The sequence below is a fragment of the Bufo gargarizans genome, chromosome 6 (genome assembly GCF_014858855.1).
Source record: "Bufo gargarizans isolate SCDJY-AF-19 chromosome 6, ASM1485885v1, whole genome shotgun sequence".
In the NCBI taxonomy this organism is placed as follows: Eukaryota; Metazoa; Chordata; class Amphibia; order Anura; family Bufonidae; genus Bufo; species Bufo gargarizans.
This window is the reverse complement of record NC_058085.1, coordinates 24,092,732-24,164,820: the sequence shown is the minus strand read 5'-3', so window position 1 is coordinate 24,164,820 and position 72,089 is coordinate 24,092,732. Positions and strand designations below refer to the sequence as shown.

At 43.7% G+C, this 72,089-nt stretch overlaps 1 protein-coding gene and 1 long non-coding RNA gene across 2 annotated transcripts; both read right to left on the bottom strand.

Moving 5' to 3' along the window:
* Nucleotides 1–27,677: 27,677 nt before the first annotated feature.
* Nucleotides 27,678–43,316, bottom strand: LOC122941898 (zinc finger protein OZF-like). Its single transcript, XM_044299395.1, has 4 exons — nucleotides 43,221–43,316; nucleotides 42,689–42,996; nucleotides 34,916–34,968; nucleotides 27,678–29,259 (listed from the first exon to the last, which is right to left on the bottom strand). The coding sequence occupies exons 1-4, from the start codon at nucleotides 43,314–43,316 to the stop codon at nucleotides 28,151–28,153; spliced, it is 1,566 nt and encodes a 521-aa protein (XP_044155330.1). The 3' UTR covers nucleotides 27,678–28,150.
* On the bottom strand, nucleotides 34,965–48,462 carry LOC122940534. Its single transcript, XR_006390359.1, has 3 exons — nucleotides 48,417–48,462; nucleotides 48,239–48,333; nucleotides 34,965–35,018 (listed from the first exon to the last, which is right to left on the bottom strand). It is a non-coding gene; the product is annotated as an uncharacterized LOC122940534 (long non-coding RNA).
* Nucleotides 48,463–72,089: the final 23,627 nt, after the last annotated feature.

Here is a 72,089-nt window from a genome sequence, read left to right as displayed (position 1 = left end):
TGTCTCTAGGCTTCAGGGCAGCTTGTTTGGCTGCTTTGTCAGCCCTGTCATTTCCTTTTGCCTCATCAGTTCTTTGTCTGGTATGGGCTTTCACTTTTACAATAGCCACTTCTACAGGTAACAACAGAGAGTTCATAAGTCCAAGTACAGAGTCTTTATTCTTAGTAGGCTGGCCTACTGATGTCAAAAAGTCTCTGGCCTGCCAAATTGGTCCATAATCATTTGCAATACCAAAGGCATACCTGGAATCCATGTAGATGTTCGCCTTCTTGTCCTTAGCCATTTTACACGCTTCAGTGAGTGCCTTCAGCTCAGCCTCCTGTGCCAACATGTGAGGAGGGAGTGGTTCGGCAAGTACTACCTCGTGCTGTGTGACCACTGCATATCCAGTGTGGAACCGGCCATCCTCTGCCATTATCCTACTTCCATCTACAAAATACTCAAAATCAGGGTTATCAAGAGGCTTATCATGAACATGCGAAAAACCAGAGGTCTTTTGTTGCATCAAATATTCACAATCATGATCTTCTGTTTCCATTAACTCTGCAAGTAATGGACCTGTACCTCCCTACCCCATTTCTGAATCTGTGATTGGTAGTAATGTAGCAGGATTTAGAGTTGTACACCTTCTAAAAGTAATGGTATCTGGCATGGGGAGGGAGCATTGTAGCCTTAGTTGCCTGGTCATGGAAATGTGTTTTGGCTGAACCTGACTGAGAATACCCTGGATGTCATGTGGTGTTTGTACCACTATGGGGTAGTCGAGGACTATCTCAGATAAAGCATCTGAGAAGCATCTGAGAGCTGTGGCGAACAGCCGCCACAGCTCTTACACATAAAGGAGCTCCTCGGGACACAGGATCTAGTCTGGTAGAGAAATATGCTACTGGTATCTGCCTATCTCCATGTTTCTTGAACAAAAATTGTCTCCCCTGTGAAAGTTGCTGCAGGTGCATAATCTCCACTCATCTGCCATGATTGAACATTATTAGGATTTATCACATGTTTTGGCTGCCCCTGTGTCCACCAAGAAAGGAACGTGTTTGTTCCCCACGTGCACTGGTATTTGAAATTGACACCCATGTTTAGCTATATTCATGGCAGATAAGGACACAGGGTTGCTGGCCTCCTGTGGTGAACCAGCAGAGACAGGGGTAATGTTTGGGGTCCCCTGGGTCTGTTCATTCTCCTGCTGCTTGGGAGGAGAACTGTAATTTCTCCTAATGTGTCCTGGTTTTCCACAGAGAAGTTCACAGTTTATTACATAAAATGGCAGTATTAAGTACAAGATGGAGTCTCAAGACACAATATGAAGTCTCAACCCTTACAGTTCCAGTCTGTCTTGTGTTTCTGGACAGCTGGTGCTTGCACCAGCATTAGTCTCTGCAGGTAACTGGCCATCCTGGAGGTGCGACCAGTAAGCCCTCGGCTAAGTTCATCTCCACTATCTGTAAAGAACCGGGCTCACTGAGTCTCCGCCCTCTGGGTTTGGCCCAAAGTCAAACTAGTGCACTTGGCCCAGTGGTATTACCTGCCACTTTACCCTTACCTGCTGGTCCAGCTTCCTGTCTTGTCTGGATCTCTGTTAATAAAGTATTTGTTTTTGTTCTTGTCTTGTCTGATTCCTTACCTTGTATGCCTAAGAGATGTTCTTGGGGGTTCGTATGGCCCTCTCTAAAACATGACACCATCATTGAAATAAGCCATAGCCCTTCAAACACAATTATAGGTACCAAAAGTCTATTTCAGCACGAGTTGGCATCACCAGATCCTTTGGGAAAATGCAACTGGCCAGCATTCCCAAGCAGAACAAGTCATTCATCCTTCTCCTGGTACTCTTTGTGGCAGCCAACCTGCATCCCCAAGCAATATGGAATCTTTGCCATCTTAATCACCATTACCTTCTCGTTATCCTGCTAACACTCCTCCTCCTTGGATTCATCATGAGATATCTATTAGGGAACGTTTTGCCATGAAAAGAACTATTCTCCACCAGCAATTAGCTTGTCTACAAGGTAAACGACAACATGGCCTTGTTGCAGTCACTGCAGTACTCACATGGCAGGGAATGCAGGCCACTCCTTGAGATTGTTTTTGTGCCCCAAGCTGCACTCCAAAGTGGACACCTGGAGCAGCTGTTATTGGCAGAGACAGTACATTTCTTTCACAGCCCACTGGGTCTATGCATTTTGTGGCAATGGAGAGGCAGCCCAGCAACATGGCCACTATATCATGGCGATAGGCTCCCACAGCAGGCAGTTTTCTGCTACCTCCTCCTTCATGGATATGGTCCTGTCTCCAACAGCAGCAGGGCACTGCAATAAGCACAATACTTATCCTTCCAATTGGGACAACCACCCGCCAATCCCGTCGTACTATGCCACAGTTGCCATACAGGTCTCGTCCACTAGAGACTTCTGGAGCCGAATCCACTGTGAGCACAGTAGACGTTTAAGATTGGTTGGTGTGCCCATACATGATACCATCACTATTGTATGTACAATCGGTAAAAAACAATTATCGATTTCGTGCTGGAAATCAAATAAATTTGCTGATACCACTCTTCGTATTGAATCGGGGTGAAGAGGCTCCAGCTAGCTATTGCTAAAGGGAAGAAATGGTTATTTGCAACTTAGCTAATAAATCAACAATTTATGAAAATAAGACAATGCAGTAGTATGTTTCTTCTGAGGAGAGAGTTGTTAGCATAGACCAGATAATCAGGTAACAAGGACAAAACTGGAGCGATTAAATCATTAGTTTTATTCTAAAAACTATACACAGAATTATACATTAAAACTGAGAGATAAATATACCTGCCAGTCGAACAGATTGGTTGGATAGAAATAAGTAAGAGATGGAAAGGAGTAGAATATCTGTAAGTTCAGAATTACCGTGGTAGAGTCCAGTAATTGTTTGCAAGGAATAATCCAAGACGGCGGGGTGCCCGTGTCCAGCGGGCGGTCATGATGTTATTCGACTACAGATGGTAGATGAAGGATGAAGGACCTGAGTGGGTCACTGTGTTTTACCCACTCTGTAGCTGGGAGTAGCTAAGATACGCGAAAGTCCAGCCTTGTGTAATTGAAACAGGGGGCAGTTCTTGCCCTGGAAAGAGAAAATATGGCCGAATCTTTGCTTGGCCAGTTTCTCAGTACACTTAGGTCAAATTAAGAAATAGAGTTCATATTTATAATCAGTAGAACTTTACGAATCATCTGATACCAAATATGACTGGAAGACAATACAGTGTGCCTGAGAACCTTTATATCTCAGAGCGGGAATTTCCAATTTGCTTGAGGATTTCCTGGAAGGTGTGTTAGAATAACTCGAACATTCTCTGAAGAGATTGTTCATTTCGTATTTTACTAACCCATGAAATATGAAAATATGGGGAAAATATGAGCTCTATGGATTAGAGTAGACTTTAAGGTGCGTGATAAGGATCTGTCATTCTCTCTTGAAGTTCCCGACCAGACGTAGGGTGTTAAACCCCTGCTGTGCTGGGGCCGCTCAGACTAGAGAGATGGCACTTTATATGTGGTTTTGTCAAGATAATATCAGATTGATGGATCTTAACCTGGCATGGGGTCAGGAAGAATCTTTGGCAAGGATTTGCTAATTTACCTTTGCTCTGTGAGCTGTAACTGAAAGTTTAAACTTTTCGTGTGAATGAGAGGGCTCTTGTGATTTTTGTAATTTTAAAACAGGATGCATTCGCTATTTTGTCGTATTCCCGAGATTGCGAAGTGTCACACCTCCCCTATTTGTAAGATTGGGGAAGGAGTGGTCAGCAAAACTGTGACTTAAGCAATCCCCACTCGCTATTTGGGTTCGTTACAGCGGGAAAGTCCGTCAGCATTCTGATGGCGACTTTCTGGTTTATGCTGGATCGTGAAATCGTACTATTGGAGTGCTAAGCTCCAACGGAGGAGTTTTCTGTTGGTACCAGCAGTACGTTTCAGCCAGCTGACGGGGTTGTGGTCTGTGACAACCATGAAGGATCATCCGTATAGGTACGATTGTAACTTCTGTAGGGCCCTGACAATCACTAGACATTCTTTCTCTGTCATGGAGTACGCGGCTTCCCGTAGAAATAGATTCCTACTCAGGTAGGGGACAGGTTGCTCATTCCTGGTTGTGTCCACCTGACTAAGTACTGCTCCCAGACCGTGGTCTGAGACGTCAGATTGTACGATGAACTGACGGGAGAAGTCGGGAGTTTGAAGGACAGGAGCGCTAGCCAGCACTTCCTTCAAGGACGAAACGCCTCTTCAAGTTCTAGGTTCCCTGTGACCTTGTTGGGTTGTTTTTTACCCGTTGCATCGGTCAGTGGTTTAGCCAGAGTACTATAAGATGGAACAAACTTCGTATAGTATCCTGCCGTTCCCAGAAAAACCTGTATTTGTTTTTTGGTGGTAGGCTGTGGCCATGCCACAATGACCTTCCCTATCTGAGGTTGCAGGGTCTGGCTGCCTACTCTGTGTCCTAGGTACTGAACCTCTGTCATGGCAATCTGACATTTGTTGGGCTTAATAGTCAGATTGGCAGCGGACAATCTTCCCAATACCTGTGACAAATGGTCAAGATGATCTTCCCAGGTTGGACTGAATACAGCGATGTCAACCAGGTAGGCTACGGCGTAACCTTGCGTCCCTTCCAGCAGTTCATTCATGGCCGGCTGAAAGGTGGCGGGCTCATTCTTAATACCAAAGGGCAAACGAGTCAACTCATAGAAGCCAAAAGGGGTGATGAATGTGGACTTCGCTCTCGCCTCTGGCAAGAGTGGAATCTGCCAGTACCCACGACTGAAGTCTATGATTGTCAGATAGCTGGCAGACGCCAGCTGATCCAGCAATTCATCAATTCGAGGCATGGGATACGCATCAGCTGTGATGATATCATTCAGTCTCCGATAGTCGACGCAGAACCGGGTCATCTTGTCCTTTTTGGGGACTAAAACAACTGGAGCGGCCCATGGGCTAGCGGATGAGATCTAACTGCAGCATTTCCTCAATTTCTCGTTTGATCTCAGCCTGAAGTTCAGGTGAGGTGCGATAGGGGCCCTTCCATAAGGGCTTGTGGGTCCCTGTGTCAACTCGGTGACCTGCTAGGTTGGTTTGGCAGAGACTCCTGAGAATGTGGTGCTGTGCACACTCAGGACTGCAGTGAGCAGAAGTTGCTGTGGGATACGAGAAGTGGGGGTTGATGTTCCAATCCTCCACCACTTCTCGTAGCTCTGCTAGCAGGTCTATCAGTGGATCTGGCTCTTTTGGTGCTAGCTGGCTGCACACTACTAACACCCACTGCTAACACATACTGCTCTATCTACTCATGTGCTTTTAACATATTCACGTGGAACATTTTCTGTCGCTTACCTCCCCCATACTCACTAGGTAAGTGACTGGGTTCACCTGTTTCAGAATGGTGTATAGCCCCTCCCAGGTAGCCTGCAATTTTTTCTGCCTGACCAGGAGTAGGGCGTATACATTCTGATCTGCTTTGTATGACCGATCTCTGGAGTGTTGGTCATACCAGGCCTTCTGCTTGGCCTGTCCCTTTGAGAGGCTTTTATCATCATGGCCATAAGGGACTACATCTTGTCCCCAAATTTTAGGACATATTCAACCACAGAGACTTCTGAGGGGTCACCTTTTCCCTCCCAGGTCTCCCGAATCAGTTTTAAGGGCCCTCAGACATATCGTCCATATAGGAGTTCAAAGGGCAAGAACCCAGTGGACTCCTGGACTCCTGTGCCGCTCCCAGTCCTTCCCCTGCGATTCTATTAACATTGCCAGCATTTGCTTTAATGTTCTGTTGAATCGCTCGCACAAACCGTTAGTTTGGGGTTGATATGGGCTGGAAGTGGTGTGCTTGATTTGCATACTTTCACAGAGGGCTTCCATTAGCTCCGACATGAAGCACGAGCCCTGATTAGAGATCATCTCAGCGGAGAACCCCACACGAGAGAAAATCCCGATTAAGGCGTCTGCTACCATGGCAGACCTAAGGGAAGACAGTGCTAGCGCCTCTGGATAACGGGTGGCATAGTCCATGACCATTAAGATATAATGCTTGCCAGAACTGCTAGGAATGGGGAGGGGGACAAAAATATCCACAGCCACCCTCTGGAAGGAGCTTTGAGGGTACTCCCAGCCATCTTAACCCTCTGGCAAGTGGGACACGATCAGCAGTAATTGGTTATGTCCTTTCCCATCGTGGGCCAGTAAAAATGGTTCTGAACATGTTTGTGGGTCTTTCTGATACCCAAATGTCCTGCTAGTGGAATGTCGTAGGCTGATTTGAGTACCTGTGCCCGAAATTCCCTAGGGACTACCAGCTGTCTCATGTTCTCACCTTTTGTAGGCTGTACAGCTTTGAAGTACAGTTGGTCGTTCTACCAATAGACTTTATATGGAGTGCCCTCGCCTGGAGGCTGGCCGGCTTGAGCCCTAAGCATCTCCAGACTAGGATCACTCCTCAAGGCTTGCATGAATTCAGTGCCACAGGTCTCCTCCAGCTGACTAGTGACATAGGATGTCAGCTGCGGAGAGTTCCCTTCAACGCTGGGGTCAGATGCGGCTAGAGGGATGGTGGATTCTGTCCCCGCAGCCCCATCTGAGCCGAAGTTACTGGCGACACAAGCGTCTGCCAGCGCAGTTACACAATCATTGGCATCACATGACAAGGTATTGTCATCGCCAGATCTCTGAGAAGTTCTGATAGACGTTCTTCAGTACCTCCTGCATGATGTTCTTTTGTTTTGGTTTCGCTTTGACATCTCTTCTCCCTCTCCCAGCTGTCATCTATTAGCAGTGATTGCCTCCCTTTATATCCCCTCCCATATTGCCTCACTTTGCGGTTTATATTACTTCCTGGATTGTGCTCACTGCTAGATGTTTGCTACTGCTGGTTTCTCAGATAAGTCTATCCCTTTATTTGTGTTTTCCTGTTGGCTTGATTCTAGGTGACCCTGACTCCCTCCGTATTATATGCAGGGGGGCAGTGGTCATGTCCCCTCACTATTATAGGGGTTTCAGGTGTCACTCAGTCTAGGTACGTGGACATGCAACTTTCTATCACAGAGATCTTTGCATGGGCAGAGCAGTCAGGGAGAGCTATAGGGCTTTAATAGGGCTCACCCTTTTGTTCCTTAGTTTGGGATCAAGTCAGTCGGATCTTTATTTGTTACTTCTTGTTTTCTGCAACACCATCCGTGACATTATAAACCGCCAAAACCATCTTAAGCATGGATCCGCTTTCAGCCTTGACGGACCGCATGCGGGCTCTTTCACTGGATGTCGCAGAGCTCCGTAAAACTGTGTCTCAGTTTCAGGTGACCGGTTCTGCTTGCGTTCATGGAGTTTGTTCTGAGCCTAAGATGTTGCTTTTGGATACCTTCTCTGGGGGTAGTGAGAATTTTGTTCATTTTAGAGAGGCTTGTAAACTCCATTTTCGCCTACTTCCCCATTCCTCTGGTGATGAGGAGCAGAAGGTGGGGATCATCATATCACTGCTCAGGGATAACGCTCAGTCTTGGGCCTTTTCGCTGCCGGTGGGGGCACGGCCCCCTCCGATCAGTGGATGAATTTTTTGTAGCTCTATATATGATGATCTGGATTGTATTGCTCTGGCTGAATCTAGACTGTGTCTTTTATGCCAGGGTAAACAGTCCGCAGAGATATACTGTTCAGAATTTCGGAAATGGGCAGCTGATACTGGTTGGAATGATGCTGCACTCCGAAGTCAATTTTGCCATGGTCTTTCAGAGGGATTGAAAGATGCATTTGCCTTTCATGAGAGACCTACCTCCTTGGAGTCTGCCATGTCTCGGGCCGTTCGTATTGACAGGCGTCTTAGAGAGAGAGGAGAGATCACTCCTTCTTGTCATACTAAGTCCAAGGACAGTGGGACAGTCTCATTCAGTGCGCAAGGGTCTCAGTCTCTCTCAATCCCCCCTGAGCAGGAACCCATGCAGCTTGCCTCTAGCAACAGAGGAGAGTTTGTTTCTGTTATGGAGGTATAAATCATTTGGCAAATGTTTGTCCCTCTAGGACAGGGATCAGCAACCTCCGGCACTCCAGCTGTTGTGAAACTACAATTCCCAGCATGCTCTATTCATTTCTATGAGAGTTCTTAGAAGAGCAGAACAAGTATGCATGCTGGGAGTTGTAGTTTTACAACAGCTGGAGTGACGGAGGTTGCCTACCCCTGCTCTAGGAGATTCAGGGAGTTTTTTGAGAGTAATAAAGAAACAAAAAGAAAAAAGTCCTCTAAAAACGTTCCATCTGTTACAATTGGCAAGTTGATGCGGAAATTGAAGGTTTTCCGTTTGCTTGTAGTTCCCTTTTGTCCTACCTGCCAGGGTGGCGCTAGAGAGCAAGAACATTGTTTGTGAGATTTTTGTAGATAGTGGAGCAGCTGTCAATCTCATTGATAATCAATTTGCTATAACACATGGTTTCCAGGTATGCACTTTGGGAAAGGAACATACCTGTTTTTGCTATTGATTCTGCTCCACTTTCTCAAAAATCGTTAAAGGGCATAGTTCACAATATCCGTTTGACTGTGGGTGATGCTCATGTTGAGGATGTGTCATGTTTCGTCCTAAGCGGGTTACCTACTCCCCTAGTGTTGGGGCTACCCAGGCTCACTAAACATAACCCCACCATTGATTAGCAAGCAAAGCAAATAAATGGTTGGAGTGACTTTTGCAGAGAGAATTGCCTCTCGACGTCTCTTTCAGAGGTTTCTACTAAGACTGTACCATCTTTTCTCTCTGAATTTTCAGATGTGTTTTCTGAGAGTGGTGTTCAGGAGCTGCCCCCTCACTGGGAGTACGATTGCCCTATTAATCTCATCCCAGGCGCCAAGTTGCCTAAATCTCATTTATACAATCTCTCCCAACCTGAAAGGGTCGCTATGCGTACTTATATCTCTGAGAGCCTGAGAAAGGGACACATACGACCCTCGAAGTCACCTGTTGCCGCAGTTTTCTTTTTTGTTAAGAAAAAAGATGGTTCTTTAAGACCATGTTTGGATTTCAGGGAGCTGAACAGTATCACCATTCGTGACCCTTATCCGCTTCCTCTGATCCCGGACCTGTTTAACCAGATAGTTGGGGCTAAAGTTTTTTCTAAGTTGGATTTAAGAGGGGCATACAACCTGGTCAGGGTCAGAGAAGGGGACGAATGGAAGACGGCCTTCAATACCCCTGAGGGCCATTTTGAGAATTTGGTTATGCCTTTTGGTTTGATGAATGCTCCAGCCGTCTTCCAACATTTTGTGAACAGCATTTTTTATCATTTAATGGGGAAATTTGTACTAGTGTATCTAGAAGACATTTTGATTTTTTTCTCCTGATTTCAAAACTCATAGGGACCACCTACGTCAGGTCTTGCTCATTCTGCGGGAGAATAAATTGTACGCTAAAGTGCCAAGGTCCCACATTCACGGCCATCGGGTCTTCTCCTCCCGTTACCCATTCCTTCCCATCCTTGGACGCATCTGTCCATGGACTTCATTACGGACCTGCCTCGTTCCTTGGGGAAGACTGTGATTTTGGTAGTAGTAGACCGTTTTAGCAAAATAGCACATTTCATTCCTTTTCCTGGGTTACCCAATGCTAAAACGCTGGCGCAGGCATTTGTTGATCACATTGTCAAACTGCATGGCATTCCTTTAGACATAGTCTCGGATAGGGGCACGCAGTTTTTTCTAGATTCTGGAAGGCCTTCTGTTCTCGCTTGGGGGTTCGGTTGTCGTTCTCTTCTGCTTTTCACCCGCAGTCGAATGGTCAGACAGAGCGCGTCAATCAGAATCTGGAGACATATCTGCGCTGTTTTGTGACTGAGAATCAGGAGGATTAGTGTTCTTTTTTGCCCCTTGCTGAGTTTGCTTTAAATAACCGTCGCCAGGAGTCTTCGGATAAGTCACAATTTTTTGGTGCATATGGGTTTCATCCGCAGTTTGGGACATTCTCTGGAGAAGGGTCTTCTGGTTTACCTGATGAGGAGAGATTTTCCTCCTCTTTTTTTAAACCAAAAAAATGATGTTTTAGTGTCTCCATGTTCTAAAAGCTATAGTTTTACTTATTTTTTTGAGAGATTCTCTTATGTAGGGGCTCATTTTTTGTGGGATGAGGTGACGGTTTTATTGGTACCATTTTGTGGGACTTTTTGATCACTTGGTGTTGCACTTTTTGTGATGTAAGGTGACAAAAATTATGGTGTTTATTGGACTGGGTCGATTATGTGATATATTTATAGAGCCGACCGTCACGGACGCGGCAATACCAAATATGTCTATTTTATTAAATTTTTTTCTATTTTTAACATTTTTTTTTTTATTCCTTACTTGGGGATTTTTTTTTTTTTACATGTGAAACTTTATTTTATTTTATTTATTTACCACTTTATGTTTTATTTTATACTTTTCGTCCCCCATAAGGTCATTCAAGACCTCTGGGGGATATTTACTTCACTTTTTATTTTATTTTTTCACTGTTGATTTCTCCTGTAACTGGGGCTGACATAGTAGGTGCGCTGCACAGCCTCAGTGCAGGGCTGATCGAGGTCTCTGAAAGACCTCACACAGCTCCTGCACTCTCCGGGCCCGGCGGTCACATGACAAAAGCAAGATAGTAGGTGTGGACTAATGGACTACAAGCTGCGGTGCCCTTAGTAGGATAGGTTCAAACTCCTTAGTACAAAATAGAACAAGATACGGGTACCGCGCTAATTCTAAAGCAATGTATGGAAACGTTAGTTATTTGAAACCAAAAGACAAAGAGCCTAGTTCATAATCTGCTACAAAGCGAAAAACACAAGTCCATATTGCATTTGTGCATAGACGGATCTCGCAAGTCTATATTCAACACATGGATTTTCAGCAACCCTTTGCTTTGCTATGCATAGACAAAGACAGCTGCCTCGCGTCTAATGTTTCACATGCGATGGACCTGTTGTCCGCCTCCAATATGTAATGGGATCTCGCTTTGAGGCACCAACCGCACCCACCGCTTGCTCCAAACCGGTCTGGATTACCTTTATAAAGGACAAAGAAAAATGGTGCAATACCCTCAAGATTTAGAGGTAAGAAAGTTTTATTCTACTTACAAAAAAGCAGTTTTCACATGCGTATAAAATGCCAGACCTGGGTTTCGCACTTAGCTTCGTCAGGGGCTGCGGTGCAGACGCCGCTAAAGGTCAACAGATATATAACAATCCTTAACCCCGGAACAAGTACGGACTTCTGTTTGTCCGGCAATGTATTTAAACATTAAAATAAATATAAATATAAAAAATACTAAAATTAGCTGTAATAGCTTACATAACAACATATTATACAATGACAATGAAATACAATCAATATAAAATAGTATTAAATATTCTTAAAACTTGCTTACTGATAAAACATGTAGAATATTATATTCTCAGAAATCAGACCATGCAGACGGATTTAATGTCCCATTCAATGTTATGTCCATGTGGCTGCAATGTATTCATTTCATAAATCCATTAAGCCTCCCTTTTATTAATCTGTGTGGCGGGATTACCTCACATGACCGCCGGGCCGGAACAGGAAGCACATAGCGCTTCCTGCTTTGCATACACAGCGCTCAGTGAGCGCTGTGTATGCAGCGATCCAGAAGGCAGGGACACCTGGGCACTGTCCCTGCCTTCTCTTAGGGTTGCCCTGCTGTCACTGACAGCAGGCAACCTGATCAGCAGCTGCACGATGAGCAGTTTCTGAACGGACGTTCTGTAACGTCCGTTCAGAAATAGAGAACCACCTCCCGGACGTTTATAGTCTATGGGCAGACGGGAGGTGGTTAAATACCATGTTATGTAATTTGGTCAAAAGCTGACATATTGAGACCCAGAATGGTGTGAGTTTTTAGCATGACCACCTAGTGTGTAGAAATGTGCCCATATCCTTGTAGCAACTCCAGCATATTGGCGATGTAGTTGGATACATTTTGGGTAATCTCTCTGGGAAGTAATACCATCTAGTGAGCATCTTGTAATAATTCTCTTGAAGACGGACACAACTAGATATTTTAGGTGTGTATGCTAAAAGAGATGTCCCTTCTTTTTCTGTAAAATTTACTTTTAGGCACTTTACCAGTGAGAAAGGAAGAAAGGTTTATTGGTTAGACATTTTGTAAGAAGTAGCATATAAAGCTTAGATATTTTCTTTGCTGGTTTTCTAGTACTTAATGCCATCTGCTCAAAACCAGTGTAGTCCACCCATTCTGGTATAACCATTTTTTTTTTTTAGGGCTAGTAGATGAGAATTATGGAAGGAAGTAAGATCATGTACTAGTGAGCCCATAGGGTCGATTCCTGTGGTTTCAGTTTTCTCATTTAGGATATCCCATACTGCTGTTTTATTCTTTTTACAGGAGTCAGTTAATGAAGCCCTAAATTCCTGGGGGGAATCCCACATTACATCTCTTATCTGTAGCAGTGGAGTTAACGGGATTGTGAGTGTCTGCCAGGACAGAATGCCATAGTTTGACTGTGTTACGGGTCATTGGGTTATCCACCTCTCTCATCAGATCTTTTTTATATGTTTTTGTCAAGACTCGAGATCTTAACGGTATCTGTGTCATCGATTGTTCTGTAGATTTGTCCATTCTGTCCTGCGCATTACGTATCCATTCCAATACTCGTAAACCTTGCACAGCTTTGTAGTATAGATGAAAATCTGGGACCCCCAGGCCATTATCTTTAGTTGATTTGACAGTTTGGGCATATGGTAGTCTAGGTCTATGACCATTCCATAACAAAAGGGTAAGTATTTTTTTCATTTTTGTAAAAAAGAGTCCAGGTGAGAAATCAGCAAAACCTGTGATTTATTTTCTTTTTAATTCAAACTGAAGCTCCTTATTCTATAAATATGCAGATTGACACCAACATAAATGGTTAAAATTGGTTCCCTGTTTTGGTCAGATTGATTGATTGATTTTTTTTTTTGTTTCATGTGAAAAGAGAAACTATGCAGACATTTTTTTAAATTTTATTCTCACTTGTATTTTATTATATATTTTGATACTTTAAAAAAATATTTTGGCTTATGGGACCGTAACGAGTCTCGACTCGCTCTGCTCCACTCTCCCCAATTTCAGACTATAATGTCTAATTGCTCAATCGTCAGTAATCAGGGAACCGAACGACAGCTACGTGGCATCTTAATTCTTGCAGAACAAACACCAGTCAGGCTGTATGGGAGTTTAAACTGAAAAGCACTTTATTGAATGAGCACAACATACAGTTATATTCAACGCCTCCCCCAAACAACCACTCCCTATTGGTCCCTTGTAAAACCCCCTTCTAATTGGCCATGCAAATGAGGGCTTGAAACACGGTAAGCAGGAATTGGTCCCAAAGCTTGGCTGGAGGGCGGATAGGTGTGGCCATGCAAATGAGGGTTTGCAACAATCACATAGAGATTCAAACCATGACGAAGACATTTACACATCACTGTAACTGGGGCATCCAAATATGAGGAGTGAAGCTTCTGCACCATAATGGCCCTGCCTGGCAAGGTAGAAACAACTATGTGCACAAAACAAGAAATCACTGAATATATTAAGAGGCAGCGTCCAAAACCATCCATGAGAACAGTAAATGATCACTACCTCCTCCTCCCCACCCGAGGTATCGTCATTACTTGTAGAAGTATTGTCAGGTGGAAGACATCCGATTATAAACCCAGACAAAACTGTAACTATGCCCATGGAGCAGCCTAAATATTAGAGCTCCTCCAAATAAAACAGTTCATCTCCGTATCACCATACAATAATAGGAATGGGAATAGTCATAGGAAACAAAATGATCAAAAATTCTATATTTTCCCCTCCCCCACGACAGCACCATAGAGAGATGGCTCCGCCTCCATGGACAGGAAACATGCAGTACTAAAAAGGTGGAGCCACTCTCCCACCTCAGTGAGGTTACCTGTCCCTGGAATGGGAGACCTGCAGTGTTTTTCTTTCAGGTTGCCCATGGCATGGAAGTCCTAGGAAAGCCTAGAGGGTCATGTGGCGCTTACCTGCCTTGATCTATCGCCCATAGTATGGGCTGTTAGGATCAGGGAAATAGGTGGTGGTCCGGGGCTACTGTCTGTTTCCCTGGGCAGGATGGCGCGCAAGTCCCTCAAAAGGGAGTGTGACCGCGCTGGAAGCACGACAGATGGAACCAGCCAGGGGTGTTCGGAGTTCCAGGTGCGCAGGATTGGGACACTGAAGATGCAGATCAGCGGGGTAGCCGGAAGCGCGTGTAGGAGAGCCATCGCGAGATTAGGACGTCATTTCCGCCGGGACATGCATTCCACTGGGTAGCGCTTCCGGTCAGGTGACCGGAAATACGAGCAACAGATAAAAGGAAGGCACTCAGTGTGGAGATAGCTGGCGTCCTGGAATAACAGTGGATTTACTCAATTGGGATATTATCTTTTTCAGCCTGGAGAACTTTTTTCCTTGGTGGGTCCTGAGAATTTTGGATGCTCTCCTGGGTCAGCGGAACTCTCAGGTGAGAGGTGCTGTCCCTCCTCAGCATATGATTTTTAAAATATATTTTGCCAGGAACGACTGTAATTATGAAGGGAGAAAAGAGGTAGAGACGGAGACACAGGCACCGGTATAAAAACTTCTGCTGGGGTAAGTGTGCAAACTGTTTATACAATTCTAAGATATGGTTAATTTTTCTCTAGATGGCGCCTAAAAAGGTTATGGCGAAGAGAAAAAATAAGGAATGTGCAATTTTCAGATGCCCCCTATCATCTTCCTATATGAAAAAATTGTGTCAACAGTGCATACATTTTTCACAGTATCGTCCACAATATGGGAATGTGAACATGTACCAACAGGGCCCACCAAGATATGGACAATACAGAGGAGGTAGGGAATACCAGCAGAGGGGATTCAGGGAATATGGAGCAGATCATGGTAGGAGAGACAAGGAAGTGCAGCAACACACTCAAAGAGGTAGCCCCCGAAAAACTGCATTTTCCCCACCAAGGAATGAAAGGGATTCAGAGACACGAAAAGATAGATAGAAAGAAAGGGAGAAGATATATGAATAAGGGGAACGCCATAGAAACAGGGATATATAGAGGAAAAAGGGGAGAAGTTAAACATGGGCCCGAATGCCAGAAAAATTAAAGAGGTGAGACAGGTAAACTTTGAAGTTTGCCCCTACGAAGGGATTGAATAAATTTGAGGCCATCTTGGATGTCCATAGATATATTAGAAAACTTAATTTGGCAAAATATTTTGTGAATAACCAAACCCCGGCACAAAAAATTGCAGGACTAAGTAATTACATAATTCTCACTCAGTTACATGAAAAATCGAAGTTTTGTGTGAAAAACAAAAATAACGAGTTCATTGAAGCATTTAAGAGGGGGGTATTAAGAAAAATAGAGAGTATAGATGCGAAACCAAGGACGTATAATTTAACAATGGAAGAAAAATCGGCACTTGATAATCTTGAAAAAAATCTAAACCTGGTAATAAAACCGGCAGATAAGGGAGGAGGGGTGGTGTTAATGGACAAAACTAAATATGAGTCTGAATTAAAGAGACTATTGGGGGACAGGGACACCTATCTTCTATTAAAGAGTAATCCAATCCAGAAGTATAAAGCAGACTTGGATGTGCTGCTACAAAAGGGCCTTAAAGAGGGAGTATTAAATAAAAATAAAGAGTATCAATATCTTGATATTAAATCACCACTGACTACTGTCATCTATCATTTACCCAAAATCCACAAAAGCTTGATAGACCCTCCGGTATCAACTCCCTCACTAGCAGACTAACTGAATATATTGATTTTTTTTGGGGGCAACGGTACAGTATGTGGTGAAGTATGTGGACAGCATATTGTCCAACTTTTGATGTCTGATTTTAAGGAAGTGGAATAAAGATGCCTTTTATTTGTGAAAAGCTGGAATCCTTGTCCTTTTTCATATTTTGCTCCAGACTGAGTCCAGGTCTGAACATCCGTGCTCCGCTAGGAGGTGAGAGGTGAGGGCTGCAGTGATTTCCATGTTTGTCTACCTTCAAGTATGTGGTGAAGGCACCGTCTTATTTAAAAGATACAGGGAGCACTATTGAGTTAATAAAGGAGTTGGGACCATGTGGTGACAATGTTTGGTTGGAGACAGCAGACATCACCTCTTTATATTCCCAAAGATTTGGGTTTGAGTGCAGTCAAGGAAGAATTAGAGGGGGATCCACATATGTCTACACTACAAGGGAAATTTATTATGGAATGTATCGAGTATTGTCTGACTCACAATTATTTTTGGTTTAATGGAGAATTTTATTTGCAGAGGATCGGGACAGCGATGAGGGCGAAATTTGCGCCCAGTTTCGCAAATATCTTCATGACAGCATGGGAAAAAAAAGGTACATTGACCCGATCCTCTCCAAATGTACACAGTGGGGGATTTTAAAAGTATGGCGAAGATATATCGATGACTGTCTGCTAGTGTGGGAGAGGAGTAAAGAGGGTCTGGAAATGCTTATTTGTAACCTCAATAGAAATGATTGGAATTTAAAATTTACTAGCAGCATAAGTGATAAGGCAATATATTTTCTGGATTTTACGATATTCATAGAGGATGGAAGATTGAAGACTAAAAGGTTTTTCAAAGAAACAAATGTAAATGGGTACATAGATATAAAAAGTTGCCATCACAAGCCCTGGTTGAGAAATATCCCAAAAGGCCAGATAAAAAGAATTCATAGAAATTGCACAGATGTAATTACCTTCAGAGAACAGAGTAAGGTGTTACAACATAGGTTTGTTGAAAAAGAGGGAATGTGTAGCCAAGAAATAGACATAGGAGGCTATAAAGAAAAATAAAAAAAGAGGGGATTAAAAAGAAGAATTTTAGATACTCTTTTATTACCCAATATACTGTACAGGCTGGATTGGTGAAGAACGCAATAAAAAAAAAAAAAAAAGTACTTAAAAATGATCCCATGTTAGGCAAGGAAATACCGGATCGTCCAGATGTTATCTTCAGAAAGGCCCCAATTTTGGCAATCACTTGGTCCATAGCGCTATCCCATTGGAAGGTAAGGAGAAAGGTCAGGAGAAGTTCACATGGTGTGGTTTTTGTCCCCCATGTAAAAAAAGAGAGGTATGTGCAAAAAGTACATTCGAATGCAAGGAACAAGGATTTTAAGGTGAAGGGAGAGATTACCTGTGAAACTTCAGGGGTGGTCTACATGCTGGAGTGCCCGTGTGGCCTCCAGTATGTGGGCCGAATAACCAGGAAGATCAAAGTTTGGGTGCACATCAGTAATATAAAGAGGTGTCTAGAATCGCATGGGGTGTCCCTGCATTTTTCAAAAACAATCAGAATAACCCAAAAGGGTTAAAGTTTACAGGGGTGGAAGTAGTGAAAAGTAATTGGAGAGGAGGGAATTTGGTTGCAAAGATAGATCGATGCAAAGTTAAATGGTTTTATGAATTACATACACTTCAACCAAAGGGGCCTGTCTTGTAGATTGAGTGGAGACATCATGGAAGCACAGTTCCTCTACACCAGGGAGGACTTTGCAAACACATACCTTGCAGTTAGGTATGAACTACATCACTTAAGGCTAGGAAGAGAGTTTGACCTCTGAAGAATGGATGTTGGAGAAAGCAGGAGAGGGTGTGTGTCGGCTGGTATAGGTGTAAAAACCTTGTATATGGAGATGAATGAAATAGAACATGTGACCTGGATGGGTGCAGATAAAATAATATTTGTGGATGAATGAAAGGAACATCTAAAGAAATTGAGTTTATAGACAAGATATTAATGTGGATAGGTGGTTTTAAGAAGAGGAAGAATTATGAAAAGTATTACTGGATTTTAGTGTTTCAGATTGAAATGGGGGAAGGCAAGGGGGTATTTAATAACAGGATGTGGGATTTTAAGTTACGCCCCTGATGAAGCTTTGGAGCGAAACCCGGGTCGTGCAGGAGCAATCGGCTGCTATTTGTTATAATCGCTTTATTTATTCGTCTACCTTTATTTGTGAGTATTATTAAAAAAGGTTTTATCTACTGAATAGCAGTTCTTCACTATTGGAGCTTTTATGTTATATAGAACTACTAAGGAATAAGAACATCGGAAGATTTGTGGTGTTTACTGTGTCTGAGGTGCCTGATTTCCATCTGCCCCAGTGAGTATAATAGGGAAAAGGTGCAGGTAAGAAGCCTATACTGTCCTACACTATTGGTGCGCTTTTCCTAGAGGAGCTGTAGTGGAAAGAGGAATATTTGGAGTATACGGCATCCCACTAGTGCTTGCATAACTGGAGGATCTTTGAGAGGGGAGGAAGTAGTGAATAATCACGCGGACTCGAAAAAAACGCATAATGACAGGCTACCTAAGGCAATTCGTTCTAGCCTTGAATTGGAAGAGGTTAAGGAGGATAAGTTGGTGGCAGACTCAGTGTTTGAGGGTCTACGGGAGAAGAAACATAGGCGTTTTCCTTTGCATAAAAGTATAGCAGCGATCATTGAGAAGGAATGGAAGAAGCCAGATAAAAAAGCCTTTATTACAAAATTTTTTAAAAGAAAGTATCTGTTTGAAAAAAGAGGCCTCAACTTCTTGGAGCAAGGCCCCAAAATGAGGATGTTGCTATATCTAAAATCTCTAGAAGATCATCCTTGCCCTTTGAAGATATGGGGTTCTTTAAAGATCCCCTAGATAAGAAGATAAATGCATGCCTAAAAAATACTTGGGAGGCAGCAGCTTCATCTTTCAGACATAATGTAGCAACTACGGTAACTGCTAGATCCATATCAATTTGGTTAGACAGGCTAGAGGGTCAAATTAGAGAAAAATGTCCAAGAGAACAGATTTTATCATCTTTGCCAACCTTTCAAAAAGTTATTGATTTTATAGCGGACGATTCGGTAGGGGCGGTAAGATTGGCGGCCAGGGCATTTTCCATCTCCAATTCTGCTCACCGTGCTTTATGACTAAAGAACTGGAGAGGGGGAGATGTATCCTCAAAACAGAGGCTTTGTAGTATTCCCTGTCAAGGTCAATTTCTCTTTGGGCCTGAATTAGACACTCTTCTGGAAAAAGCTGCGGATAGGAAGAAGAGATTGCAGCAAAAGTCCACCTTTTCTCAGTTTAAAAGTTACAGACGACCCTTTCGGTCATCTATCAGGTTTCAAGGAAAAAGGCAGTCAGGTGAGAAGGATCAGAACATCAGATCTAGACCCACAGGTACCAAGGGCTTCATGTTCAGGAGTGCTTCCTCTCAGTCAGGTAAGCAGTCCAAGGAATGATGCCAGGCATAAAGTGGGAGGAAGCCCAAGTGTTGTCAATGGTGTTGAATTCTTCCTCTGACATTATGCTAGTTTTTGTTGGGTGTTTTCTATAAGTGGTCTATTTTCTATTCCCAATTTGTCTCTTCTGAATTTCCTGTTTTTTTTATTTATTATAAAGTCTTCTTTATTTTTAATTCTATTTTTAATTGATCTAGATATTTTGATCAAATCATCCTCTTCCTTATAGGGTCTAATTTTGTCGAACAATTCCAATATTTCCTGATTATTCCTATTCAAACTCACTTTTCTTTTCTCTATTATAAAGATTACTGCCCTTTTTGGGAAGTCATGGAGTAAGTTATCCCATTCTTTTAGAGTTGTTACGCCACAGCCGTACGAGGACGAAATCAACTAGGGACACAGGGAGACAGTCCCAAACCACTTAGACCACACAGTATCACTAGAAGTTATAATAATAAAAACAAAAAAATAATAAAGAAAACCATCAAAAAGGATTTTTTTCATGCAAGAAGCTCAACAAAAAGAAAAAAACCAAAAGGGGAAGAAGAGGCCGAGGACTAACCAGGCTCAAGGAGAAGCAAAAGGCCATAGGAGAGGGCATATTTAATTTAAGTAGCTATGCCCCCAGTAGAGACGAAATTTCCCTCCTTCATAAAGGCCTCAAATTTGCGCCTACTTCCAAGTTCAACACCTTTGACACCTTCATTGGGGTAAAGAAATTCTTGCGAAACCTAGCCCTAAAAAAAAACTTCATTAAGAAAGAAAAATTGGGCAGCATGAACAAACAAGTAACTAATCCCCAAAATAATATTCAAACAATGAAAAGAAAGAAGGTATTTACCACTAGAAACGTTAAATCCCACTTAAATGACAGAACACAATCAGCTGAAGAGAACACTGGAGCAGTAAAGACTGACACAGATAACACTTTGGTTCCAAAAGACCAATTTATTCACACTGACCTTAAACCCATATACAAATTTAATCCCATCACAGAATACTCAGACTCACTGATCACCTTTCAATCACTGGTCATAAGAGACCGCCTCCCGCATGAATTCAAAGGGAAAGAAAAAAGGACCTCAAAATCTAACTAAGGGCGAGACTAGAGCCATCAGATCTTTACAAACTAACAACCAGATCATCATCAGACCTGCTGATAAAGGAGGAGGATTAGTTATACTGAATTTAGATGACTACCATAAGGAGTCTTTAAGATTACTTTCAGATGCAAAAACATACAAAAAAAACTGTCATTCAATCCAACAATGCAATATACAGGCAAACTGAACCAACTTATTCAAAAAGGTAAAAATATGGGTGCACTTTCCAAAGAAGAAGTACTATTTATCAATAACCAGACTCCTAGAATACCAATATTCTACTACTTACCCAAAATTCGCAAACACAAAACTAACCCCCCCGGTAGACCCATAATTTCTGGGATAGAGGGTCTGACCGCTAACCTATCTAAATATGTTGACATCCTACTACAGGACAAAGTAATAAAATTACCTGCCTACCTGAGGGATACTAAACATATCTTACAAATATTAGAAGGGATCGAGTGGCAGGCAGATTTTATTTTGGGCACTCTGGATGTCACTGCTCTATACACAGTGATCGAAAAAAACAAGGGACGTGAAGCTGTAGAATATTTTTTTTAAAAAGACAGCACAATGTCAGGTGATCAAATAGATTTTATAGGTGAGTGTATCACTTTTATCTTAGATCATAATTATTTTAAATATGGACCCGATTTTTATCTCCAGACGTGGGGGACCGCGATGGGGGACCAGATTCGCACCGAGTTTCGCTAATTTGTACATGGGTAGATGGGAGGAGCTCACCATCTTCCCCCATGGGGAGCTCGGTGCGGGTCTGGTCCTCTGGAAGCGGTTTATCGACGACATTGTTTTTATTTGGCAAGGGGACACCGTATCCCTTGACAGCTTTTTAACCGATTTAAATAAAAATGAGTTTTACTTGCAATTTACGCCATCTTATGATAAAGAACACATTACCTTCCTCGATTTAAATATATTCATTGAAAATGGTAGACTATACACTAAAACATACCATAAACCAACAGACACTAATGGATTCATCCCCCTGGACAGTTGCCATTTGCCTATTTGGCTGAATAACATTCCTTACGGTCAATACATACGCGCACGGAGAAATTGTACTACCAACACCCATTATCAAGAGGAGGCTGAGACACTAAATACAAAATTTATAGAAAAAGGCTACAAATTGGAATCACTTATCCCAATCACCAGAGCAGTAAAAGACTTGGATCGGAATACTCTATTAAAGGACAAAATACCAAATATAAATGACTCCGAGGATCAAAATATCATCAAAGTCCCCATTATCACCACCTACAGCACAGGGGTGAACAACTTTAAAAGAATTATATAAAAACATTGGGACATTTTAAAATATGATAAGACCATTGGCAATAAAATTCCCAATAACCCGACATTCATTTTTAGAAAAGCTCCAAACTTGGCGAATTTGGTAGCCCCCTCCATCAAGAAAGACAAAGCGGACTTCAAAATATGTACCAAAAAGGGTTTTTACCCTTGCAGATTATGTAGCAACTGTAGAACCCTGAGGTACCATGTCAAACCTACACTTGAAATAGAAACCAAACAAGGCAAATATACAATAAAGGATTACATTACCTGCCACACCAAAGGAGTCATTTATTATATTAAGTGCCCGTGTGACAAAATATACGTGGGATGAACTAAAAGAGAACTGAGGGTGAGAATAAGGGAACACATTAACAACATTAATAAACTAAATCATGAAAATCACCCATTATCACGCCACTATACAGAATTCCATCAGGGAAAATTTTTGGGATCTAACTTTGGGGGTATAGAAAGAGTCAAGGAAGGACAAGAGGGGAGGTGACTACATCAAAGCCATGTCAAGAACAGAAAGCAAATGGATATTTAGATGCAACAGTCTGGTCCCAATAGGATTAAACCAAGAAATAGAACTGTTTGCATTCCAATAACAAATAACAAACAATAAACAAACAATGTATTTGCCATATGCAATGGATATTCAGCAAATTCAAGATATCACAGCCCCGCCCCCTTCTCTGTATCCTGGTTCATTCATCATTGTTTCATGTTATTTATAAATAGCGAATCAAACAACTGAACAGCAAAATAACAAACAAATCAGTTTAAATAAATCGCATCGATAATGTTTTCCACATGTAAACATACTGACATCCCCATTTTAGTAAAACCCATGTTTGCTTGTTGCCATGGGAACTGGAGGAGCTACTTAAACCTCCTAGGTACAATCAATAGACTAACCCTGATGAAGGAGCCCGACAGGCCCCGAAACGCGTAGGTAGCTTCTTGTCCTACGGAGGCCACTGTACTTTGAACGGTGACGTCACCACAAGCGGTTTCCCGGGCAACAGACCAACAAGCTCCCTCGCGCTGCGCGTGCTTCCGGCCGGGGCCGCGCTGCTGCTGGTAGGTGAGCCAGGAGAACACTGCGATTTGGAATAACATTATAACGAAAAGGAACATTATGACAATCCACCCACAGTGAACGCCACATCGGACCACCAGACTTTGGACGAACAATAAGGTAGTTACAGCAACATTACTATTGACATTAGTCTTGTTTGTTATATGCTTAAATGCCAATAACTGTATAAACCGACCCTCACAGCACTCACTTTCAGAGTGAACCGTCCAGTTACTCAGGCTGGCATGGGCTGATATTGCCAATCTAAAGGATTAGTTGTTTTGACCGTGTAATCCAGCGCTTTCTGTCCCATATCACCGTCGGGTGATATTTCTTATTATTTTTTTTACACTCATCCAAGGAGAACAATAGCTCCTTGGTAGACAGCAAGCAGCGGGATCTTCCTACTGGGATAGATCTACATAGTTAAACAATAGGAGCGCAGGGGGGGCCTTTTATTTTTTCTTAGAATTAAAAAGAAAACCTCCAGAAAAGTTCATAATTACAAGAGCATCTCCAGGATTAGAAACAGAAGTTATAAAGTTGTTAGACAAGAACGTTTTAATCCCTGTCCCAGAAGAAGAACGAACAAAAGGATTTTACTCAACACCGTTTTTGGTGAAGAAACCAGATGGGTCCTTTTGCACAATCATTAATTTGAAACAACTAAACAGGTTTCTGTTGGTAAGAAAATTCAAGATGGAGACGATCAGATCAGCGATCCACCTGGTGTTTCAGGGATGTTTTATGGCGGTTATAGACCTGAAGGATGCGTATCATCACATTCCCATCCATCCATTATATCAGAAATTCCTCAGGGTAGCAGTAATGATGGGGAAAAATCTCAATCACTTCCAGTTTCAGGCCATGCCATTTGGCCTCTCGATGGCACCAATAATATTTACAAAAGTAATAGTGGAGGTAGCATCCTTTATCTGAAATAAAAACATATTTTTTCTGCCTTACCTCGACGATTTCTTGATAATAGCAGACTCGCAGGAGAGGTGGCGGGAGGGGGTAGAGCAAGTAGTATGTATTCTGGAAAGATTGGGATGAATTATAAAAGTACAAAAATCCAGAATCAAGCCCAGGACGAGTCAGATATTTTTGGGCCTGCGCTTGGACTCAACTCAGCAGAGGACCTTTCTCACCCCAGACAAGATGATGCAGATTCAGACAGAGATTCAAAAAACTCTGAAAAATCCTGAGGTTTCAGTTCGCAGGGCTATGTCAATTCTAGGGATATTAACATCCTGTATCCCAGCAGTAAAGTGGGCCCAGTTTCACTCTCGTCAACTTCAGACGGAGATTCTGATGACAATGAAGTCAGAAGGGATCTCCTTGGATTCACTTACTGGGGCGACAGACTGTTACATCATAATATACACAAAAAGATGCCACATGCTAATGAGCTGATTTGTGTCCAGCGTGATGTCATTGAGTCCAGCGTTTATTTAATTCAGAGATCTAGCCACTCCCCTGCCCACCTGCTGCTGATTCATACGGAAAATAACTGTCATTCAGCAGCAGGTGGGCGGGGAGAGTCAGGAGCTCATGAATATTTATGACTCATCATTATCAGTGAATAATAGAATGGAGAACCGCACTCAATTCAGTAGTCTCTGGTGCCAATCAAGGGCTGGGAACAGCCAATGTACATATAGCGAAAATTGAGGCACTCAGATTTAAATTGTTGCAATTAAACTTTTTTTTATTTGTTTTAAGTTTTGCTGTAGTTTCATCCAAAAGCCCAATATTAATCCGTGGTACAAACAGTGTATTTAGACCTTGGTGTAAATACACTGTTTGTACCAAGGATTAATATTGGGCTTTTGGATGAAACTACTGCAAAACTTTAAACAAATAAAAAAAGTTTGATTGCAACAATTTAAATCTGAGTGCCTCAAATTTCGCTATATAGACTCATTATTATCAGCTGGAGCTTTTTAATACAAGATGTTGGCAGATTGACTGGGTCAAAAAAAGAAAGTGACCCAGCATTTTGCTAAGAGAATCAGTCACTTATTTATGTTGCCCTTAGTTAGGACACCATAAAACTGGTGACAGGTTCCCTTTAAGTCGGCACAAGTTGAGACAGGGGGAGTGGTCTTTAAATCCATTAATTTTCACAACGATTGTGAAACTTTGGGGTTGCCCTATTTGCAACCAGAGAGAACAAGAATGTAAAGGATTTCTGCTCCCTCAATCCAAAAGAGTGCCCGAATGGAGTGGATGCGTTTCTCCAGAGATGGGATCATCAGCTAGGGTATGCATTCCCTCCATTACAATTGTTACCACAGGTCCTCAGAAATATAAGGGAAGAAGAATCAAAGATGATAGTGATAGCCCCCTTTTGGCCAAGGAGGGCATGGTTAATTCTGAGATCCAGGTCTATTGCGGATCCCTGGATTCTTCCAGAGATTCCGGATCTGTTGTCACAGGGCCCAGTGTTCCATCGGAATTTAAGGACCCTGCATCTTACGGCCTGGATCTTGAAAGGTCATTCCTAATCAGTCAAGGGTTATCTGAAGCATTAGTTTCTACATTACTTAAGAGCAGGAAATTAGTGACTAATGTTATTTATGCTAGCATATGGAAAATGTTCCTGTCCTTTGCTAGATTAGAAAAGTATTCTTGGCCTTGTAAGTTTTCGGTATATAAGGTGCTGGAATTCCTACAGAAAGGTCTATCCATGGGAATAGCTAAGAGTACACTTAAAGTACAGGTGTCTGCCCTTTCAGCATTAGGAGGAAAGAATGTTGCCTTAGATTCTTGGATTCTCAGGTTCTTTAGGATCATTCCAGTTAAGAGGCCTAGAGTCCCTCCTTGGGATTTAAATTTAGTGTTAAATTGTTTGACTAAACATCCGTTTGAGCCTTTGGAATCATGTTCTATTAAGTTACTCACCCAGAAATTAGTCCTTTTGATAGCATTTACATCGGCTAGGAGAATTAGTGAAATTCAGGCCATTTCTATTAATACTCCTTTTATGATAATTCGTGATGATAGTGTGGTTTTGAGGCCAGACCCAAAATTCATACCTAAGGTTTAGTCTAGGAACAATAGGCTACAAGAGATAGTTCTTCCAGTCTTTTTTTACAGAACCAAAGGACGATCGAGAAGGGAAATTGCACTCCTTGGATGTAAGGAGATGTCTTATCCAGTACCTGGAAGTCACCAAGGACTGGAGGAAGTCATTGCTATTTGTTCTATTTGCAGGGGCTAATAACGGTAATACTGCCTCTAAAAGTTCTATTGCGAGATGGATCAGAGAGATTATCTCTATGGCATACTCCCTGTCTGGGAATTCTCCTCCTCTGTCTCTCAAAGCTCATTCCACCCGTGCGGTTTCTACTTCTTGGGCGGAGAGGGCCAGTGTGTCGATGGAGCAGATTTGTAGGGTGGCAAATTGGTCATCTCCCTCAACCTTTTATAGACACTATAGATTACAGCTGGAATCTGTCTCTGATCTTTTTGGGAGAAGGGTCTTAGAAGCTGTTTCCCACCCATAAGTAGATAATTCTATGTAATCTTTCTCTCTCTATAGTGCTGTCATGGGGAGGGGAAAAATGAGGATTACACTTACCGGTAATCGGATTTTCCAGACCCAACCACAGCACCCGCACTTATTCCCTCCCTATGGTGATGGTTCTGTGTGTATCACGAGGTGTAGCAGAAAAAAATATATAATAATATGTGGAGGTATGTGGATATTGACAAAATTAAAGGGGAGTCCCTCTCATGCTCTGTAAACTCACTGAGGTGAGAGAATGGCTCCACCTCTTTTGTACTGCAAGTTTCCTGTCCATGGAGGCGGAGCCATCTCTCTATGGTGCTGTCGTGGGGTCTGGAAAATCCGATTACCGGTAGGGCTGAATGCACATGGCTGTGTTCCACGGTATGCCGGGCTGGATTCCTGCTGACAGCAGGAGCGCACGGCGCCATTAGTTGCTATGACGCTGTGCGCTTCATGCTGCCGCTGCACTACAGTAATACAATCGTATAGATCATACGAGTGTATTACTGTAGTGCAGCGGTGGCATGAAGCGCACAGCGTCATAGCAACAAATGACGCCGTGCGCTCCTGCTGTCAGCAGGAATCCAGTCCGCCATACCACGGACCGCTCATGGGCGCGGAACACGGCCGTGTGCATTCAGCCTAAGTGTAATCATCATTATCCAATAAATATATTTTATATCAAGTCTTCAATTATAAAACTTAATCCAGAGCTGGTGGGACATACAAAGAAGAAAATAACCAAGGATTCCCCCACTGGTAAATTCATGTGAGATGAGTGAACCACATGACTTCTACAAATACAGGGGTGGCGGGGACCCCACTTGTTGGGTTTATCTACAGGTACATTTTGGTCAGGGTGCACAGACTAAGGCTACTTTCACACTAGCGTTCGGGGTTCCGCTTGCGAGTTCCGTTTGAAGGCTCTCACAAGCGGCCCCGAACAGATCCGTACTGCCCTAATGCATTCTGAGTGGATGCGGATCCGCTCAGAATGCATCAGTCTGGCACCGTTTGTCCGCCTGGCCGTGCGGAGGCAAACGGATCCGTCCAGACTTACAATGTAAGTCAATGGGGACGGATCCGTTTGAAGTTGACACACTATGGCTCAATTTTCAAACGGATCCGTCCCCCATTGACTTTCAATGTAAGTCTGGACGGATCCGTCTGAGCAACTTTCACACTTAGAATTTTTTCTAAACTATAATGCAGACGGATCCGTTCTTAACAAATCCCATCGCCTGCATTATAGGAGAGGATCCCTCTGTGCAGACACCAGACGGATCCGCTCTGAACGCAAGTGTGAAAGTAGCCTCAGATGGTATACCTTTAGGAGGACGAGTAATGGCTTCTATGTAATGAGCCAATCCTCACCGTTGGGAGAACTTGCACATTACTAATGAAACCCAGTAAGAACTGACAGTTTCTTGACAAGCTCATATTTGACGTTTTTAATTTTACAAATACTTAAAAAAGGTAGAACAGAAAGGGGCTGGAATAGGTAGATATTTATCTTTTTATATCAGGCCCTATAGGTTTTTTTTATTTCCTCTCACCAAACATTTTTGTTCAGAGGGGATATATATATATACACAGTATAAACTTTCACTTTTAACTGGATCTGTCTTTTGTTGACCGATATTCATTCAATACAGGAGACAACACGTGTTTGAGAAGCTCTCACAATGGTCCCAATCATCACTCCAAGCCCTCGGCCACCTCTGGTAACTCAAAGCAAGGTTCTGTTTTATCTCCCTCTGACGGAATAAAGCCAGTTAGCAACACTGACTACCATAAAAACACATAAGGGAGGTCACTAACGGGCTAAGCATGGAGATGGCTTCTCTCTGTGAGTTTTTTGATGTGTAACAAGATTTGATTTATGCTTAAAACATTTTCCACATTCTGAACATGGATATGGCTTCTCCCCTGTGTGATTTCTCTGATGTATAATAAGAGCTTGTTTATACTTAAAACATTTCCCACATTCCGAGCATGAAAATGGCTTCTCTCCTGTGTGAACTCTATAATGTACAATAAGAGATGAATTATTGTTAAAACATTTCCCACATTCTGAACATGAAAATGGCTTCTCTCCTCTGTGATTTCTCTGATGTACAACAAGAGCCCATTTCTGTTTAAAACTTTCACCACATTCTAAACATGGATATGGCTTCTCCCCTGTGTGAATTCTCTGATGTATAACAAGAGCTGATTTCTGCTTAAAACATTCACCGCATTCTGAACATGAATATGGCTTCACTCCTGTGTGAATTCTCTGATGTGTAACAAAAACTGATTTTTGCTTAAAACATTTACCACATTCTGAGCATGAAAATGGCTTCTCCCCTGTGTGATTTCTCTGATGTACAACAAGATCTGATTTACTGTTAAAACATTTACTACATTCTGAACAAGAAAATGGCTTCTCCCCTGTGTGAATTCTCTCATGTCTAACACGATCTGATTTCATCTTAAAACATTTCCCACATTCTGAACATGAAAATGGCTTCTCCCCGGTGTGAACTCTCTGATGTGTAATAAGAGCGGATTTATGCTTAAAACATTCACCGCATTCTGAACATGAAACTGGCTTCTCCCGTGTGTGAATTCTCTCATGTCTAACAAGTTCTGATTTAAATTTTAACCTTTTCCCACATTCTGAACATGAAAATGGCTTCTCTTTTATGTGAGCGGTTTGATGTTTAACACCTCTTCTGTGACTTGTATTCTGTGTTACAGTCTGTGATGAATCAGAGGATCGGACCTGTTTAAAAGAATCAAATGATGCATTGTTGCTGTGATTGGATGAAGATATATCTTGGATATTGGCATGCTCTTCAAATGTATCTCGTTTGATACCACGATCATCTACTTCAAAATCTGAAGATACCAGATGTTTCTCTAAGTTCCTGGTACAGTCATCTGCCAAGAACAAAATACATTTTATTATTGATGAATAATACACCAAAATATTCTATAGAAAATGTATTATATTGCAGTCTAAAAAATAAATCCACAGAAAGGCACAAAATACAAGAATTAACTGCTAAAACAGTGGTGGCCAAAAAGATTGCGATCTAATAATAGACCGAGGGGCATAACTAGGCCAGGTTGGCCCCCACCTTGAGCAACTTCCCTGCAACCTCCACCCAATCGGTCATTTTAAATACATATAAATAAAACATTTCCTAGCGCTGGACAAGAGCTCCCCACACCATAGTTATCTCCCCTAAGAGTCCCCTTCACAGTAGAATTCCCATTTAGTGCTCTCAGGAGAATGCCCCCTTGATATCTCCAAACAGTAGTTATGCCCACTTAGTGCCCCCACACAATAGTTATGCCCCTTACAATAATGCTTCCCCTTAGTGGCCCCACACAGTAGTTATGCCCCCTTAGTGGCCCCACACAGTAGTTATGCCCTTTACAATACTGCCTCCCTTTAATGGCCCCACACAATAGTTATGCCCCCTTTGTGTCCCCTTCTACAGTAGTATTGTCCCTTAGTGCCCCTTACAGTAGTGAAGTTCCTTATACTGCTTATACTTTGAATAAAATTAATAAAGTAACACCGAGCACATCATGCTCTTCCCAGCAGCAGACATGACAAGACGTGACAGAGGAGAGCGCACAGGCCGGGGGATTATCTCAGGTCTGTGCGCTCTCCCTCTCAGCCCAGCAGGTATAATGACATCACTGTATCGCACCTGCTGCTGGGCAGAGTGCAGGCCGGGGAATGAGACCTGGGCTATAATGGATGAAAGATACAGCAGCTGGACTCGGAGGGAGGAGAGTAGAATGGACAGTAGGAAGCACAGTCCTGTCACTCTCAAGTAAACAAACTGGATGGCACGCTCTATAAAATCTTTATTTTTTTCCGTGGATTAATATTAAGTGCCTGCGATTCATATACACTGCCTGTCCCCCCCAAAAAGTCACCACTCAAAAAAAAGGTCACTCACTCTAATATTTCGTTGGACCGCCTTCAGCTTTGATTACGGCACGCATTCGCTGTGGCATTGTTTCGATAAGATTCTACAATGTCACAAGATTTATTTCCACCCAGTGTTGCATTCATTTTTCACCAAGATCTTGCATTGATGATGGTAGAGTCTGATTGCTGCACAAAGCCTTTTGCAGCACATCCCAAAGCTTCTCAATGGGGTTAAGGTCTGGACTCTGTGGTGGCCAATCCATGTGTGAAAAATATGTCTCATGCTCCCTGAACCACTCTCACAATTTGAGCCTGATGAATCCTGGCATTGTCAACTTGGAATATGCCCGTGCCATCAGGGAAGAAAAATCCATTGAAAGAATAACCTGGTCATTCAGTTCAGGTAGTCGGCTGACCTTATTCTTGGAGCACATACTGTTGCTGAACCTAGACCTGACCAACTGCAGCAACCCCAGATCATAGCACTGCCCCACAGGCTTGTACAGTAGGCACTAGGCATGATGGGGGCATCACCTCATCTGCCTCTCTTCTTACCCTGATGCGCCCATCACTCTGGGACAGGGTAAATCTGGACTCATCAGACCACATGACCTTCTTCCATTGCTCCAGAGTCCAATCTTTATGCTCCCTAGCAAATTGAAGCCTTTTTTTCTGGTTTGCCTCACTGATTAGTGGTTTTCTTACGGCTACACAGCTGTTCAGTCCCTTGAGTTCCCTTCACATTGTGAGTGTGGAAATGCTCTTACTATCACTATTAAACATAGCCATAAGTTCTACTGTTTTACTTCGATTTGATTTGAAACATTTAAGTGATCGCCGATCACGATCATTCAGGATTTTTTCCCGCCACATTTCTTCCTCGAATACAATGGGTCCCCACTATCCTTCCAGTTTTTAATAATGCGTTGGATACTTAAGTATCATTTTAAAGTACTTTATATGCATGATTTTTGAGTGACCCATTCACTCAGCCCATTTTATTGTGGTTCTTTAATTCAGTTTTTTATTTTAATTTGATTTTAATTTTATTGATATTAAATATTTGTGATCACTTTATGCACTACAATATTGTAGCGTTTATCCACACATTTAGAGTGCCAGTCCGTACTTCTAATCCATTTTTTTTTACATTTTACTACTTTTTTGCAATAAAATGTTTTGCATTGCTGCTTCCTATAACTTTTTTCTTTTTCTTTCTAAGGAGTTGTGTGAGGGCTTGATTTTTGTGGGATGACTTGTATTTTTTATTGGTATTATTTTGGAGTAACTGGTGCCTTTTGATCGCTTGTTATGAAATTTTTTCGGTGGCAACTAAAAATAAATTAGCAATTCTGTCTTTTTTTTTTTTTTACAGCGTTTACCGTAGGAGATATTTTATGTGATATGTATGTATTCCAGGTCGTTACGGACACCGCAATGCCAAACATATAGGGGAGATTATTTTTTCCGCAATTTTTTTCATTGAAAAGTGTATTTTTATAACTTTTTTTTAACCACTTAATAGTCCCACAAGGGGACTATAGCAAACAGCTTTTTGAATGATTTTAAAATGCTATGCATTATCCCTATAGTGCATTGCATTTTAAGGTCAGTGCTGTTCTGACATTGACCAGCAGGCTGCGCCAGAGAGGAAATTACTCAAGGCTGGTCTGGGGCCTACACGAGACCCCAGCCAGCCTTCACACACATCAGCACCCCGCGATTGCATTTACGGGGTGCTGATGGAAGACAGAGGGAGTCCGCTCCCTCCGTCAGCACTTTATACTTGTCCTCTCAAAGCCAGTGTGAGCGAGTACTGTCTATCTGGACAATGACCATTAGCATTAAAAGGTACTGTAGTTTCCAATTATCTAAAGAATGGCTGACAATTGTCCAGTAGGTGGTACATGGCTAGTGGGGCAGGAAAATGCTGGAAAATCCCGACATTCCAGCTGCTTCTATCAGTCTTCAAGAGTTCACTGAAAATTGCTAGAAAACCATAAGGACTAACCAAAAAGATGTGTCCAAGCCATATTCTAGACAATGCTAGGACTGGTTGTTAGGAAGGAAGGAAGAAGCAAAGAGGCAGAAGAGAGAAGGAGAAGAGAAAAGAAAAGTGCAACAGAAGAGGAAACCTGGAGGGGCCAGAGCAAAGACCGGGACTGGAGAGACATGAGAAGACCTCTGTATAGTAACTACATTGTACTGTAGAGGGATAGGAATTTGTGGTTTAGTTACCAAATGGTCTTGGGAGTAACTTTATAATTAGGGTACTTTCAAACTTGCGTTTTTCTTTTCCGGCATAGAGTTCCGTCACAGGGGCTCTATACCGGAAAAGAACTGATCAGTTTTATACCCATGCATTCTGAATGGAGAGTAATCCGTTCAGTTTGCATCAGGATGTCTTCAGTTCAGTCGTTTTGACTGATCAAGCAAAGAGAAAACCGCAGCATGCTACGGTTTTCTCTCCAGCTGAAAAACACTAAAGACTTGCCTGAACGCTGGATCCGGCATTTTTTCCCATAGGAATGTATTAGCGCCGGATCCGGCATTCAGAATACCGGGATGCCGGATCCGTTGTTCCGGCATGCGCATGCACAGATCGGTAAAAATTTGAAAAAATGTACAAGACGGATCCGTCGGTCCGCATGACAAGCTGAGAGATTGATCCGTCCTTGCAATGCATTTGTGAGACGGATCCGCATCCGGATCCGTCTCACAAATGCTTTCAGTCAGCGGCAGATCGGCGGATCCGGCGGCCAGTTCAGACGATGGAACTGCCCGCCGGATCACACTGCCGCAAGTGTGAAAGTAGCCTTAGTAGTAATTATTAGTAATTGTTATTGTGTACAAGTCTCTCCGTATGTGATATTTATTTTTGTTCCTTTATACTTTCATATATACTCATCAATAATAATAATAATTGTAATATCATTATTCTCACATTGCACAATATATACAGTTAAAAGAAAAAGTATGTGAACCCTTTGAAATTATATGGATTTCTGCCCAAATTGGTCATAAAATGTGATCTGATCTTCATCTAAGTCACAACAATAGACAATCACAGTCTGCTTAACCTAATAACACACAGAGAATTAAATGTTGCCATGTTTATATTGAACACACCATGTAAACATTCACAGTGCAGGTGGAAAAAGTATGTGAACCCTTGGGTTTAATAACTGGTTGAACCTCCTTTGGCAGCAATAACTTTAACCAAACGTTTCCTGTAGTTACAGATCAGACTGTGCACAACGGTCAGGAGTAATTCTTGACCATTCCTCTTTACAGAACTGTTTCAGTTCAGCAATATTCTTGGGATGTCTGGTGTGAATCGCTTTCTTGAGGTCATGCCACAGCATCTCAATCGGGTTGAGGTCAGGACTCTGACTGGGCCACTCCAGAAGGTGTATTTTCTTCTGTTTAAGCCATTCTGTTGTTGATTTACTTCTATGCTTTGGGTCTTTGTCCTGTTGCAACACCCATCTTCTGTTGAGCTTCAGCTTGTGGACAGATGGTCTTAAGTTCTCCTGCAAAATGTCTAGATAAACTTGAGAATTTATTTTTCCTCTGATGATAGCAATCCGTCCAGGCCCTGACGCAGCAAAGCAGCCCCAAACCATGATGCCCCCACCACCATACTTCACAGTTGGGATGAGGTTTTGATGTTGGTGTGCTGTGCCTCTTTTTCTCCACACATAGTGTTGTGTGTTTCTTCCAAACAACTCAACTTTGGTTTCATCTGTCCACAGAATATTTTGCCAGTACTGCTGTGGAACATCCAGGTGCTCTTGTGCAAACTGTAAACATGCAGCAATGTTTTTTTGGACAGCAGTGGCTTCCTCTGAGGTATCCTCCCATGAAATCCATTCTTGTTTAGTATTTTACATATCGTAGATTCGCTAACAGGGATGTTAGCATATGCCAGAGACTTTTGTAAGTCTTTAGCTGACACTAGGATTCTTCTTCACCTCATTGAGCAGTCTGCGCTGTGCTCTTGCAGTCATCTTTACAGGACGGCCACTCCTAGGGAGAGTAGCAGCAGAGCTGAACTTTCTCCATTTATAGACAATTTGTCTTATCGTGGACTGATGAACAGCAAGGCTTCTGGAGATACTTTTATAACCCTTTCCAGCTTTATGCAAGTCAACAATTCTTAATCGTAGGTCTTCTGAGAGCTCTTTTGTGTGAGGCATCATTCACATCAGGCAATGCTTCTTGTGAAAAGCAAACCCAGAACTGGTGTGTGTTTTTTTTATAGGGCAGGGCAGCTGTAACCAACACCTCCAGACTCCTCTCATTGATTGGACTCCAGTTGGCTGACACCTCACTCCAATTAGCTCCTGTAGATATCATTAGTCTAGGGGTTCACATACTTTTTCCACCTGCACTGTGAATGTTTACATGGTGTGTTCAATAAAAACATAGTAACATTTAATTATTTGTGTGTTATTAGTTTAAGCAGACTGTGATTGTCTATTGTTGTGACTTAGATGAAGATCAGATCACATTTTATGACCAATTTGGGCAGAAATCCATATAATTCCAAAGGGTTCACATACTTTTTCTTGCAACTGTATATTTATTATTTGTAGAAGCAGAATCTTAGAGACCTCTCTGCTTTACTTAGGGGTCACTACTCACCTGGGCGGTTATCTGCAGGAATGTCCTCTGTACTCTGCTCATCACCCCTCACATATGTCTCTGTAGGATTAATATTATTCAGATCTTCACCCGGATTCACAAGCTGTGAAAGAAATATTGTAGAAGTCATCAGATGGTTGGAGAAGTCGTGTGGAAGGTGGTTTTATATGACCTGAAAAGACAACCAAAAATGACCGGACAGCAGGAGTTCTCTGACCCAAATATCTGCAGGTCTCCTGTATAAATCCAATCTGATTGCTCCATTATTCCAGCCAGTTTGCAATGCAGGGAGAGTAGCCCTTATATCCCATCCCTAACATTACATTGTGTGTATATAACATTACATTGTTGGTGCACCTGTTGTCCTTGCTGGCCGTTCCAGGGCTGTGAAGCCGGCAGAGGTCGCGCTACATTTTTTCTGGAAGAGTAAAAATACTCCTATGAGACCATTTACTGGAGAGGACGCCGTAAGCACATGGAGGAAGTGACCAACAGCCAGCCCAAGACCGCTTACCCCGCCAGGAGTCACCCAGTGAGAATCTTGCGCCGCTGCAGGACTTAAGAGCGGTGTGCAGAATGGTCCGGCTGCCCGCTCAAACCGACCAATAACAAAGCTCCTTGCTGTAAGGAGCTTTTTTATTTGTCATTTCAGGCACAGGTAGCATCGCTGCACTGCCTGTGCCGCTCACAGCGCTGATGAAAGGCAGGGAAAGTCTAAGGCGTATTGGTAGTCTAAGTCGTATTAAGGAGTAAAATCGCCTGAAGACGCATCTATGACGCTTGTACAGGCGTTATTGTGACCTCTGGAAGCCGGTAAGCCAAAGTTCTTTTGATCCATGGCTTATTTACATCCTAGAAATGGGCATAATCATCTGCTCTGCTGCAGCCAATGACTGGATTCAGGGGTAACATGTCCACAAGAAACACATCACCAGTAAAGCCAGTCATTGGCTGCAGTAAAGCAGGTGACCATGCCTGTGCCGGCGAGGAAGCAAACAACATTTACTGGAAGATGGACACACAGGAGCTGGCACACATAACCAGAGCTGAGGGTAGCAGGTACGTATGACTCTTTCCATAGTAGAGGCTGCGGACACATGTGAAAAGTTACTTATTCCTGCACAAACCCTTGAAAAAATAATATGAAAAAGGCAGGGGTGCGTTTTCGAAAACCGCATGGAAAACGCACATGCGTTTTTCAGTCACACAGGTGTGTTTCGAGAAGTATATATGTGATGTGCCTTTTAAAAATAAGATACGAATATTTTTCATATTTTAAGAATATTACTTTAAAAAGTGAGATACGACTACTACTTTAAACTTAAGAACATAACTATGATCTGAGAAAATGTCTATGATTTGTGCTTTTGGAATATGACATAACTATCGCTCTAAATATAAAGAGATATGTGCCATTTGAGAGACACATGGATGATTTATTGCTCCTCTTGCAATATTTATTGCTTCTTATTACTTCTCTTGCGATATATTCTATTTTGAGATGTCAGTATATATTCTCTTAAAACTGAGTAAATATCCACTTTTTCTGTCAGACCTTCACTGTCCCAGAATGCAACACCCAATTGATAGTTGCCCTATAAAAAGGCTATCATTTACACTCACTGTTCAGCCACTGAGGAAGGGGTATCTTTAACCCCAAAACGTGTATGGTATCGAACAGTGAGGGGCAGAAAGACAGAGAGAGAGAAAAAAAAAGGAATATACAGCCATAAGGAGAATCTGAGTGAAAAATAGCAAAACATTCCTCATTTTTACCTGAAACATCTGACTTTTGTTTCGAAATTGAAGATATGCCTATAATTGGAGTCATATGACAATCAGGTGATCGATTACCAGGGTTATCGCAGACCACGTGGGACGCCACAGGTCCTGCAACAAAATACCCCGGATACTCGAGACACCGCGGTGAAAACCACACTACATGTGCAAATCTATTTTCGTATAAAAGGATTGAATATACAGGACATCCACCCACCTACCGTGAGTAAGATTATAATCAGCCACGAGGGGTAAGAAAAGACTATTACACTCACCAGTAATCCGGTTTCCCGGAAGTCTCCATGACACCACATCCTGAGATGGACTTCCTTCTGATTGGACAGGAAAAACACAGAGAGGTTTAAAAACCCCACCCCCTCCCTCCATCGCCAGTGTATTTTAACGAAGAACCCCAGGATGAAAGGATATTATAACAACAGAAAAAAAAACCCCCACAGAATTAAGTATCTAAAGGGTGGGATGCATGTGGTGTCATGGAGACTTCCAGGAAACCGGATTACCGGTGAGTGTAATACTCTTTTCCCTTGTCGTCTCCATGACACCACATCCTGAGCAAATATCAAAGAAAATTATTAGGGGGAGGGGGGGGGGGACAACTGCAGAGAGGACTTTACGTCCAAACCCTAAGTCGTTGTTGGCAAGGATATCTAATTTGTAATGTTTGGTAAAGGTATGAAGCTTTTTCCGCCCAGGAGGCGGCCATGCCCCTCGTGGAATGTGCTTTCAGGGAAGCAGGGGCTTCTTTCCCTTTGACTTTATATGCTTCAGAGATAGCTAATCTTATCCATCTGGAGATGGAGCTTTTTGCTGCTTTTTTCCCCCCTTATTGGGACCTGAAAACTGGACGAAAAGATTTTTGTCTAATCTCCACTGTCTGGTTGCTTCCAGATATCTTAGGACTGTTCTCTGAACGTTTAATGTGTGGTAGGAGATTTCTTGTTAAAAAGACCACCTTTGGGAGAAACGTAGGATCTAATTCAAGTACTAGTTTGTCATGGAACACCGAAAAAAAAGGTTCTTGAATGGACAAGGCCTGCAGCTCACAGACTCTTCTGGCCGATGTTATTGCCACTAAGAAGATAGTTTTGATAGTAAGCCACTTGATGGGGATTGTGTGTATAGGCTAAAACGGACCAGAAGTCAGGGCGGCCAGCACCGTATTGAGATTCCAAGGAGCTACCATGTTTTTGATCGTTGGTCTGATCCTATCTGCTGCCTTGAGAAATCTAGTTACCCAGGTATGTTCTGTGAGGCTGGTGTTATATAAAGGCTCCTAGCGCCGACACTTGGACCCTAAGAGTATTAGGGGACAGTACTAAATCTAAACCTTTCTGAAGAAATTCCAAGATTAGTGGGATACTGGGCTTGAACTGGTCAAAGGATTTTCCTGACCATTCAGCAAATTTTTCCCATATTTTCAAATATTTATCGTTCGTGCTTTGTTTCCTGCTTAGGAGTAAAGTGTTCACTACTTTTTTGGATAACCCTAGGTTCAACACAGTGGATTTTTCAGAATCCAGGCTGATAACGTTAACATCCGTAGCTCTGGGTGAGTGATAGGTCCCTGACTTAGAAGGTCTGGCCTCAGAGGTAGAAGGAGAGGGGCTTCTATGCTGAGGGTTTTTAACAGCGCAAACCAACTCCTCTTGGGCCAAAGGGGGGTTATCAGAATTAACATACATCTTTCCTTCGGAAATTTCTGGATAACTCTGGGGATCAGTGGAAACTGAGGGAATGCGTAGACTAGATCGTCCAGTTTTGGTTGAAACCATCCACTGCCAGAGGACAATCCCTTGGGTTGAGGGAGAAGAATTAACTCAACTGGTGATTTTTTCTGGACGCAAATAGGTCTACTGTCGGTCTGCCCCATTTCCTTGTGATTAGTTGGAAAAACTCAGGGGATAACTTCCATTCTCCCGGGTCTAACGTGTGGCGACTCAGATAGTCGGCCTGATCGTTTAAAGATCCTTTCAGGTGGGCTGCTGATAGTGACTGTATATTTTCCCCTGCCCAGGAGAAAATTTTATTTGATAGGCTCTGTAGTAGACAGTGTCTTGTGCCTCCCTGGTGCTGGATGAAGGCCACTGCTGCTGCATTGTCTAAATATACTCGGACATGGCATCTTACTGAGATCAGACTTGTGCGTTTCAATGCCTCCCAAATTGCAAAATCGTTTTTCTAGAGTCGTTTGAGACCTGTTCCACTTGTTTAGAATGATTTTTTGAAGTGGTCTTAGGTGAAATTGTGCCCAGGCCACTGCTGGGATACATGCGGAAAGGCTTCCTAACACCTTCATTGCCTGTCTGATGGAGCAGCATTTTACTTTCTTGAAGTTCCTCAGCGTGGTTTGAAGTTTTTTTTTACTTTTTGAGGCGAAAGAAAGGATTTTTAGGAGACTGTATTTAGGAGTTATGCCTAAGAATATCTTTTGCCTGTTCGGGATTAAATCTGACTTTTCCCAGTTGATTATCCAACCTAGGCCCTGGAGATGGTTCAAGACTGTCTGGAGATGGACTTCTAGAAGAGTTTTGCTGTCTGCAACTACTAACAGGTCGTCCAGTTAAGGGATCACGCAGATTGGCTTTTCTCTTAGACTCGCTATGGCTTCCGCCATTACCTTTGTAAAAGTTCTTGGAGCTGAGGAGATCCCAAAAGGGAGACACTTGAATTGAAAATGTTGAATGTGTCCCTTTAACTCTATTGCAAACCTCAGGAATTTTCTTGATGACCTGTGTATCAGGACATGATAATATTGTGGCCATTACTGCGTCCTTTTTTTATAAGCTTTACTGACGACTTTAGAGTTTCCATTTTGAATTTTTGATACTTGACAAATTTGTTTAGGTATTTTAAATTTATTATAACTCTGGATTTCCCGGAATAGAATCCTAGTCCTATCTGCTCTTCTAGGACAGGTTCTATTGCGGCCAAGCTTAACAAATCTTTGATGTCGTTTTTTAAAAGGTACCAGTTTGACATGTAGGAATGGTAGTAATAACAAACTTTTGTGGAGGGGGAGAAAGTAGCTCTATTCTGTAACCCTCTTTTACAATGTTTTAATATCCACACATTGTTTGTTATGTGCTCCCAAGATTTTTGAAAGGAGCTGAGCCTTCCCCCTACTGGTATGACGGCATTGTTTGGTATTAGTGGAGGAGGATTCTGCTCGATTGGGCTTGAAAAGTAAATTTCTTCCCCTGCCTCCTTTAGCTCCATCTTACAGACTTCCCTTTATCTTTCTTATTTTCGGGTTGATAGTGTCGGTCACGAAAAAACTGCCTTTTTTGTTTGTATCTTTCTTCTGGGAATCCCCTTTTTCTATTAGTAGCATTCTCTAAGATCTTGTCAAGGTCCGTTCCAAAGACATATTGACTGTGGAAGGGGAGCGCGATTAGTTTATTTTTGGAAGCAATGTCTCCTGACCAAGCTTTGAGCCATAGAGCCCGTCTCGCCGTGTTGGAAAAAACAGCTGTACGGGCGGACAATTTGACAGACTCTGCTGCTGCGTCTGCTAAAAAAAAAAAAATCTTCAATAAGGGCAAGCTCTCCAATATCTGGTCACGTGGCGTTTTATTGACTAGGTGGATTTCTAGTTGCTCTAGCCATAAGTTTATTGTTCTAGCTACACAGGTTGAAGCCACTCCTGGTTTGAGAAGGGCCGCTGTTGCCTCCTAGGTTTTTCTTAAAATACTTTCTGCCTTCCTATCTAACGGGTCTTTTAGTTGTGCTGAATCCTCAAAAGGGTAGAGCTGTATGTTTAGCCACCTTAGTTACTGGTGCGTCTACTTTAGGGATGGTTTCCCAGTCAGTGCAGTCATCTGGGCTAAACGGGTAACGCCTTTTAATCCCCCCTGGAATAAAGGATCCATTGTCTGGTTTCTCCCACTCAGAACGTATCAACTTCTGGACATTATCTGGTACTGGAAAGACCGCGTTTTTTCTTTCCCCTAGGACCCCCAAAAATCTCTTCTTGTGTTGACCTAGGTTTCTTTGGTATTTCCATTTGAATGGTAGCTCTGATAGCTTTGATCAGCTCGTCAATGTCTTCTGAATTGAACTAAAATCGTTTATATTCGTCATCTTCATCTGAGGATGCAAATTATCTTTAACTACTTTTCTAATATCTTCAAGGAAGCCGGAAGATTCTGATTTAACAACATTGAATGTGCATTCCTTACAAAGGGGTTGTTTATAGCAGATACCACATTTCCTGGCTTTCTTAGTGGTAGTAGCTGAATCCTTTTCTCCCTGAGAGGTAAGGGAGGGAAAGATGAGCAGACCAACCCAGCATTACATAGTCATGTGCCTGAGAGCAGGCCACTCACAGCCGGCGTGAGGGGGGTGCTCATCTTGACTCCCGACCGCTTTCCAGAGGCGCACTCCTGATAGGGAAAGCCGCGCTGTGCAGGGCGCCATTCTGCAGGTCCTGTGGGTTTTTATTGCTTCCTTTGCCCTGCCAGGACCTGCGGCGCATGTTAGTGACATCATGACGCTTTGGGTCCGCCCCCTGCATCAGACGCCACCCGCCTGCCAGCTGGAAGGGACACATCATAGTACCGATCCGCGCCATAATCTTCTTTCCCCTCTGCATTAAGTCCCCCTGGACCGCCGCAGAGGGGATCTTCGCAGGGGGGAATATCGCAATACGCCCGAGCCCAGGCCTAGCCTAGAGGAGGAGGGAGAACTGCCCTGCAAATCCGACCTCGGCCTGTCATGAAGGAAAAACAGGTGAGCACAGCTAGAGTTCCATACACCTCTCCGGCTTCCTATCCTGATGGGACAGGAAAAACACTGGCGATGGAGGGAGGGGGTGGGGTTTTTAAACCTCTCTGTGTTTTTCCTTTCCAATCAGAAGGAAGTCAATCTCAGGATGTGGTGTCATGGAGACGACTGGGGAAATAACTTATACTACCAGTCTACTATGATTTACATGTTATACTGGAACTGTGTGTAGCAAAAGCACTGCGATTTATATGTTTATTGAGACTTTGAACAGTAAAGACACCATTATAGCAAACCCTGAGGAGATGATATTTTTTAGATACACCGTTTCTTTTCCTTTTTTTTCCTTTTTTTTTCAATATTTCTTTGGATTTTATGCTCATGGAGTCACGATTCGAATGTGAAAATTTACTAGGTATCCACTAAAGATTTACCAAAAAGGGAGACTATCTGCCACCATTGACATTTTTAAGACATTTGTTTCGATATTTTATTGTTGTTATATATATTGTTGTTTACATTGCTTTTATGGTATAATATTGCTTATCTATTAACAAATTATTTTTATACCATATCCACGTGCGGCCAAATATAGAGTGTCCCCATTCATCTCTTTACTAGATTTATCGCATGCATCATTCAGGGAGTATGTGTTATTTCTCCCAAACACAAAGCAGCCACAATGTTCCTGCAGTTGTCTCTGACCACCTTGCCCAGTTGGAGTTAGGTGAGGAGACAGCCAGTGAGGTGGTTTGCTGCTTGATGCACTTTAGAAAGTATTTGGCTATGTGGCTACTATCACCCAGGGAGATCAGCTCTAAAACGGCATGGCAATGCTTCACATGATAGGAAGAAGGGGGAGTGGGAGCGATGTTCTGCCCTGCTTCTGTTTGGGACAGGAGGATATCCATGGAGGAGGCCGATAAGTGCCTGTTGTCGGAACAAACATGGAGGTGTCAATAGGACCTGGTCTTCTTGCTACAGTGCTGCCTCTCTGCAAAAAACATTGATCTAATGGACTGTGAAAGGCATGAACTGTTCCAGTCCGTAACCGTTGCTCCAGGTGTCCATTGTGTGCACCTTGCTGCACAGCTAGAATTGCAAGGAGTGGCCTACATTCGACGCCACTTGAGAGTACAAAGCAGGGATGTTTTAAAAAAATAAAAAATGCCCGCTACTGTATATAACTTTTAGTGAGGCTGAGCACATGCCATTAGCAATCTAAAGGCAACATAATCCACAAAGTGATACCACAGAGACTGCACCACCAGCAACTTGTGTAAGCAGAGTTGTTTCTTGGCCACACAATCCATTAGCGATGGCTGATGGTGGGACAGAATAGGAGGAGGCATAGTCTGAGCAGGAGAAGCAGTAACTGATGAGGACTTGGACACAGTACTGCACGTGGATGACGCCTGGCTGCCACAAAGGAGACTGGGAGAAGGAGGAATCTCTTGTTGTGGTAGCTGGCAGACACCTCTGTCACTCCCATGGCTTATTGTAATCTGGCAGATCTTGCACAGGGCATTGCTTTTGTTTTCCAGCACGGTGGAGAAGAACTGCCAGACAGGAGATACTTGCACACTCCACACAGAGCTAGCTGCAGCCGAGCTTGTTTTAGGTCTGGCACGTTTTCAGCCTGCGACCACAGTATCATCAGCATCAACAGTTCCCAAGCTGACAATACTAGAAGCAGATCTGGCCCTGGAAGGTTTTGGAAGGTTGTAACTGTATGTCGCCTTCACTCTGTATTGCTGCCACCATCCTCTTCCTCTGATATTACCTTCTTCTTAGCTCCCTGATCTCGCTCCCAGATCCTCAACACATAATCATTGTAATAGTCCTCAACCTCCATGCCATGAAAACTGTGATATGTCATCATGGGCTTCCTAGCCCCCTCCAGAATACCTGCTTTATACTTGCCTTGAGTTCCACTGCTGTTACCACTGCCCCTACCACCAGTGCAGCTACAGGTGCCACTACTCCTACCACCACAAACACAGCTATGTATGTGGTGCCCCTCCTCCCCGAATATTCTCCTCATTGTAGTCTTAACGCTGAGCCACCCAGTCCACAATTCCATCCTCTGTGTCCTCAATAATATTAGGAGCCAGGGAGAACTGTGGCCAACTACTAATACTCCTGGCAGGTACTGATACTGCTGGTACTACATACATTCTGACTCTGGGAGGGCGAGGCATGGGTCTTTCATTTTGCACTCTTCCATTTCTCAGACATTTTATTATGAGGCCTATAAATGAAAAGTCAGGGGTTTGGTACAGACAGATTATTTAACAGAACAAGCAAAATGGCAAGTGTGTTTTTTTGTAACTTAAAGACAGTGGCACAATTAAATGTCTCTCCATTTCTACAAACACACTCCACACTGGTATTGACTATTTACTTTTAGGGGAATCCAGTGAAATGTCTTATAACTATTAATTTAATATCAGTGGTAAAACAATGAGAACGGTGTACTAAAATGTCTTTGAAACACACAGTCTGATGTACTAATATGTCCACTTAAACAATATAACAATTGCAGCGTTTGTTGTAAAATGCCTTTGAACTATGTGTTTAATAATATGTATATAAAAGTGGTGTTGTTGCTGTAACACATTTCTTGTGGACCCCGACCCTTTGCCAGAACATATTGTGAAAATGCTAATGACTGCTTCCATTATGGGAGCGGTCATTAGCATGTGAGAGGCACAGGAAGGTGAGAACAGAGCATTGCTAGCTGTATTCACCTTCCCTGGCCTTCTCCCGGCCCTACGCTGTGTCCTGACACGTAAAGTGTCAGGACGTTGTGCATGTAGATGCAAACTATGACCTGATGCTGTCCGCTGGCAGGTCACAGTACAGCGTGATGTAAAGACCAGGAAGGGGTAAGTGAATCTTCCAAGTGGCAGCGCCGTCCCGAGCTTATTTATTTTTAAATGTCTGACCTGAGGTCTGCTTGGGGTCTGATCTGAGGCTGGGGGCCTACCGCGGGTCTGATCTGAGGCTGGGGGGTCTGATTAGGTCTAATCTATGGCTGGGGAGGGTCAGATAAGGGTCTGATCTGAGGCCGATGTAGGCTGGGGGGTCTGATGGGGGGGGGGCGATTTGAGGCTGAGATCTGAGGCTAAAAAAGGGACAAAGGCAAGAACATTTGCGAAGAAAGAGACAGGGACAGTGGCAGGGAGAGCGGAAGCTGGGTGAACCCCTCTCTGGGCCCCTAAAAATTATACTGCTTTATGTGGTCAAAATGGCGCCTGTACTATTTGTAATATATAGCGCAGGCGCCATTTTGTGCTGCAAAAATATAGCGCTCTAGATTTTTTTAATTGAAGCTAAATTGCTGTAACTTACCCCTAAGTCACTTATATGTTAATCAAATTTTCAAGTTGAGAATTTTGTATGGCCCACAAACGATGTTACAAATATCCATATGGCCCTCAGCAGCAAAAAAGTTCCCCACTGCTGCTGTAAGGGCTGCAGTCACTACTAGGCCTAGGAGCCTGAGGGGGCCCAAAGACCCTTGTGCCAGATAAGAAGACACTGTTAGGGCTGTTTCCCATGAGCGGATGCCGTGCGTGACATCCGCTCTGTGAATGACAGCCAAGACCCGATGCAGACTGCAGAGGCACAGAGCATTAACATGACTGATAGTGCCCCGTGCCTCTCTGTGATCTCTTTACTACAAAATCACAGTGAGATAAAGTTGTCATTGTGATTTTGTAGTAAAGAGATCACAGAGAGGCACGGAGCATTATCAGTCATGTTAATGCTCCGTGCCTCTGCAGTCTGCATCAGGTCTTGGCTGGAAGGGTCCCAAGCTGAACTCTTGCACCAGGACACATGAGCCTTTAGCTACACCCCTGAATATTATATTATACTCTATGCAAGTAAGAAGGATGACTTGCATCTACATGTGCTAGAATAGAATCCGTGGTATGATCTTGGTACTGCCATTCTGACAGTAAGGAGACACCAGGAGACTGCAGCCTAGACTACAAAACCTTTGAAGATAATGATGCATTTATCTCCTAATGTTCATGTTCAAGCTGACAATCCAAACACAATTTTGGTTGACCGTTTGTAGTATTGCATGGTCCCGGCCTAAGACCTCTCAGAAAACTTTTGTGAAACTTTTGTGTAACCACAAAAGATCTGCAGCAGTTGACATCTTAAAGGGGTTGTCCGAGTTATTTATTTGTTCTATGTTCCTAACTAAGCAAATATAACAACTTTACAATTAACTCACTTTATCTCCAGTGACTGGTTTCTCAGATTTCACTGAGGGTCACATGACCTGTGATGTCAGCTTCTCTCCCTGCTCTGATAAAGTTTGTTTACAAGCCTGTAAAGGAGACGTCACTGTGCTGGCCATGCCCCCTTCACTGCCGGGCTGTCTGCTCTCTCCTAGGATTCTTAACCCCTTCAGCTGCAAAGACTGGCTAGCTGCAGGCAGTGACAATTCTGGGCACAGTAGCTGACAGACTAGAGAGAGCATTGCACAAGAAGGTAGGGGGAAGATCCTGTGTGTATTAGCAGTGTCATTATACAGCTGGGACTTGTAGTCCTACACATACAAAATGCTGCCGAGTCTCCCAGCAAGCAGACATGTCACTCAGGGCAGCTCTTGTATTCACTCCCTTAGCGGTGTCATTATACAGCTGGGACTTGTAGTCCTACACATACAAAATGCTGCCAAGTCTCCCAGCAAGCAGACATGTCACTCAGGGCAGCTCTTGTATTCACCCCCTTAGCAGTGTCATTATACAGCTGGGACTTGTAGTCCTACACATACAACATGCTGCTGAGTCTCCCAGCAGGCAGACATGTCACTCAGGGCAGCTCTTGTATCCACTCCCTTAGCAGTGCAGGGGGAGGGGTAGAGATTGTTTTTATTGCAAGTAAACCATGGGCCAGAAGAGAACCTGGAAAATAAGGAAATAGATTATTTTTTTTTGCCTAAAACTTGCTTAGGTTAGGTACAGTGGGATGCGAAAGTTTGGGCAACCTTGTTAATAGTCATAATTTTCCTGTATAAATCGTTGGTTGTTACGATACAAAATGTCAGTTAGATATATCTTTTTATATATATATAAGATATATATATATATATATATATATATATATATAGATATATATAAGATCCTCCTTTTGTATAAATTACAACCCCTAAACGCTTTCTGTAGGTTCCAATGAGAGTCAGGATTCTGGTTGAAGGTATTTTGGACCATTCCTCTTTACAAAGCATCTTTAGTTCATTCAGGTTTGATGGCTTACGAGCATGGACAGCTCTCTTTAAGTCACACCACAAATTTCAATTATATTCAGGTCTGGGGACTGAGAAAGCCATTCCAGAACGTTGTACTTGTTCCTCTGCATAAATGCCTTAGTGGATTTTGAGCAGTGTTTAGGGTCGTTGTCTTGTTGAAAGATCCAGCCCCGGCGCAGCTTCAGCTTTGTCACCGATTCCTGGAGATTGGTCTCCAGAATCTGCTGATACCGAGTGGAATCCATGCATCCCTCAACTTTGACAATATTCCCAGTCCCTGCACTGGCCACACAGTCCCACAGCATGATGGGACCACCACCATATTTTACTGTAGGTAGCAGGTGTTTTTCTTGGAATGCTGTGTTCTTTTTCCTCCATGCATAACGCCCCTTGTTATGGCCAAATAACTCAATTTTAGTTTCATCAGTCCACAGCACCTTATTCCAAAATGAAGCTGGCTTGTCCAAATGTGCTTTAGCCCACCTCAAGCGGCACTTTTTGTGCTGTGGGCGGAGAAAAGGCTTCCTCTGCATCACTCTCACATACAGCATCTCCTTGTGTAAAGTGCGCCGAATGGTTGAACGATGCACAGTGACTCCATCTGCAGCAAGATGATGTTGTAGGTCTTTGGCGCTGGTCTGTGGGTTGACTCTGACTGTTCTCACCATTCGTTGCTTCTGTCTATCCGAGATTTTTCTTGGTCTGCCACTTCAAGCCTTAACTTGAACTGAGCCTGTGGTCTTCCATTTCCTCAATATGTTCCTAACTGTGGAAACAGACGGCTGAGATCTCTGAGACAGTTTTCTGCATCCTTCACCTAAACCATGATGGTGAACAATCTTTGTCTTCAGGTCATTTGAGAGTTGTTTTGAGACCCCCATGTTGCTACTCTTCAGAGAAAATTAAAAGAGGAGGGAAACTTACAATTGATCCCCTTAAATACTCTTTCTCATAATTGGATTCACCTGTGTATGTAGGTCAGGGGTCACTGAGCTTACCAAGCCAATTTGAGTTCCAATAATTCATTCTAAAGGTTTTGGAATCAATAAAATGACAACAGTGCCCAAATTTATGCACCTGCCTAATTTTGTTTAAACAATTATAGCACACTTTCTGTAAATCCAATAAACTTCATTTCACTTCTCAAATATCACTGTGTGTGTCTCCTATATGATATATTTAACTGACAATTATTATCGTAACAACCAACAATTTATACAGGAAAATCATGACGATTAACAAGGTTGCCCAAACTTTTGCATCACACTGTATATATCGCTGACCATCATATTTACAGTGCTATATCTTTTCTTTTTCCATAACTCGGACTACCTCTTTAATGCAGAAAATAGTGAGAAGATCAAGACAACATGTAACATCTATGGTCAGCTGTAATCCTGCCATCTCCATCTTTCTCATTATACAAGGATAAGACATATAATACTGGTGGATAAAACAAGACTAAAAGACAAGATCCTCACAGTCTTCTACAGATCATAGGGGACATTTCATGAGACCTTATGTTTATCTACCTGATTATCCTGTGGGACATTGTGACATTCTTCTGACCCATCCTGTAGAAGAAGAGGAGTGGGGCATCTCTCCGGTGTTGTTATCTCTTCCTTATCTGTAGGGAAAACATCCAGTGACTGAATTCATTGCTTACATACAGATAATGAGCGGACGTGTGGATTTAGTCATGTCTATTACCTGATGATGTGAGGGGCCAGTGATCCTCCATCATGATGCCCTTATATCCATCTACCTGATCATCCTGTCGAACATAGTGATGTTCTTCTGAATTATCCTGTGGAAGAAGAGGACTGGGACATCTCTCGGGTGTTGTTCTCTCTTCCTTAACTGTAGGTGTTGCAGAATCAGGATTAGATCGGATGGTCAGCCATGTTGTCTTTGTTAAGACCTGTGTTTTAGGTCCAGGTCTTAACAAAGCCCTAAGCTGGCGGTGGTTCCACCGAAGTTATGAAGAGGCGCAGGCCTCTCCATAACTTCAGGGCTTCGAGCACCAGTTCTATATGTAAGACATCTTCCAAGCTGTCTCACATTTAAATCCTTTTCTACACCTGAAACATTTGTGGAAAATTGTAAATGAGACAGGCCTGCCAGCCTGTTCCCTTCCCCGCCCACCGACAATTGTAGACCTTCCGCCCCCCCCCACACTGCACCGACATCTGCGCCTGAAATACATCTAATTTAGGTTTATTTCAGAATAGTAAAGGACCCCCTTGTGTTTACACCTCAAAAATGATACTGAGTACTTTTAGTACTAACTACTTTTGCTGAGAAAATAGAGGCCTCTAAATAATCGATTAAAGACGTTATGATGGAATGGTGACCTTTAGAAAGTAGATAATATTTGCACTAGAAGTGGAAGCCTTGGCCAAGATAAATGTATTTGTCTATTAAAACTACAGGGAGTGCAGAATTATTAGGCAAATGAGTATTTTGACCACATCATCCTCTTTATGCATGTTGTCTTACTCCAAGCTGTATAGGCTCGAAAGCCTACTACCAATTAAGCATATTAGGTGATGTGCATCTCCATAATGAGAAGGGGTGTGGTCTAATGACATCAACACCCTATATCAGGTGTGCATAATTATTTGGCAACTTCCTTTCCTTTGGCAAAATGGGTCAAAAAAAGGACTTGACAGGCTCAGAAAAGTCAAAAATAGTGAGATATCTTGCAGAGGGATGCAGCACTCTTAAAATTGCAAAGCTTCTGAAGCGTGATCATCGAACAATCAAGCGTTTCATTCAAAATAGTCAACAGGGTCGCAAGAAGCGTGTGGAAAAACTAAGGCGCAAAATAACTGCCCATGAACTGAGAAAAGTCAAGCGTGCAGCTGCCAAGATGCCACTTGCCACCAGTTTCGCCATATTTCAGAGCTGCAACATCACTGGAGTGCCCAAAAGCACAAGGTGTGCAATACTCAGAGACATGGCCAAGGTAAGAAAGGCTGAAAGACGACCACCACTGAACAAGACACACAAGCTGAAACGTCAAGACTGGGCCAAGAAATATCTCAAGACTGATTTTTCTAAGGTTTTATGGACTGATGAAATGAGAGTGAGTCTTGATGGGCCAGATGGATGGGCCCGTGGCTGGATTGGTAAAGGGCAGAGAGCTCCAGTCCGACTCAGATGCCAGCAAGGTGGAGGTGGAGTACTGGTTTGGGCTGGTATCATCAAAGATGAGCTTGTGGGGCCTTTTCGGGTTGAGGATGGAGTCAAGCTCAACTCCCAGTCCTACTGCCAGTTTCTGGAAGACACCTTCTTCAAGCAGTGGTACAGGAAGAAGTCTGCATCCTTCAAGAAAAACATGATTTTCATGCAGGACAATGCTCCATCACACGCGTCCAAGTACTCCACAGCGTGGCTGGCAAGAAAGGGTATAAAAGAAGAAAATCTAATGACATGGCCTCCTTGTTCACCTGATCTGAACCCCATTGAGAACCTGTGGTCCATCATCAAATGTGAGATTTACAAGGAGGGAAAACAGTACACCTCTCTGAACAGTGTCTGGGAGGCTGTGGTTGCTGCTGCACGCAATGTTCATGGTGAACAGATCAAAACACTGACAGAATCCATGGATGGCAGGCTATTGAGTGTCCTTGCAAAGAAAGGTGGCTATATTGGTCACTGATTTGTTTTTGTTTTGTTTTTGAATGTCAGAAATGTATATTTGTGAATGTTGAGATGTTATATTGGTTTCACTGGTAAAAATAAATAATTGAAATGGGTATATATATTTGTTTTTTGTTAAGTTGCCTAATAATTATGCACAATAATAGTCACCTGCACACACAGATATCCCCCTAAAATAGCTAAAACTAAAAACAAACTAAAAACTACTTCCAAAAATATTCAGCTTTGATATTAATGAGTTTTTTGGGCTTATTGAGAACATGGTTGTTGTTCAATAATATAAAATACTAATAATAAAAAATACAACTTGCCTAATATATCTGCACTCCCTGCAATTATTTGCATGTTTATGATCAGGATCGATCCTTGGTGTTGGATCGGTGATAAATTAAAGAGCCGATCTTGGCTTTATGGACCATGGGGCTCTTTGGAAACAAAAATGGAGATTGGTACTTGAATTGGAGAGGATTAATGGAAGGCCCCAGGAACAAGTTATTTATGCATCAAGAGATCGTGATAAGGAACTTTTATCCAATTAGAAGTTGTTGTCGGTGTAACTTGTGTAGATCTATGGTTACGTATGATAATGATGGAATCTGTGTGTAAAACACTGAAGTCTACGTACAGCGACACACTGCGGAAAACTGGAATTAAAATATTACTGTAATTATTCCTTTCTTCTCTGAGGTATAAAGAACGGTGTCCAGGACTTATAATAGAGCGCTGCCTTTTACCACGGCTGTAATTCACTTCCATTTACCTCTGATGCCATAATCTGCCTACATTTTACATTGACTTCAATGAGGTCTTGCTGCTCTTCAGATTTCCATCAGAGATTTTAAGCCAAAACCAGGTGAGACTCTAAACACAGAGCAGGTACAGAGTTTCCCCTATACCTTATGTCTGTGGAGGCTCAAATCCTAGTTCTGGCTCACAATCACTGATGGAAATCATGACAAAACACTGATGTGTAAATTTCAAGAAGTTTTGTGTTGTGGCCAATTTCCAACAGTAGGAAACACATCCAGTGACTGAATTAATTCCTTACATACAGATAATGAGAGGACGTGTGTATTTAGTTATGTCTATTACCTGGTGATGTGAGGGGCCGGTGATCCTCCATCATGATGTCCTTGTACTGATCTTTATGTCCTTCTAAATACTCCCACTCCTCCATGGAGAAATAGACGGTGACATCCTGACACCTTATAGGAACCTGACAACACAATGATACAGTCATCACCCAGATCCCTTCATAGCGTTCCTGTATAATGTCCCAGCATTCCCAGCAGTGTCACCTCTTCAGTCAGCAGCTCAATCATCTTGTTGGTGAGTTCTAGGATCTTCTCTCTACTGATTTCCTCATGTATCAGGAGGTGAGGTGGAGGCCCCATGATTGGGCTCAGGGTTCTTCCCCATCCTTCAGACACAGGGGCCTGACAGCGCTTACTAGAGGTCTTCTTCACTGTGTAGTCCTGGTTATGGAGAGACACAGTAATAACTATCACTCCATACATCTTCAGAGTCCCTCACCTCTCCAGTCATGTCCATCTGTTAGTAACCTAGATAAGATGATGTAATGTGACATCATCAGAATCTCTCACCTCTCCAGTAAGCCAGAAGAGGATCTCTAGGGTGAGATTTATTATACTCTCCGCCATCTTGTCCCTGTCCATTCTTGTCGGGTCAATCAGGAGAAGGATCTTATATAGAAGATCTCCACTGAGCGAATCCTATATTGTAGGAACCTGAATGGAGAGAAGATGAGATGATGGAAAATTCTACAAAATCTCATGTAAAATACAATAACTGGAGATAAGAGGAGACATCAGAGGAGATAATAAAGTGTAGATGTTGTGTTCTCTCTTTTTATATGGATCAAAACATGTGTGAGGTCAAGGCAGTTTCATGATATGTCATAAAATCCAATATATATAAAATACAAAACATAAGCTGATCAACAAGTCATAAAACTGGGAATAAAAAAAATAAAATAAATATAGAATACAATGAAGACAGACATGCAGAGCGAACTAACACCCCGGAATGAAGACCACATTAGCCCTTTTACACTACATGTGTCTATTTTATTCTATATTCCCAGTTTTATGATTTGTTGATCAACTTGGATGTTTAGTATTTTCTATATATTGGATTTTATAATCTACATCATTTCTATGTTTCATTTGTTGGTTTATAGAACAACTGAGAAAACCGCAGGGTGTGCATTGTGAATGACTAGAATACTACAAAAACAGCCTAACCCGGTCCGGCCCAGGTTCTGATATCAGCACAGCTCCGTATAAGGAGCGATTGGTCCCTCATTTTTATACCATTACAACCACCGAGGAAAAAAACGTACAGTTTCGAAATGCATCTGGTGTAACTGCGGTATTAAAACTTATCCTTCATACCATTCCGGACACTAAAACAGCAGAAGTCGGCGTTTCCATATCCCTACTACACAATTCACCCCCCCCCCCGACTATTTTGGTGTTTTGGTGCCTCACAACCTGGAATTAACATGGATTGTTTTAGGATTTGCATCATTTAATGTACAGAACATGGCCGCAACTTTGAAAATGTTTTTTTTTATTTTATTGTGAAGCAAACAACAAATAGGACAAAATAACAGAAAAAGTCAATGTGCATAACTATTCACCCCCCTAAAGTCAGTACTTTGTAGAGCCACCTTTTGCGGCAATCACAGCTCCAAGTCACTTTGGATAAGTCTCTATGAGCTTGCCACATCTTACCACAGGGATTTTTGCCCATTCCTCCTTGCAAAACTTCTCCTTCAAGTTGGATGGTTTGCGCTTGTGAATAGCAATCTTTAAGTCTGACCACAGATTTTCTATTGGGTAGAGATCTGGGCTGTGACTCGGCCATTCTAACACATTTCCATGTTTCCCCTTAAACCACTCAAGTGTTGCTTTAGCAGTGTGTTTGGGGTCATTGTCCTGCTGGAAGGTGAACCTCCATCCTAGCCTCAAATCCCGCACAAAGTGGTGCAGGTTCTGCTCAAGAATATCCCTGTATTTAGCCCCATCCATCTTTCCCTCCATTCTGACCAGTTTCCCAGTCCCCCCAGCATGATGCTGCCACCACCAGCTCTCACTGTGGGGATGGTGTTCTTTGGGTGATGTGATGTGTTGGGTTTGCGCCAGACATAGCATTTTCTTTGATGGTCTCATCAGACCAGAGCACCTTCCTCCATACATTTTGCGAGTCTCCCACGTGCCTTTTTGTTTTTAGCTGAAAGTAATAGATTTCTTCTGGCCAGTCTGCCATAAAGCCCAACTCTATAGAGCGTACGGCTTATTGTCATCCTATGTACAGATACTCCGGTCTCTGCTGTGGAAGTCTGCAGCTCCTCCAGGGTTACCTCAGGTCTCTGTGCTGCCTCTCTGATTAATGCCCTCCTTGCCCGGCCCGTGAGTTTTGGTGGGCGGCCGTCTCTTGGCAGGTTTGCTGTTGTGCCATGTTCTTTCCATTTGGTTATGATAGATTTTATGCTGCTCCTGGGGATCATCAAAGATTTGGATATTTTTTTTTATAACCTAACCCTGTTTTGTACTTCTCAACAACATTGTCCCTTACTTGTTTGGAGAGTTCCTTGGTGTTCATGGCAGTGTTTGGTCAGTGATGCCTCTTGCTTAGGTGTTGCAGCCTCTGGTGTCTATACGTAATGACAGATCATGTGTCACTTAGATTGCACACAGGTGTCACTAAGGCTCCATTCACATGTCTGTAGAATGGATCCGCATCTGTTCCGCAAATTGCAGAATGGGTGCGGACCCCTTAATTCTCTGTGGGGCAGGAATGGATGCGGACAGCACACTATTTGATGTCCACATCCGCATTTCTGAAGCGCGTCCCCAATTTTCCGGTCTGCGGCTCTGGGAAAAAAATAGAACGTGTCCTTTTCTTGTCCGCAATTACAGACAAGAATAGGCATTTCTATTGGGGTGCCAGCCGGATGTATTGCGGATCCACAATGCACTACGGACATCTGAATGGAGCCTAATTATGTGACTTCTGAAGGCAATAAGTTGCACCAGAGCTTTTTTGGGGCTTCCTAACAAAGGGGGTGAATGCATACGCACAGGGTAGATAAAAAAAAATCTATGAATTTTTATTTATTTTTAAACTGGATTTTTTTTTATTTAAATCTGATTTTTTTTATATAAAATGCTTTTTGAGGAAAATATATTACCATCCAGAGGTTATTCCATCATGAAATAAAGATTATTTTTTTAATTATGTAGGATAAGGCTGTATATGTTAAATTTTTTTGGTAAATAAATTCCATTAATCCATTCACAATGGGAGGGAAGAAATGCAAATAAGCTGTTAACAAGCTTTGCCTCTAATGCCACCAGATGTAAGGCAGCTATCCTATAAGTCAATATTCAGCTCTTAAAATAAGCCTTGAGACATGACTTGGATATTAAATAAGCCAGCACCTCATCTGCAGACAGCTGTTTCAGGGTGATTGCCCCTCATCAGTGCAGAGCAGAGAGTACTGGCTTAACTGGGTAGGAGGCCTGTGTCTGAAACAGCTGTCTGCAGATAAGGTGCTGGCTTATTTAATATCCAAGTCATGTCTCAAGGCTTATTTTAAAGATGAATATTGACTTCTAGGATAGCTGCCTTACATCTGGTGGCATTAGAGGCAAAGCTTGTTAAGAGCTCATTTGCATTTCTTCCCTCACAGAATTCCAGAGGAGTGTGTATGGCCTAGAAGTCTCCTCACACTGATTAAGGTGCTCTCTCCCATAGGAGAGTTAGTTCCCCCCTTTGTCCATTCACAATATCACGCTCTTCCAGAGGTTTTTGTAAGATTATTGGGCAGTTTCTCTGCCTACAAGATATTATCACAGATGCTTGGTTTACTTTTGCAGTTCTAAAAACAGAATTTGACTCAGCAGAGATCACATGCCTCTTCTTCACAGCAAAATTTTTATAACATGAACAGAGTTGAGAGAAATACCTTAATCCTAACTTCTACAAACCTATGAATGCAGAATCAACCTAATCAAACTAATATGAAAAGTTGTTATTCTAAAAATCTTTATCTACTTGCATATGATAAGTTATACCAGCAAGAATTAGTCTTTATGTAGGAAAACTACGATTTAAATCAAGCCTTACTGACTAGTGATTTAAATCAGTTAGATTTAAATCAGTTAGATTTAAATCAAATCCACCCTGATACGCACATGACAATTTTCTGTTTTCTATTTCTAAACAATAGTTTTATTTACATATTTTTCTCATTTCATTTCACCAACTTAGACTATTGTGTTCTGATCCATCAGATAAAATTCTGATTAACAAAACATTCAACTGCAATGTAACAGAATAAGTCAAGGGGGGGGTGAATACTTTTTCAAGGCACTGTATATTATACACTGATATAGTGTATAAAGGCTTCTCACACACAGCAGCGCCAACCCTAAGATAAAGACAGCAGCTGAAACGCGCATCGCGGGGGGACACATCCCCTACAGATGTCTGTCATATGGGTTGGTAATTTTACTATTGTTTATTTCAGTCACTTTACTTGTGAATTTCCTTTCGCCGTTCTATGATTTCTGTCTCGTCAGCGCCTCACACTGGAGACCTGCGCACTTCTTCTCCGTTATTATTAATTCTCTATTTATATCTTTTTGGAGCCTGTTATATCATATTTATCATCTACGAGCAGAATTACCGACTTCACACCGCCCTCCCCCCCACAACAGCGTCCTCCACAGCGCCCCCCACAACAGTGTCACCCACAACAGCGTCATCCACAGTGCTAAATGAATTCGGCCACTGATCTCACACTGCCAACATAGAGGGTGTGATCATATACATTTCAGTTCAGCCCGGCACAAATTCATTTAACCCTTTAAAAACACCAGTTACTTATTGAGATCAGTGACAGTGTCCGTCTTTCCACTTTGCTGCCAGTTCTTGTGCCCAGAACCTGTTTGGGCTTAACTCCCGTGCATATGGTGCGGGCACCACCCTCTGTATGTCACCAGTGTGAGATTATGTCACCAGTGTGAGATTAGTGCCTGAATTCATTTCAGTATTTAAAAATCACACTTTTCTGCCCATTGTGTGCCCATCTTTAGTATTTCAATATTCCAATGCCACTTTCACCCGATTTCCCCTCGGGACGCTCACTGCAACTTCTGAATAAGAAACCAACTTCAGCCTCGTGTCCTGTATTTATATATCCTTGGGGGGGTGTGATCCTCTTCTTGTAGTGCCACTCGTTTTATCCAGTCATGTTTAGTGACTTTTTGAAAAGTATGAATTTTTATGTTTTATGCGTTCCAGTCCCCTGCTCCAGTCCACGTCTCTGAGATCTCCTGGACATGTCTTCTATATAACACCCACTGCTCCAGTCCACGTCTCTGAGACCTCCTGGACATGTCTTCTATATAACACCCACTGCTCCAGTCCACGTCTCCGAGATCTCCTGGATATGTCTTCTATATAAACGCTCCCTGCCCAAGTCCACATCTCTGAGTTCTCCTGAATATGTCTTCTATATAACCGATATGGTGTTGGAAGAAGACTCCCAATGCACACAGGAAGAAAGGGGACAGGAACTAGGCCTGGAAACTAGGGTAAAGGAAAAGGTCACCTCCTAGGACAACCCATCAACATGAGCTGACCTCGACGGTAGGAAAGCTCATACACAGGAACCTTGAGCCCTATAATAGTGTCAGGGCATGAAAGACGACTCATTCCTCCACAGATGGATGAACTGGAGTCTCGCTCTGGCCTAGATACAAACAACAGGGAAATATAAACAAACAAAATACAAATAGGGAAGACAAGACTTAGCTTCAAGGAGAACAGCAGCAGCACCAGGAGCTTAGCAGAGATCCAAACAACCAGCTAGCTTAAAGTCCAGGGAAAGAAACTATAAACCGCACCCTGAGAGGGACAGACAGCACTAAATAGGCACGGTCAGATGACCAAACATACAACACCTGAAGCAAGGGGTGTGACCATAACCAAAGCAACAAAACCCTAATTGATCCACAAGGAACTTGTAAGATCAACGTGTTGCCAGTTTTTCTGGTCTCCCGACACCTGTCATAGGAACGTTTGTGACAGTACTCCCCCTTCTACGGGTGACCTCCGGGCACCCAGGACCGACCTTATCAGGGTGAAAACTGTGAAAGGCTTTCACCAAACGACCGTCATTCACATCGGATGCCGGTACCCACATCCTCTCTTCTGGTCCATAGCTTTTCCAGTGGCCAAGATACTGGAGAGATCTACGGAGAACTTGAGAATCGATTATTTTGGCGATCTGGGATTACCAAACTACCATCTACCATGACAGGAGCTGGTGGCAAGGAAGATGGCTGCAAAGGTTCCACATATCTCTTCAACAAAGAATTATGGAACACATTATAAATTTTCATGGACTGAGTAAGTTCAAGATGAAAAGTTACAGGATTAATAATAGCCGTGATCTTATATGGGCCGATAAACCATGGACCCAACTTCCAGGAAGGTACCTTCAACTTAATGTTTCTTGTGGACAGCCACACAGAATCACCCACACTTAGGTCCGGACCATTCATACGTTTCCTATAAGCCATACTTTTATATTTGTTGTTCATATTCTTCGAGTTATTTTGAATTTATTTGCCATAAGACAATGATGCCGAAAAACGTTCTTCCTAAGGGATACTAGAAGTATCAAAACCAGAAAATGTGCCAAACTGTGGGTGAAACCCATAGGACTCCTGACTACGATTGTTTATGGCAAACTCTGCCAAAGACAAAAAGGAAGACCACTCCTCCTGGTTCTCAGATACAAGACATCTCAAGTAAGTCTCCAGACTCTGATTAGTGTGCTCCGTCTGTCTGTTCAACTTAGAATGAAAAGCCAAAGAAAAGGACAGTTGAATTCCCAGATGAGTACAGAACGCCTTGCAGAATCTGGAAACAAACTGAGTCCCACGATCCGAGACCACGTCGGGGGGGGGAATGCCATAGATTTTCACAATGTTCCCAACAAATACTTGTGCAAGGGTTTTAGCATTAGGTAGGCGCGGCAACGCTATAAAGTGTACCATTTTACTAAACTGATCATCTACCACTAGAAAAACTGTCTTTCCTGAAGAATTTGGTAGATCAGTGATAAAGTCCATGGATACATAAGTCCATGGTCTGGACGGGATAGGCAACGGGAGCAGAGATCCAGAAGTTCGGGCATGTGTCACCTTGGCACGTGCACAGTTAGTACAGGCTGACACAAGTTGGCAGTGGACCTGCTTCCAGGGTTTCCTGTAACAATGATGTTCCTCAAACACCTTGAGACGCAATTCCGGTGGTACAAACAGTTTCCCAGAGGGACATGAATCCGATGCGTCTCCCTGAGCCTCTAACACCTTCACCTCAGGTTCAGGGTAGAGGGCGGATATCATCACCCCTTCAGACAGTATTGGACTTGGGTTTTCAAAATCACCACCTCCAGAAAAACAACATGACAAGGCATCTGCCTTGATGTTCTTAACCCCAGGACGATAGGTGACAGTGAAATAGAATCTGGTGAAAAACAGGGCCCATCTGGCTTGTCTCGGGTTCAGACGTTTCGCCGACTCCAGATAAGCCAGATTTTTGTGATCAGTGAATACCGTGATCAGATGAATCGCCCCTTCCAACCAATGACGCCATTCCTCAAAAGCCAATTTAATGGCCGGCAACTCTCTGTTACCCACATCATCATTTTTTCAGCTGGGGAGAGTTTTTTTCCAAAAAATGCACATCGTCGCCATTTACCAGGTGATGGGCCCTGCGACAAAACTGCTCCTACCCCCGCCTCGGATGCGTCCACTTCTACAATGAACGGTTGAGACACATCTGGCTGCACCAATATAGGGGCAGAAGAGAAGTATTCCTTAAATCGCAGAAAAGAGTTGCAACGCCGAATCAGACCATACAGAGACATCTGTCCCTTTCTTAGTCATGCCCGTTAAGCATTTTACTATTGTTGAATAATTTTGAATACATTTTCGGTAATAGTTAGAGAACCTTAAAAACTGCATGAGAGCCTTCAGATTTTCGTGTCGATCCCAGTCCAATACAGAACGGACTTTCTCAGGATCAATTCGAAAACCTGAAGATGACAGCAGGTAGCCCAAAAACTGCACCTTGTGTACCACAATAACACATTTCTCTAATTTTGCAAACAATATATTGTCTCTTAGACACCTGTCTCACATGATCCTGATGTGTTTCCATGTCTGGAGAATAAATTAGAATGTCATCCAAATACACGACCACAAACCTCCCCACCAGGTGATGAAAGATGTCATTCACAAAATGTTGGAAGACTGCCGGAGCATTGATCAACCCGAAAGGCATAACCAGGTTCTCAAAGTGCCCCTCAGGAGTATTTAAAGCCGTCCTCCATTCATCCCTTTCCTTGATCCTAACCAGATTATATGCCCCCCTTAAGTCCAACTTGGAGAACACCTTGGCACCAATAATCTGGTTAAACAAATCGTTAATCAAAGGAAGAGGGTAAGGATCACGGATAGTAATCTGATTAAGGTCACGGAAATCCAGACATGGCCGAAGACCTCCATCTTTTTGTAAAAAACAAACAAACTGCAGTCACTGGAGACTTGAAAGGTCTTATGTGCCCTTCCTTCAAATTCTCAGCAATATATTCTCTCATGGCCTGTCTTTAAGGTTCAGAAAGCTTAGGCAATTTAGCCCTGGGAATAAGAGTGACAGTGACAATCATATTTCCGATGGGAAGGTAAATCCTGACATCCACTCTCAGAAAACACATTGGCAAATTTGTATATAAAAGAGGGTACATCCTTAGTAGTAACCACAGAATAGGATGTATTGAGACAATTATCAATGAAATAGTCCCCCCAATCCAGAATCTGCCTAGCTTGCCAATCGATAGTTGGATTATGCTTGGTAAGCCACAGTAAACCCAGAACCATAGGTGCAGCGAGACCTTCCAAGACAAAACAGGAGATAAATTCTTCATGAAAGTCATCCACTATTATTCTGATATAATGCAAAACTTGCGACAAACACCTCTAAACAAGAGGAGCAGAATCAATAGCAAATACGGGAATGTTTTTTTGTATGTACTTGGTGATAACCCGTGCATGCGGACAAACTGCGCATCAATCAGTTTTTTACTCTAGCGCCACCTCAGTAGTCAGGAGAAATCGGGTACTACCAGGAAAGGATAAATGCACATTCTCCGACTCCCCACTCACACCTCCAATAGTCAGATGGGAGTTAGACGTTAGACTAAACTGTTCCCTTTGCCACAGAAAAAAAAACATACTCCCTGCTTACGATTACTACTTTTGCAAGCAGAACCAGGAGTCGCTCCCCCTATTTGCATGGGTTCATCCCAAGGTAAAAACTCAGGAGTCTCTTCACCCAAAGTGTCAGAGGAAAGAGGTACGTTATGTAATAGAACGTCCTGAGAGAGTGGGCCCTTAGATCTCTCTCCTAGGAGTCTATCAATACGCACAGCTAGAGACATAGCGGCTTCCAAAGACTCAAGATTCTTATGAAAAGGCAAAGGATACTTCAGCCTTTCTGATAATTCCTCACAGAATTTACCTCAAAGAGCAAGATCGTCCCACTCAATATCCGTAGCCCACCTCCTAAATTTGGAACAATAGATCTCCACAGAACGCTTTGCCTGACGCAGGCCACGTAATTTAGTCTCGGCCAGAGAGGTCTGATCCGGGTCATCATAGATCCGACTTAAAGCTCTGAAAAATGCATCTACTAATCAGAAGAAGGACTGTGATCCGGTCGGCAGAGAAAAAGCCAAAGACTGGGCGTCCCCTTTAAGCAACAAAATAATCACATCCACTCTCTGCCTCTCATCCCCAGATGACATAGAAACATAGAATGTGTCGGCAGATAAGAACCATTTGGCCCATCTAGTCTGCCCAATATACTGAATACTATGGATAGCCCCTGGCCCTATCTTATATGAAGGATGGCCTTATGCCTATCCCATGCATGCTTAAACTCTTCCACTGTATTTGCAGCTACCACTTCAGCAGGAAGGCTATTCCATGCATCCACTACTCTCTCAGTAAAGTAATACTTCCTGATATTACTTTTAAACCTTTGCCCCTCTAATTTAAAACTATGTCCTCTTGTAGCAGTTTTTCTTCTTTTAAATATTCTCTCCTCTTTTACCTTGTTGATTCCCTTTATGTATTTAAAAGTTTCTATCATATCCCCTCTGTCTCGTCTTTCTTCCAAGCTATACATGTTAAGGTCCTTTAATCTTTCCTGGTAAGTTTTATCCTGCAATCCATGTACCAGTTTAGTAGCTCTTCTCTGAACTCTCTCCAAAGTATCAATATCCTTCTGCAGATATGGTCTCCAGTACTGAGCACAATACTCCAGATGAGGTCTCACTAGTGCTCTGTAGAGCAGCATGAGCACCTCCCTCTTTCTACTGGTAATTCCTCTCCCTATACACCCAAGCATTCTGCTAGCATTTCCTGCTGCTCTATGACATTGTCTGCCTACCTTTAAGTCTTCTGAAATAATGATCCCTAAATCCCTTTCCTCAGATACTGAGGTTAGGACTGCATCACTGATTTTATATTCTGCTCTTGGGTTTTTACGTCCCAGGTGCATTATCTTGCACTTATCAACATTACATTTTAGTTGCCAGATTTTTGACCATTCCTCTAGTTTTCCTAAGTCCTTTTTCATTCGGTGTATCCCTCCAGGAACATCAACCCTGTTACAAATCTTTGTGTCATCAGCAAAAAGACACACCTTACCATTGAGGCCTTCTGCAATTTCGCTGATAAAGATATTAAACAATATGGGTCCCAGAACAGATCCCTGAGGTACCCCACTGGTAACAAGACCTTGGTCTGAATATACTCCATTGACTACAACCCTCTGTTGCCTGTCCCTCAGCCACTGCCTAATCCATTCAACAATATGGGAGTCCAAGCCCAATGACTGCACTTTATTGATAAGCCTTCTATGTGGGACAGTATCAAAAGCCTTACTAAAGTCTAGATAAGCGATGTCTACTGCACCTCCATCTATTATTTTAGTCACCCAATCAAAAAAAAATCAATAAGATTAGTTTGACATGATCTCCCTGAAGTAAACCCATGCTGTTTTTCATCTTTCAATCCATGGGATTTTAGATGTTCCACAATCCTCTCCTTAAGTATGGTTTCCATTAATTTCTCCACTATTGATGTCAGGCTTACTGGCCTATAGTTGCCTGATTCCTTCCTACTACCTTTCTTGTGAATGGGCACAACATTTGCTAATTTCCAATCTTCTGTGACGACTCCTGTTGCCAGTGATTGGTTAAATAAATCTGTTAATGGTTTTGCTAGTTCACCGCTGAGCTCTTTTAATAGCTTTGGGTGTATCTCATCAGGCCCCTGTGACTTATTTGTATTAATTTTAGACAGTTGACTTAGAACCTCATCCTCTGTAAAGACACATGCTTCAAAATATTCATTAGTCTTCTTTCCTAACTGAGGTCCTTCTCCTTCATTTTCCTTTGTAAAAACTGAACAGAAGTATTCATTGAGCCAGTCAGCTAGTTCGTTATCTTCTTCCATATACCTTCCTTCTTTTGTTTTTAATTTGGTAATTCCTTGTTTTAGTTTCCTTTTTTCATTTATGTATCTGAAGAATGCCTTATTGCCTTTTTTCACTGACTGAGCTAATTTCTCTTCTGCCTGTGCTTTAGAAGCTCTTATAACTTGTTTGGCCTCTCTCTGCCTAATCTTATAAATTTGCCTGTCATCCTCGTTTTGTTTTGTTTTTATAATTCCTAAATGCTTTCTTTTTGTTTTTAATGATTTTGGCCACTTCTGCTGAGTACCACAGTGGTCTCTTCCTTTTTTTGCTTTTACTGACAAGCTTAATGCAATTTTCTGTTGCCTTCAATAGTGCCACTTTTAAGTAGTCCCATTTCACTTGAACTCCAATGAAACTGTTCCAGTCTGATAGGGACTTGTATACCACTAATCTAATTTTAGAAAAGTCAGTTTTTCTAAAATCTAAAACTTTTGTTTTTGTGTGGTGTGACTCAGTCACTGTACTTATAGTAAACCACACTGACTGGTGATCACTAGATCCCAAGCTTTCCCCTACAGTAATATCAGATACCAAATTCCCATTTGTGAATACTAAATCTAAAATGGCCTCCTTCCGGGTTGGCTCCTCCACTACTTGCTGTAGAGATAATCCCAGTAGGGAATTTTGAATATCTGTACTCCTGGCAGAACTAGCCATTTTGGTTTTCCAGTTTACATCTGGAAGATTTAAGTCTCCCATAATGATAACTTCCCCCTTCAATGTCATTTTAGCTATTTTCTCAACTAGTAGATCATCTAATTCTTTGACTTGGCTAGGTGGTCTATATATCACACCTACACGAGTCACCTTATGATTATCAAGCTGCAAGGTAACCCAAACTGACTCTAAATTGTTCTCGCTAACTTGTATCAAATTAGATTTTATGCTATCTTTCACATACAGGGCCACCCCTCCCCCCTTCTTGCCTTCTCTGTCTTTCCTGTATAGAGAGAACCCTGGTATTGATATATCCCAGTCATTACTCCCCTTAAACCACGTCTCAGTAACAGCCACTACGTCTATATTCTCAGATGCCATTATAGCCTCAAGTTCATTGATCTTATTCCCTAGACTGCGAGCATTTGTAGACAAGACTCTGAGCTTGTCATTTCTTAACCTTGTGCTACTGGCCTCTTCTGGCATTGTTCCGGGGGGCAGTTGGACTGCTGGATTATCACTCTTAAATGCTTCTTAGCAAATACTTGGAACTGTTCACCGAGGACATTCGTTCCCTTGAGAGAAAGATGCAAACCATCTTTCTTGTACAGTTTTTTTCCATTCCAACAAGAGCTAACATGAGACACAAAGCCAAACCCTTGGTTCAGACACCATTCACCAAGCCATATATTGAATTCCTTAATGCGCATCTTCCTGTCATGCTGAAGGTTATGCACAGGCAAAACTGCAGAGAATGAAACAGTTGATGCAACCTCCCGTATATCCTTTCCAAGTGTGTGAAAAGCTACTTTTACCTTTGAAACCTCATTGCAAGCCAGATTGTTTGTCCCAAGATGGAGAATAACATCCACTTCCCTTTCCTGCTTTGCTTGCCTAACAATATTAAGGATCCGTCGTCTATCCCTGCTAGCGGTAGCACCAGGGAGACATCTCACAACACCATTCTCCTCAAACTTCACACCTCTTATGATGGAATCGCCCACCAACAGCTGCTTACTATCAATCCTCACCTTCTCCTTTTTGTCTTTGGCTGCCGTCTTACATACTTTAGGCATTTGAGATGATTGTTTCTCACCCACTGTGCTTGAGCCATCCTCCATGTTGCTCTAGCACTATGAAAGTGCTGCAAATGAATTATGGAGAGCCACAGACTGTGGGACATGCCTTCTATCCACAACTCTCAGTCTACCAGAACCTATAGTAACCCATCTTCCATTTCTAGGGGGCCTCTGTGGCAGTGGCATTGCAATGTTCTCAGCCGGAGTTTGTTTAGTGGTTAACTTAAAAATCTCATATTTCAAAAAGGTAATTTCCTGCTGCATTATGGAGAGCTGTCTACAGATCAGACAGTATCCAAACCTCTGAAGAGTGGAACCTGAAATAAAAGCATAACAATTCCTGCACAGAACCAGGTCTGCCATTGTAAAGAGGGGAAAGATTTTAAACAAACAAATCTTACTTGTTTACATTGTATCCACCTCCAGATTACCTCCTGAGTATCTCCAATGCTCTTGTAGATCAGCTCTTGGTAAAGCAGTCTTGGAAAAGCAGCAAGCTATAATTAGCAAGCTAATACTGTGTGGATATATATACACACACTCCCACAAAGGCTCCACCCCCAACAGCAAATTAACACCTTACTCGCCTATGCTCATTTGCAATCAGACAATAGAGAATGTGGACGTAGCTTACTGAACTGAATGAAATTATCACTTTCCCAGAGAATCTATCCGGGAGAACAATTTTAGGTTCAGGACAAGTCAGGTCAGGTAACCACTACTTGGATCAGCCATCTGTGGTCTCTGAATCTGTGAGACGTTTGTGTGGAGGTCAGCTACCACCAGAGACATCCCCTGTAGCTGTCCGGTCAGTGCAGCGATAACATCCATGGCTGAACTGATACAGTCAAACAAAATGACGGTTTGGCGGTTTATAATGTCACGATCAGTGTGGGGGGAAACTCACATCATACACAGGAGGAAAGGGGACAGGAACTAGGATAAAGGAAAAAGTCACCTCCTAGGACAACCCTAATCTGAGCCCTGACTACCTATCAATATGAGCCAATCTCATACACAGGAACCGTGAGCCCTACAAAACCCTGCAAGGCCCTGCAATAGTGTCAGGTCATGAGAGACGACCCATTCCTCCACTAGATGGATGAACAGGAGTCTCGCTCAGGCCTAGATACAAACAACAAGGAAATAAAACAAATAAAATACAAATAGGAAAGACAAGACTTAGCTTCAAGGAGAACAGCAGCACCAGGAGCTCAGCAGAGATCCCTGAGAGGGAGAGACTGCACTAAATAGGCAAGGTCAGATGACCAAATATACGACACCTGAAGCAAGGGGTGTGGCCATTTCCAAAACAACAAAACCCTAATTGATGCAACAGGAACTTGTAAGATCAATGTGTTGCCAGTCTTTCTGATCTGACACCTGTCATAGGAACGTTCGTGACAATAACGCCCCCTGCTCCAGTCCATGTCTCTGAGATCTCCTGGATATGTCTTCTATATAACCTCCCTGCTCCAGTCCACGTCTGTGACATCTCCTGGTTATGTCTTCTATATAACGCCCCCTCCTCCAGTCCACGTCTCAGATCTCCTGGATATGTCTTCTATATAACGCCCCCTGCTCCAGTCCACGTCTCTGAGATCTCCTGGATATGTCTTCTATATAATGCCCCCTCCTCCAGTCGACGTCTCCGAGATCTCCTGGATATGTCTTCTATATAATGCCCCCTCCTCCAGTCCACGTCTCTGAGATCTCCTGGATATGTCTTTTATATAACGCCCCCTGCTCCAGTCCACGTCTCTGAGATCTCCTGGATGTGTCTTCTATATAACGCCCCCTGCTCCAGTCCATGTCGCTGAGATCTCCTGGATATGTCTTCTATATAACGCCCCCTGCTCCAGTCCATGTCGCTGAGATCTCCTGGATATGTCTTCTATATAACGCCCCCTGCTCCAGTCCACGTCTCTGAGATCTCCTGGATATGTCTTCTATATAACACCCCCTGTTCCAGTCCACGTCTCTGAGATCTCCTGGATGTGTCTTCTATATAGCGCCCCCTGCTCCAGTCCACGTCTCTGAGATCTCCTGGATATGTCTTCTATATAACGCCCCCTCCTCCAGTCCACGTCTCTGAGATCTCCTGGATATGTCTTCTATATAACGCCCCCTCCTCCAGTCCATGTCTCTGAGATCTCCTGGATATGTCTTCTATATAACACCCCCTGCTCCAGTCCACATCTGTGAGATCTCCTGGATATGTCTTCTATATAACGCCCCCTCCTCCAGTCCACGTCTCTGAGATCGCCTGGATATGTCTTCTATATAACGCCCCCTGCTCCAGTCCATGTCGCTGAGATCTCCTGGATATGTCTTCTATATAACGCCCCCTGCTCCAGTCCACGTCTCTGAGATCTCCTGGATATGTCTTCTATATAACACCCCCTCCTCCAGTCCATGTCTCTGAGATCTCCTGGATATGTCTTCTATATAACACCCCCTGCTCCAGTCCACATCTGTGAGATCTCCTGGATATGTCTTCTATATAACGCCCCCTCCTCCAGTCCACGTCTCTGAGATCGCCTGGATGGAGCTGTGCATCTTTGTGGCTGTGGAGCCTTATATGTGTGGATGTGATGAGTGTTCCACTTACCTGGGGGCAGGCGTGTCCTCCTCTGACAACCCTTCACTATGGAGCCTCCTGGGCTAAAATTTCTACCACCAGGCAGTAGGCTCCAGGCTGTGCTGCAGAAGGTACAGGACCTGTGATGATGTCATGACCATGTGATCAGGTGTGGGAGGAGTCAGGCTGTGCTGCAGAAGGTACAGGACCTGTGATGATGTCATAACCATGTGATCAGGCGTGGGAGGAGTCAGGCTGTGCTGCAGGAGAAGGTACAGGCCCTGTGATGATGTCATGACCATGTGATCAGGTGTGGGAGGAGTCAGGCTGTGCTGCAGGAGAAGGTACAGGAGCTGTGTTGAGGTCATGACAAGACTTTTCCACATTTCGGCCATGCTAACCCTGCCTTCTGAGGTGCTGGTGGTGTCCCAGCTGTGTTGGCAACCTCTTCCTCTGCCTTCGCCTTGTGCTTCCACTGTGCCCCCGCTGTCAGGTCGGAATGCCACCAGCAGCGCGTCTACCAGCGTGCGCTTGTACTCGCGCATCTTACGATCACGCTCCAGTGACGGAATTAAGGACGGTACGTTGTCCTTGTAACGGGGATCCAGCAGCGTGGCCACCCAGTAATCATCACAAGTTAGAACTCGGCGGTCGTTGCGGAGACACTGCAGCATGTAATCCCTTAGGTGTTATGAGAGGCAACGAAAAGCTGTCCTCTGTATCTCCCCAGCCACGCACCAGTGATTGCCATGAGCTGGTTTGGGTGTCACCCTGCTGTAAACATGGTTCCTCCTCCTCCATCTCCTCCTCATCATCATCCTCCAGAACTGTGCCCTGGCTGGACAATTGTGTACCCGGCGTTTGTGGGTGCAGGAACCCACCTCTTGGAGCCACTTGTGAGTGATGGCCGGAAGCCCTATGAAATGATCCCTCTTCATCCTCTTGTGCCACATCATCTACCATTATCGCCAGCAGGGTTTTTTCAAGGAGGCATAGAAGTGGGATAGTAACGCTGAGAACGGCGTTATCGGCACTGGCCATGTTGGTGGAGTACTCGAAACAGCGCAACAAGGAACACAGGTCTCGCATGGAGGCCCAGTCATTGGCGGTGAAGTGGTGCTGTTCCGTGCGTGCTGCAGCTGAAACTCCACTATGGCCTGCTGCTGCTCGCAGTCTGTCCAGCATGTGCAAGATGGAGTTCCACCTTGTGGGCACGTCGCATATGAAGCAGCATTAGGCTACTTTCACACCTGCGTTTAGGTGCGGATCCGTCTGGTATCTGCACAAACGGATCCGCACCTATAATGCAAACGCTTAGATCCATTCAGAACAGATCTGTTTGCATTACCATGACGGATTTTTTATTTTTTTTGTTCATGATAATGCAAACGGATCCGTTTTGACTTACACTGAAAGTCAATGGGGGACGGATCCGTTTGAAAATTGAGCCATAGTGTGTCAACTTCAAACAGATCCGTCCCCATTGACTTACATTGTAACTCTGAACGGATCCGTTTGCCTCCGCACGGCCAGGCGGACACCTGAACGCTGCAAGCTGCATTCAGGTGTCCGCCTGCTGAGCGGAGGACAAACGGTGCCAGACTGATGCATTCTGAGCAGATCCGCATCCACTCAGAATGCACTGGGGCTGTACGGATGCGTTCGTGGCCGCTTGTGAGAGCCTTCAAATGGAACCCACAAGCAGAACCCCGAACGCAAGTGTGAAAGTAGCCTTACAGGCGAGCAGCAGGGTGAGAACACTGAAAGCGCGCTCAGATGGCCCGCACTTTATGCAGCAATTGGGATTACTGTATACAATGATGTCACATCGACAGTTGCCAACAGAATGTCACCTTCTAAAAACCCCAAACTTTCCAGGTGCTTGATAGTGTCCCCTGTATCTTTCAAGTACGATGGGATCCTTGCCACATATTTTTGTAGATAGAAGTCAATATATTGTGATACACGATTGGCGCAGAGCGAGCCTGGGCGATCCAGGATGACAGGAGCAGAGCGAGCCTGGGCGATCCAGGATGACAGGAGCAGAGCGAGCCTGGGCGATCCAGGATGACAGGAGCAGAGCGAGCCTGGGCGATCCAGGATGACAGGAGCAGAGCGAGCCTGGGCGATCCAGGATGACAGGAGCAGAGCGAGCCTGGGCGATCCAGGATGACAGGAGCAGAGCGAGCCTGGGCGATCCAGGATGACAGGAGCAGGCGAGCCTGGGCGATCCAGGGACAGGAGCAGGCGAGCCTGGGCGATCCAGGATGACAGGAGCAGAGCGAGCCTGGGCGATCCAGGATGACAGGAGCAGGCGAGCCTGGGCGATCCAGGATGACAGGAGCAGGCGAGCTGGGCGATCCAGGATGACAGGAGCAGAGCGAGCCTGGGCGATCCAGGAGACAGGAGCAGAGCGAGCCTGGGCGATCCAGGATGACAGGAGCAGAGCGAGCCTGGGCGATCCAGGATGACAGGAGCAGAGCGAGCCTGGGCGATCCAGGATGACAGGAGCAGAGCGAGCCTGGGCGATCCAGGATGACAGGAGCAGAGCGAGCCTGGGCGATCCAGGATGACAGGAGCAGAGCGAGCCTGGGCGATCCAGGATGACAGGAGCAGAGCGAGCCTGGGCGATCCAGGATGACAGGAGCAGGAGCGAGCCTGGGCGATCCAGGATGACAGGAGCAGAGCGAGCCTGGGCGATCCAGGATGACAGGAGCAGAGCGAGCCTGGGCGATCCAGGATGACAGGAGCAGAGCGAGCCTGGGCGATCCAGGATGACAGGAGCAGAGCGAGCCTGGGCGATCCAGGATGACAGGAGCAGAGCGAGCCTGGGCGATCCAGGATGACAGGAGCAGAGCGAGCCTGGGCGATCCAGGATGACAGGAGCAGAGCGAGCCTGGGCGATCCAGGATGACAGGAGCAGAGCGAGCCTGGGCGATCCAGGATGACAGGAGCAGAGCGAGCCTGGGCGATCCAGGATGACAGGAGCAGAGCGAGCCTGGGCGATCCAGGATGACAGGAGCAGAGCGAGCCTGGGCGATCCAGGATGACAGGAGCAGAGCGAGCCTGGGCGATCCAGGATGACAGGAGCAGAGCGAGCCTGGGCGATCCAGGATGACAGGAGCAGAGCGAGCCTGGGCGATCCAGGATGACAGGAGCAGAGCGAGCCTGGGCGATCCAGGATGACAGGAGCAGAGCGAGCCTGGGCGATCCAGGATGACAGGAGCAGAGCGAGCCTGGGCGATCCAGGATGACAGGAGCAGAGCGAGCCTGGGCGATCCAGGATGACAGGAGCAGAGCGAGCCTGGGCGATCCAGGATGACAGGAGCAGAGCGAGCCTGGGCGATCCAGGATGACAGGAGCAGGGCGAGCCTGGGCGATCCAGGATGACAGGAGCAGGGCGAGCCTGGGCGATCCAGGATGACAGGAGCAGGGCGAGCCTGGGCGATCCAGGATGACAGGAGCAGAGCGAGCCTGGGCGATCCAGGATGACAGGAGCAGAGCGAGCCTGGGCGATCCAGGAAGACAGGAGCAGAGCGAGCCTGGGCGATCCAGGACGACAGGGAAGACAGACAAAAGGCGTATGCATGATACCTGAAGAATCCGGGAAGCTGGTGAGCAGCTACCTCTGAACGGGAGGACTGAATAAATGACAGCACCAGCAGCCCTGTTTGTTAAGAAAAGATTGCCCAAAATGGTACATTAGGAAGCCGGAAAATGGCACAGCAACAAAACCCCACGACTAAAACAACATTCATGGAGTTAGCTACCCCAGAGGGGATGACCTGTGTTACATTTGGCAGCAGCAGTGGAAGGTACAGTTTCTGGTTCCAGTCGAGGAGGCATAGAGCGATTGTGCAGCGATTGAAAGGCACTTGTGGAATAGGGGTCCACTGTAGGTTCGAACCTACTTAACCTGGGCCAGTGGTAGCACAGACGATTGGAGCCAGAACCGCAGTTCCAGACCCCGCAGCAGCGTCCGCAAGGCAGCACCTTAATGATCACACCGGTGTCCGGTCTGTCCGCTGCGTTCCTGAAGCTTCTTTTCTCTTTCCTTTTTTTTTTTTTTTTTACCGGAATGGAGAAACAGGCCGGCCAGCCCCGTGCCTGCCAACCAAGGCTTCTCGGCTGGAATGTACTGCAAAACAAATGAAAAATAGAAAACAATACATGCAATTATACCTAATTACAGTTGTAGATACCCCCAGGTCCGGTGTACTAAAGAAGAACTTGTACCAATTAGATTTAATATTGTCATTATTCTTAAACATCGCTTTAGGAGAGCAGGGAAGAGAAGGAAGATGCGGGACCGGAGGACCGGGCGGGGAGCAAGGAAGGATGACAGGGGCAGAACGGGCCTGGGCGATCCAGGATGACAGAGGCAGAACGAGCCTGGGTGATCCAGGATGACAGAGGCAGAACGAGCCTGGGTGATCCAGGATGACAGAGGCAGAACGAGCCTGGGTGATCCAGGATGATGGAGACAGAACGAGCCTGGGCGATCCAGGAAGACTACGGATGACGTGTGAGAGTGAGATAAGAAGCATGGATAAGAAGAATGGAAGACAGACCCAAGTATGGACAACAAGCAATGAACAGCACCCAGGTGTGACACGGCGGTGCCACACGCAAGTGCACAGGAGGGCGGCGGGACAGCTTGTGCCAAACCTGAGCATGCGAGGACGGTACTGCAATGGAGCCAGACGCAAGCACCCAGGAGGGCGGCAGACGCAGCCGCCAGACACGTGTGCA

Bases quoted from the DNA above. Each gene is read 5' to 3' on its own strand.
- LOC122941898 (XM_044299395.1), bottom strand. From the start codon at position 43,316: ATGACATATCACAGTTTTCATGGCATGGAGGTTGAGGACTATTACAAT. The intron at 42,997-43,220 runs GTAATATCAGAG...CCTGTCTGGCAG, and splicing joins ATCAGGGAGCTAAGAAGAAG to TTCTTCTCCACCGTGCTGGA. The intron at 34,969-42,688 runs GTATCACTTTGT...TACAGAGACATA, and splicing joins CTGGTGGTGCAGTCTCTGTG to TGTGAGGGGTGATGAGCAGA.